Source organism: Aquila chrysaetos, chromosome 25 (assembly GCF_900496995.4).
Source record: "Aquila chrysaetos chrysaetos chromosome 25, bAquChr1.4, whole genome shotgun sequence".
Taxonomy (NCBI): domain Eukaryota; kingdom Metazoa; phylum Chordata; class Aves; order Accipitriformes; family Accipitridae; genus Aquila; species Aquila chrysaetos.
This window is the reverse complement of record NC_044028.1, coordinates 361,813-433,901: the sequence shown is the minus strand read 5'-3', so window position 1 is coordinate 433,901 and position 72,089 is coordinate 361,813. Positions and strand designations below refer to the sequence as shown.

Genomic DNA, 72,089 nt, shown 5'->3' with positions numbered 1-72,089 from the left:
AGAGCACAAGGGCCTTCTCCTGCAGTGCCAGGGGTGTGCTGGGCCACGGTCTCGGCACGTCAGAGATATAAAGTCGTCCTTACCAGATCACCCATTCTGCTGGCCTGGAAGAAGCCAAGGATGACCCCTACCTTCCCGCACTGAGCTGCCAGCCTGCCCTGTCCTTCTGCAGGCACTCTGAGAGTCCATGCCTCGGGGGAGTGCTGGCCTGCAGGGATCAAGACGGGACTGCTGGAGCAATGAGGCAACTGTCATCTCTGCCTCTGGTCCCAAACAGAGCTCGGTGGCATCTGCATCGCTCTGAAGGAAGGATGCTAGCCCTATGTCTGAGGGTGGCCCAGGAGACGTGTACGGCACAGGAGACTGAGCATCTACACATATAACCTGGATGTCGGCTGGTGGCATGGCTGAGCCCAGGAAACCTCCAAAACCTTGGGTGGTGGCAGGGATTGCAGCAGACTGGAAAGCATCCAGGATGAGTACTCCCACTGAAGCCCATTTCCCCAGGAAAGCATTCACAAAAATATTTCTGGTTCCCTCGTTGAAACTCAGCCCAGCCTGCCCTGTTCTGGAGTGTGAACATACTGTATATGTGAACTGGAGATTTGTCCCACATATTTTCCTCAAAGACTGTATGTCTTTTCTTTTTTTTTTTAATAATGCCAGTCATAAATGTCACGTGTTGGAGCCCAGATCTCATTATTGTGAGCAGAGAAATGTATGCCATGCAATAAATTCTTTTGTGGGAAATAACCCTGGTGACTAGAGGAATTTATAAATTTATTACTCCTTGTAGGAGCCTTTCCTCCTATGACTTAAGGAGAGATCTATCATCCTACAGGAGTCCTTGCTGGTTCTCTGTTTGGAAACCTTTATAAGGCTTTATGTCGCATTTCCTGCCTTCATGTCCTAAGGATTCATTCCACATGAATCACTTATTATAAACAACGCATTCTGAAACCAGGCGTCAGCACTGCTGGGGCCAGCTGTGCCAACAGCGCTCCTGCACAGACCGCCTGCCACAGCCATGGTGGGTGACTCAGTTGTCCACCAACGCTCTTCCCCCAGCCCTCCCAACCACTGCACTTGGAATGGCTGAGAGGTGGCAAGAGCCCTCAGCAGGGCAGAGCCCGCGCAGTCCCTCCACTCCAGAGGGAGCGATCTGGGCAGCACAGAGCGGATTTCCCAGGTACACACGGCCCTGCGTGTCCAGGCCCTGCCACACGGGACTTGTGCTCCCAGAAACTCGCTTAAGACAAAGCCCAAAAGCAGAGAAAAATCTCACTTCTTGCTGCAAGGAATCTTTGGCGGTGGTGATGGCTGTGGGAAGGGGTCACACAACCCCTGTCTTGTTGCACTGCGACCTGAGGACAGGTAGTCCTGCCAGGCTTCACCATCCACCACCCTCAAGCAGCCTGAGGAGAGGAGCTCAGCTGCAGCTGCAGCCATTCTTCAGGGCCTGATCAGCTCCAGGGAGGAAGCCCCTGGAAAAATGCAAATAGCATCATCTCTGCCCCCTTCTCCTAAAACCTCCCAGTCCTGCACCCTGCCTCTCCCCATGCCCTCCTCCACCGCTGCACGCCGCCTCCCAGACCCACTCACCGGAGGAAAGCTGGATGCCCTCAGCTCTGCCAGCGTTGCGTGACAGCATGGGCTGTCCAGACCCGCTGGGCAGAGAGCTCCAGCCCGAGAAGTACAACCCAGATGCCAGAGCCTGGAACTGGACCCCTGGGTGCTGCAAGGCACCCTGCCCGCAGCAGGGGCTGCCTCTGCCCAGCCCAGAGGGGTGTGGAGTTGCCGGTGCCGCACTGCGCAGCTGGGTCCCCGCAGCCCCTCAGGGACTGGACCGTGCAGCTGGGACCAGGCTCAGGCTGCCTCCCTGCGCCCACTGAGGCATCACCGTCCCTGAAAGACGGGACTGCAGACAGAGACCACGTTGGTTTGCCCTTCTGGGAAATAACTCGCTTTCTGGGGACACATGGCTCACCTCCCGAGCGCGGACTGAAGCCACTGGCGCTGGCCCCACACCCCAGCCAGGGCAGGCGTTGGGCAGTCACGGCACGTGCTAACAAAGCTTCGCCCCCGCTCCAGCACCAGCCCTCGGTAGTGCCACAGCCTCCTCTCCCTCCCGAAGTCGGCGGCCGCAGCGTTGCAGGGTACGACAGAGCTGGCTTCCCACCCAGGCTCAAGAGAGCAGGCTGAAACCCGCGGCGCTGGGGCTGCACGGTTCGCGTGCCTCCTCTGGGGAGCTGCCCCGCGGGGGGGCTGCGGGCCCCCTTCTCCCGCCCGAGCATTAGATATTCTGCCAGCTTCGCGGCGAACAGGTGAGTGTGCCGTGGCGGTGGTGAGACGGGGCTGGCAAATGTGGAACATCAGAGGAGTAAATTGCATCAGTTCAGCTTCAGACATCGCATTAGAGAGATAACACTCCCAGCAGGACACTGCCTCAGTGCACAGGTATGGGTGCGTGATCGCTTAATGACAGAGCCGCTGTAAAATTATGCCTTGTTATCTCATTGTCAATTTTATTTTAATATACGTTTGAAATACTCAGAATACAAACCTTTTCTGTAAGATTACAAAACGCTCGAGCACTTCTGCAATTTGGATGGCAGGGGATCAATTATTTGGGCATGGTTTTGCATATAATGGCCTGCAACAGATTGTAAAGTTTCTCAGTTAGCAAAGCAATTATGAATACTGAATACAAACTAATGGCTAGAGAGTGGTGGAACGGGGCCATCTGGACTTGGAGACACACTTCTGGCTATGAGGGGAAGGAGTGCGGGGAGGGGACTCCTTCAGCTGAATGCTGTAAGTAGTTGGATAAGTGTGCGATCTTCATGGAGCCTACTGTAGCAGAAAAGATGTGGTGTAAGAAACAGTGTCTAAGAACAAAAATAAACATAAATACAAATACGAATGTAAAAATAAGAATGAGAGAGAAGTGTTGGCAATTGTTTTGCCAAGAAAGAAGTTCAGACTTCACTTCCACATGATTACTGTTTATTCCAGAAGACCAGATCACTGTTCGTTTAATGATTCAAAACAGATTATTTTCAAAAATCCTTGAAAGCTTTCACAAACAGACTCCCATCCAGCCAAAATCCAGCTGGCAAAGCTCCTGGGTGCGAGGACAGATTTATTTATCACTTCTCAGCAGTGAATATTTGGGTTTATTTTGTTAAAAAGAGAAATAAGTCAGGGTTTTGACCATCCAAAGTGGCAATTGCTGCCCTGAAAGAACAGAACCGAGAGTGATTGCCATGAAGGGCTCCAGAAACTGCCTCCTTTACAGGACATTCCCAACACAAGGCTCGGATGGACCGTTCCCGGGCTGTCTCCAGCTGTTAGCTGATCGGTCCCAGGCTCCCCAGCACATCCGGGCTCCTATCGTGCTCCCCACCACCATGCCCAGGGCATCATGCCACCTGCACCGCTCCAGTGGCGTGCAGACTCACCGGTCTTGCGCTTCTCTGCAGCGTTTTACCACTGTCATGCCTGTGCCTGAGCCCGGCACAGCTGGAAGCATCTCTGCATGTGTGCCCCTCACAAACTGGAGTGGCCTTGTGTGCAGGGGCACTGCCCTGCTCCCCGGGGCTGTCCACGCTGGCTGAGCTGCCCTGCTCTGCACACAGCCACACGACTTGGAGCTACAGGCTTTATTTCTTGTGTTTTTCAATCCATTCATAAAAAATGCATGTGGGATGAAAGGTTTTACACAGCAAACAGAACCAAGATTTAGGGTTACAAATGTCAGATTTCACAACACTCCATCCATAAACCTGCTCGGAAGAGTCACGTCATCAATAGCATGAACTGGGGGATGGGACTACAGATTTCCTAAAAGTAAATGAAAATGACATCAGGAGTTATTTTTCTCCTACTTTTAAAAATCAGCCTAGCAGGAACATCAAAGTAATCCATGAGTCTGGTCATTCCTGTAACACATGGGTATAAATCAAAACAAAATCGTGGTCGAGTCAGGTAGAAAATCATCTTCCAGAGACATCCAACTGAGCTCAGCAAAGGAGAAAAGGCTGACACAACATCTTTAAACATTTTTAATTACCCTGTCAAAATGACAATTATAGAGCTAATTATTAGGAAGACAATACCAGATATACTGAATAGTACATCAACAGTGGTTTTATGTAATTATGCAATTTAATGAATTGAAGGCTACAGTAATGGACTATATCTGGTTAATTAGGGACTCCCTTTCTGCTAATAATGCCATTTATTTTCAATTCATTATATTTGTTTTTTCTCTAAAACCAAGCATATTTTCACAGATGATGAAGGATTTTCACAGCAGCTCATATGCCCCTTTCGTTATTTATGGTACACAGATTTTTCCATGGGGTGGACAATGAACTCCAGCTGGCTTCTCTTTCATATCCAATTTTGCCGTATTCCCTAAGGGTTAATTCCATCCCAGGGCTGGGCTCCTGCCACTTCGCTGCTGTTGGCATCCAGCCTGCCCAAAGCCACTTGGTGCCCTGGGAACGGCACCAAGTCCTCCCCCAAGAGCCCTGGTCCGAGCCCCCACTGCAAACTCAAACCCATGCCAAGGTGCGGACAGAGGGACAGAACCCTTCCCGGGCCAGGAGGTCCCCAGTGGCACATGGGTGGGTCGAGGCCACCCATCTCTGGAGCTCTTGCAGGATGTGTCAGGGCTGGTGAGCCAATTCCCAGGTGAACCCTGCCCAGCAGCACCCTCTGTGCCCTGCACCCCCACCTGCAGCAGCACCCACGCCTCAGCCAGCCCCCCAGCCCTGCTCCTAGAGCCGCTGGGAAACATGCACAGGCGTGCAGGGCTGGCTGGTGGGGCTGCTCCCCCAGCACGAGCCACAGGAAGGAAAATAAATAATTTAAATATTTTCCCTTGCAGATAAAATTTTGGAGGGTTTCAAGCCTCCTAATTCCTCATTGTTGAATGAAAATTGTCTGATAAATTATTGATTGTATTTTAAATGTACCCACAGAAACCATTTTAATTCTTCTTTTCTCTTTTTGGAAATAATTAATCTGTTTAAAGTTTTTAATCACTTGAAGATCTTTCCTGTTAATTGTTACCTGGAGGGGAGGGGTCCTGCCTGCCACACAAGCCCACCAGCTTGTGGGAGACTCCAAAGGGAGGAACTGGCTGTGGGAAACCTCGTGGCCACACTCCACTGCTGGGCCAGACCCTCACACCCCAGCTTCCTGCAGCATTCCCTGAGTGGTATCTGCCACACCAGCCTGTCCACGAGGAGAAGAGGCTCTAAGGAACAGGACTGGTCCCCTTATTTGTACGTGTCAGCTTGTACTCGCATCGCCTCCCTCCTTTCACAGGTTCTTATCAGAGGCTGTTCTGCATTAGCTTGCATCCCGTTTTCTTCCCCCAAAAGCAGGGCTGTCCAGCACCAGAGCAGACCCCGAGCCCTGCGGCTGGAGAGGTGCCAGTGGGAGCCGGGCAGGTCGGGTGGCCATGCCACGAGCACAGCAGAAGCAGTTGGGAGCAGCGGGCAGAAGCCAACCTTCCTGCCGCTCCAGAGCCCCTGAGCGCAGGCAGGTAGGGGGTGAAGGGCAGCGGAGCCCTCTGGGACCAAAGCAGAGTGGAAATGGGTCTCTTTGGCCCCATTGCTGCTGGCCTGGCTCTGCTCCACACATCCCCCGTGCATGGTTGTTTGTTCACACCCAGCACAGGAACTGGGTTGCCTCTCTCTGTCACCTGCTCCTCCACAGCTGGCTGGGAGACGCTGAGCAGACCCAGCCTGGCTGCTCAGGAGTGCCAGTGAGAAGCACTGGGAACGTTATTCTTGCCATAAATGTGAGCTGGGATGTGCAGCCTGCAGTCTGTGATAACGCCTGGTAGCCTGCTCCAGTGGGGAGCACATTGCACAATGGGGAGGAAAATACAGGAGGAAAATATTGCTAAATATTGCTAGAAACCCTGTGACATTTAAGAAGGAAAAAGGAAAACCACACTATCTTAGTAACCCTGTCCCTAATAAGAACAGCAACAGTAATGACAGTGCGGGAGCCCTCTCGAGTCCTAGCTCAGCTCCAGTCAATCACCGTTGCTTGGCTGCCCGATGGGAAGGGGGATTTGTGCTGAGAGATGTCCCCAGGCTGGGAGGGGGCCGGGTAACAGCACGTCCTGTCAGCCATTCCTCCTTACCGAGACACTGATGCTCAGGTGCTCGGCACCAAGGGCTGGCCCCAGCCAGTTGCCCCAGCACATCGCAGCATCAACCACTAGCAGAAAACAGCATTTAGGATTAACAAACATCTCTACAGAGAGCCCCCTCAGGGGATGGGACACGTAATCCTGAAAACACATCACAGCAGGATGGACCACTGCCCTTGGCTGCAGCATGGAGAGGACACTGTGCATGCAGAGTGAGGCAGCCTGTGAAGGCACTAACTGTCCTTGCAGGCTTGTTGCAGAACATGGTATCTGACTGAGAGCACCACTAAAGATGGACGTGCTGTAAAAAATGTGGGCCAGGAAAAGACAGCAGTGGTGGAGACCAGCAAAAAGTGAGATCTGGAGAAGGTATTCTTTAAGGACAAGAGAAGGTAAATTAGATGCTAAGAATGAAAAAGGTGTGTCTCGGACAGCAGCTCTTGATGGATAGAAAACAGCTTAAAAATTGCACTTGGCCCATCACTTTTGCAGAGAAAGTTGTTGAGCTGCGTCTGCTGCCCCTTGCTCTCCTGCAGATGCACAGCAGCGGGAGCTGCAGCTGACACAATGCCCACGACCAAGGAGCAGCTGGGTCTGAACAGTCTTCTTCCAGCTGTGCACAGAGGAGATACCTGTCACAGCTGAGGGGCCCCAAATGGGAATATAGATACAAGCTAAATTTGGGCAATATTATTGCCCACCTTGACTAAGTGGGCAATAGAAGGAAACTCAGTTAAGGGGCTGGGTAAAGCTGCTACCAAAGAGCATGCTTGGAGCATAGGTGCAAAACTGCAGTGCTGCTCACCGCAAGGGATGCAGCAACCCACCGAAGATGGGTTTGAAAATGTGGGTGGTGAAGATTCTGCTCTCTGTGAGTCAGACAGAGCCACTGTCACCACAGGTTATTGCAGGCCCTGTTTTATGTGATGCCCACCTCTGAGGGGAAACTCAGCTCCTGGCTTTTCACCCTCCTTAAGGCAGAGGTGCACCTGCACAGACAGGGACTGTAATCCTGACAGTCAGCACACACACACCATCTGCCAGTCTAAAACACCCCTGCTCTTTTGCTTTGGTCTCAGTAGCTCATTTAAGTCTTGTTATGGAATGGGTTGGTAGGTCCCAAAACATAGATAAAAACAGTAGTGTTTCACCCCAGAAGCAGTGGGAAATGTCGTAGTAATGTATCAGCTTGCTCAGGTTCTGGGGACACTCGGGTCCTTTCAATGGAGGTGCCAGTATGTATTTAAAGCAGGTCATACTATTGAGCTGGAAAAGGCAAAGATGCCAAATTAACTTCTCTAGTGGCCAGAAACACAAAGAACTTAAAGAGAACGGTATGAAGGAAGAGCCTCTTTTTGCCCTAAGTGTTGGCAGAACTTGCAGTCTGTGTGAGAGCCTCGTGCCCCACAAGCTGGGTGGCGTGGGCCAGCTCCCCTCCCAGGGCCAGGTCCTCCTGGGGTACAGGGGGAAGCAGGCAGTCCCCCTTCTAAAAAGTGCTGCAAGAGCTGACAAATGAAAGCACCAAATCTGCCTTATCACATTTGCAGTTTACTGGCATTAATGGCACAAATATTTGGCAGGTGACTTCCTTGCAGAGTTTTACTAGCTTTGCCTACCGTGCACACCCAACCACACTAAAGGACTCCCCAGCTAAGTGAAAGCTGTTGTTAGGAAGGAAGAAATTCAATAATGTACTTGTAAATTAATAAAATCCTGGCAATTGTGAAAACATCCTGGGCTTTTGTTGGCCTGGAGATTTATTCAGTCCTGCTGGCTTCCCAGCTGAGGCAGAAAAGATCATAAACCTGCCAAGAGAAATGCCTCTGCAAAATGTTCCAGGCTCAGCTATAACATTCCTCTACCTGCTGGCACAGCAGTCAAGGTGCCCCAAAAAGGCCAAGAGCTGAACTTGCAAACCCTGTCCCCTTTGTCCTTGCTAGTGGCTGCTCAGTGGCATTAACATTGACAAGAGTTGACCATTCTGCGGTTTGGCTTTGGTTCGGGGGGGGGGATCTTTCAAAGCTTCATTCTTTCTAGGAATATAGTAAGCCTCAAACTGTGTTACGTGCCCATCAAAATCAGCATGGTCCACGAGGGAGTGCTGGGAAAGCTGTTACAGGGATCTGGGCTGTGCACCAGCTCCTGTTCGCAGCCAGTCCAGGTTTCTCGCTGTGCTGGTTCACCACTCGCTCAGGCAGCGGGAGCTTTTGTCAAGCGCTTCCAGGACACACCTACCTCGCCCCGGAGCTGCCATTTGGCTCCTGGTTTCACTTCAGGTTGCTTCTTCAGACGGCCAGATGGCTGTGTGAGCTGGGACTGCTGGCAGTACCCTACTTCCCTCTCATCAGCCCTGCATCAGAAATGAGGGAACTATGGAGTCTTGGCCAAACAGAGCTTCTTCTCTGCGGTGCGCCATCCCAGCTGTGTACGAGAACCCTTCATAAGTTTAGGTAGAATCAAAGCATTTTATCTTTGAAGACACATCAGCATGAAAGTCAGACCACGAGGAGGGTGATGGTATCGGGCACCCATGCCACTGTGGTACACCGTTGTCTCCATGTCAATGGGGTCCAGGAGCAAAAGCTGTCCCCAGCTGCCTCTTGGAGGACTGCCGGCAGCAATTGCAGCTTCAAGCTTCCCTGAGAAGAGCCTCTGCTGAGTTGCAATGGCAACAGCACGGGGATAAGCAATGCCACATGCCCCGTCAAGAGCAGGGGCACACAGGGCAGGGAGACCAGACTCACCCCCACAGCACTGGGAGCTCATGGTGGGGGCAGGCGGGAAAGGGAACGGTTGCGCTCTGCGAGAGCACAGCAGCAGCAGGAGCGGCTGTCTGAAGTGACATCCACATTCCTGCTCCTGCCTGTTAAACAGGCCAGACACAGCTCTCTTGCCCTTGCTTCCCCAGCACTGCTTTGAGACAGCAGAACATTTGGCTCCTGCGATACGAGTCAAACACATTAACTCCAACCCTCCAGGGAGTCTCTGAGCACTGTACCTACCTCTGCCGCTTCCCCAGGGGTCAGCAGCTGATCCAACATCTTTCTGACTATCTGTCAAGGCAGCAGAATTCACAGCATTTTCCTTGGGTTTATAAACGCTCCAGAGCCCCCAAGCCCAGGCACAGGAGGTCCATGCTCTCTATGAGTAGCGTCATTACAGGATGGACTGCAGTCAAGATGACAGGGCCACTGATGGGATCTCTGCTGTACAGACTTCCAGCCCAGATCCCAATGGACAATGAGAACCCGGCTGCCCTGCCCCATGCTAGGCCGGCTCTGCAAACTCTCCGCTTTGATGAAACAACCCACGGCTCTGCCCCTACAGAGCCAAACACAGCTGCCAGCACAAATTCAAACTGCCCAGCTCTAGTGGCAAGAGAGATCGATCAATAACTGGCAGCACAGACCTCTAGCATGGGATGTTTTGCCTTCACAGGTGCAGGAACAAGGCTGCACCCAGGGACTCAAAAGGGCTGAGCAGTGAGAGGAGGACACTAGGGCTGCAGTCAGAGTTTGCCAAACATTTAATAGACAAATGATCCAGAACCAGCACTTCTGAGGAGCTGCAGCATTTCATTTTCATTGGGGAACGCTCAGCTAGCTGATTTTATGACAGTATGTCTTTTTTATATATATATAAAATTTGTGAGTGAATTTAGTGCTTATGAAACCAAAGGAGTAATAGCACTGGCAAGAACCAGGGATAAGGTGGAAAGATAGGCCAGCATCCTGTGGTCATGAAGCAGCACAGCACCGTGCGCGATACCACTTGTACCACACTCAGGAAGGCAGCTGCCCTGCTCTTCCAGATCTCCAGACCAGACACCAGTCATTTCCTGGGACTCAAGTGCTCAGTCCCTCAGGAAGAAAATCTCCACCCATCTCAGCGTGATACTCACGAAAGCAGAAGTTGCTTGTGCCAGTCCTTGTGTGGTGCAAGTGATACCAACAAAGCTTCATGCAGCTCTGCCTGCCAGAGATTCATATTGGTCGTCTCCAGAGTGGTTACCCAAAATGTCCCAAGAGGCAACAAAAGAGAAAGGGGTAACTCATCTAATTTCCCTCCAAGTCAGGCATAAGAAAAGCTGAGCTACTCCTCGTCCTGCACTGCAGAGCACCTTCCCTGCTGTGGTCTCTGTCCTCCCACTGCTCCTCATTTCCAGCAAGGGTCCAGTACAAGGGAGCCCTGGGAAGCATCTCAGGCACACCACCCCTCCCCACAGGATCACTCCCTGCTTCCAATCCTGTCTTTTTATACATTAATGCCAAACTGCAAAACTGCCCAGGCCTTTTGTAACGTCTCATGATCTGTACAACCAGTGATGACCATGTTGATGCAATGTGTACTTTCCCCTGCTGTATGAAAATGTGCTGCCTCAGCCCTGGGCCCCCACCCCTCTTGCTTTACTCAGCTTCTCTCCTGCATTCTTGACTGCCTTATCAGCTGCACTGACGCTCAGTCTTCATCTCTCTTCATCTCCCTTTCATGCAATGACACAGGCAGATTTTTTTTTCCAGTCATTTACACATTTTTGCTACTTACAGACTAAGATTTTCTGGCTGATAACAAAAGGATCATCAGGAGGGACATCCCCATCACTTTGCTCAACTGACTGCCTCTTGCATCTGCTGGGCTTTTGAATATCTAGGGTGCACTCAAAGAACCAGCCGCACTTTACCTTCTAGCTCTTTCTGCTTGCAGACCCTCCTGGGCAGCTGCTTCCTCTTGCCCCTCCTGCTCTGGCAGGTCTTTGGCAGGAGGTCAGACTGGATAAGCAGAGCCATCCCCTCTGGTCTGGAACCTGTGAAATGCCAGATTTTACATCCAAGCTCAGCTTCCATCTAGTGATCAACCATCCATTAGCTAGCAGTACAGGCTGAGTGGGACTACACAGAGCCCATGAGGGAAGGCAAGGGGCCAGCCGAGCTGTGAGCTGTGAGGGCAGGAGAGATGGTCATGGCACAGCAAGGCAGAAACTGCTGAGGCACAAAGGCACCACCAGTCTACAGCAAACATCCATTTTTATTCTGACGCCATCATCCCATCGTCCCCAGCGCACAACCCCCTGATGCCAGAAAGAGACTGGTGTGCTGGAGGGCACTCACAGAAAGGATGAGGGGAGACCCTGGTGCTGAGGAGCTGACCCTGAACAAAGCAAAAGCCGATCAGCCTCCTGCCTATTCTGTAAGCCAAGGGGAGGAAGAGGGGAGGCATGAAGCAGGGTGGCACCACAGCCTTCAGGGAAAGAGTCCTGGTACTGAGGAACTGCCCCCAAGTCCCCAGGGCCAGGGCAAGAGCCGAGAGGAATGGCCAGAGCAGAGCGCACAGCGCTGGCCTGCAGGGCTGGTCTGCTGGTAGAGCACAGCCCAGTTCCAGCTGCTTCCAGTGCCAGCTCCTCTTTGCCAATGCTACTCCACAGCAGGTGCCACACAGCCATTACCCATGGAGGCAGCCGCCCTGCAGCACCCACCCGGCTCTCACCCCACCGAGGGGGCCTGGGTGTCCCATCCCACTCTTGCCTGCTGACCATGGGATCAGCTACTTCCCACCCCAGCACAAAGGTCAAACCCAAGATTTTTCTGATGACCGGGGCGGGGGGGGGGAGCTGCAGGGCAACAGGAGACATCTGCTTTCTTGCTTTCAAATGTTTTTGCAGAGCTCCATCTAGGGGGTGATGTTGCTGGACAAAGCTGCAGAGCAAGATAGGTACCAGTAAACAAGTAAATGGCTCCTTCCCCTGGCCCGAGGCCTCTTGTCACACACTTACGGTGCTAATTAAAAAGGGAGGGAACAGCCCATAAATTTTACAGTTTATTCTAACTTCAGTTCCAGCTGGCTTTAAAAGAGCTGATGAAGGTAAGTGCATCTGTGCAGATCACTGGTGCATCACAGACAGAGAGCCAGAGCGCTTAATTAAATGTTATTCTAGGAATAAAATTTAGCCCTCATCGGACGAGACTGAATATTAAAGCATCAATTTCCTGAAGGAGACCGGCTGTAATCAGAGTCTCCTGCTATGGGAAAGCAAAAATAATCCCCGCTACTGACACCACCATCCCTCAGACAATGGCGGAAAAAAGTCCCACGGCCATGGAAACGCACACAGCTGCAAAGGACAGAGCTGCCCCACAGAGACAGCAGCTCCTTGTGAGGTCCCACGGGCACACTCTGCTTGCCAGCCCAAGTCCTGCAGGAAACGGTGGCTCTGAAAGCGTTCCTCCTCCTGGCAGCATGGGCCAGTCCCCCGGTGCAGCTCAGGGGGCTCCTAAGCTCCCGGGAGCTGGTTTTCAGGTGATTGTATGGTTTCAGGCAGTTCTGAGGCTCCTCATGGGCATGGGAAATCTCTGCCTACCCGGTGCTGAAGGAAGGGGGGATCAGTCCCTCTTCTGCAGATGTGCCAGCCCCAGTCTGGCGGAAATGCAGCCTCTGGGCTGTGTCCACAGACTGGTGCCCGTATGCAGACATGAAGTAACATGCACCCTCACTCTGATCTATCTGCTCTCTGCACCCAGCCAGGCACTCCGACCTTCTCCCATGGCCTTGCCGACAATGGCTGACAGTTGCTTTTCCATTCTGCTGGCACTCGAGCCACTGCTCCCTGCAGCTCCCCCCAGCTGCTCTCCCCCCTTCACTGGGGTCCCAGACCGCCCTGAGACCTGGCAAGTGAGAGCAGCACAGGCTGCTAAAAGCAAATCAGGCACCTCCCCAGCCTTGCTGCACCCTATGCTACCAGATGCTGTGCTGGAGAAAGATCCCAGCGTCAGAGCTGCAGCAACCAACAGCAGTTCAGGTAGCTGAAGATCCCCCTTGGGAGGGGATACAACAGATCTACCCGCATCCTCCATGTATTTTTATTTCCAAGTAAGTCATGGTGTCTCATTTTATGGCATCAGCCCCTGGATGAAGGAATAGCGTTAAACTTCACAAATCCTCTAATATTGCTGTGCCTACAGTTGGAGGCCTTCACCTATGCAGATATTACTTCTCCTTGGCTCAGAGGTCTCTTTCTAATTTAATACTTGCCCAATATTGCAAAATTCATAACATGGGCTTCTCCAGAGGAATGCAGCTTATCTCCTAGGAAAGGGCAGTCTGTCATTGCAGCTGATTCTCTGCTATTCTGCCCCGTTCCCATGTCAGGACAGCAGGGCGATGACTGGGAGGCCAGCGCATACCTTAGCACCCAGGCCAGGCAGTCCATGCCTGGTCCAGTCCCAAAGGAAGCCGCAGCGAGCACGGGGCAAAGGCTCTGCCTGCAGGTCCTTCCTCTCCTCGGATGGTCCCCACCATCTCCCCACCCTGAGCCTTGACAAATCTCTAATCTTAACAATATTAGCCAAGGGGGCTGGCAGCTGGATCTGCCCTTTGCTGGTACTGTCAGATCAAATAGTTGCTAATTGACCAATGTGTCTACTTTTGCTGAGCTATTAGCAACGGCACCATGGCAGCTTTCTGACATTAATTATCTCTGAGTTAGCAGTATCTGAAAGCATAAATAATAGTTCGGCACGATGGCAGGGTGAGCTCAGTGCTTCAGGCATGCTGGGGCAGGCTGACGTGGCCACCATGCCCTGGTGCAACCCAGATCCCGAGCTGTGGGTGCCATCGCTGGGCCCTGTAGCCAGGAAGGTGTTGGGCAGCACGCAGAACAGCCAGCTCTCCTCCAAAAGCACTCAGCGTTTGGTCGGACTGTCACAGTCCAGGGACAGCCTGCTTCTTGGCCCACTTTCATCAGTGACAACAGTACAAGAGACAACAGCATGCCGGCATGAGCTAGACTGGCTGGGCTTTGCACTGGTTTTGAAGCGCTGTCTTACAGCCAACACAAACACGAAATGCAGCAAGAGAACAGCCTGTGCAAAGCCCACAAGGGACATCCCTCCAGCAGACCATCACCACAGAGAGAAAAGGATCAAACATAGCAACCCTCAGCACACGTTCCCTTTCCTGGCAGCTCTAAGAGGTTCCCATTAAGTCAGTCACCCTTGGTTAGAGGGTCTGACTGTCCCCACAACAGCTACCTCCGAGATTAGCAGAGCTCAACAGTTAGCAAGTAAAGGAGCTGCAGCAAAGGCTCCAGGCACTCCACACTGCTGAGAGGGCTGGGATAAGTTTAAGACACACTTATCTGCTTTTCACACATGCATTTGCATTTAGCAAACACTCACCTGAAAGACTCTGAACCCTTGTTGCTTCATTGTAACACAGCTCCTGCACAAATCCCCCAGCCTGGCCCTTCTGGCTCCTCTCAAGGACTCGCACACTGGCACTGCTGCCTCGTCTGGAGTCCAGGCACCCCTGGAAGAGGTTTTCTCCTGCCTGGCTGCTGGGGGGTGGAAGTGGCTCCCACCAATGCTTCCTGACGCAGAATCCTGCCGTCTGAGGGAGTCAGACCAAGCCCCCTCATCTGGAGCACCACCTACCAGCCCCTACATCCAGAGAGGAGAACGGCTGGAGAGCGGCGTGGGTTTGTGGTGATGAGGGACAGGGGCTCTCTCTGAGGGCATCTCCCTTGGCCGGGAGGAGCCACATTACCTACCTCCCTCCAGAAGTGACTGATTTGAGCCTATGTTGTCATATCCTTTTTGAATAATGTAATTGATACATGATACAAGGGCTGGGCTTAAGTGAAGATTAATTAATTGATTTTCACGGGTTAATCCAAAGGCTGGGCCCCAAATTGTCTGTCTGCAATGACCATCATGGACATTGCACAAGAGCCAGCCAGAGGACTCCAGAAATGTGCTTAATGAAGACTCCTTCTGTCACTCAGAAGCTTGTTTGTGCAACACCAGCTCAGAATCAGCTGACATTTATGCCAAAGTTGATTTTTTTATGTAGTAAGACAGAGCTGCGCAGGACACGCTCATCTAAGTGGGCAGCGTATTGCCTGCCCTGGTGTCTGTCACCAGTGTGTCTGTCCCCACTGATCCCAGCATCCCCACCACAACTCCCGTCCGGGACCATTAGCACCATCTCGCTGTGCCCCCTCTCCTTTGCCTCGAGCAGGCTCAGCTGCTCAGCACCAGCCAGCCCAGCCTGCACCCGCCAGTGCTGCCAGCCGGGGGCTGCCAGTGCCCCTCACTTCTCCTATCTCGTCCCAGCTCTCTGTGCCAAGCCACATGGCAGGCACTTTGGGTAGTCACATCCAGGAGAAAATGCAAGCAGTCTCAGACCCACACTTCACTCCCGCCAATGCCAAGCTCATACATGGAAAGGATCTGGCTGTTATCCAGCCCCCTGCTCTTTGCCTGCATCTGCTCTGTCCCAGCGAGTCTGGAGACTCCTCAGCCTGCCGAGGACAGACAGGGCTGCCTGCAGCAACCACAACTTTTCTCCTACTTTCCTGTGGGTGCTGGCACCTTTGGTGTCCCTGAGCTCTGCCACAGTAGCTGCCCTGGGCAGCTTTTCTCTAGCAGCTTTGTCTAATTCCTGCAGTGGTGAACCAGGGTGTCACAGCCCACGAGGCCAGCTCTGACCATGGGTGACACATAGGCAGGGGAGAAGAGCCCCTTGCCATGCACCCCGTCACCCTGCCTACGGCACCACTCCTAGCCTGCTTCTGTGGGCTTCTCTCTCTTCCTGGCTTTTCTGCCAGAGGGGAAGCGTGTCCCCAGCCCGCCATTTCAGGCCTGCCATGAGCCTGCTCCCCCAGCTGTGGCTGTCCCCCAGCATCACGAGCAGGAGCACAGCAGTGGCCCCCCATGTGCTCACCCCTGCATTAGCAGGGGGTATAGTGTGAGCAGCAGGAGCCAGTCCCTGGCACAGCTGTGCCCTCCAACGTGCATGCAGTAAGAGTGCCAGGGCGCGAAGGTCACAGCCAGACCCAGTGACACTTGCTTTCCAGTCCCTCCATCTCTGTGACATTTGTCAGCTCCTCTCCTCATGCCTGGGACAAGTCACTGTGCCCAGCGGGTGCTGCAGCTGAGGAAGGGTCAGTAGGCAACGGAGCCCACTGCCAACGCTGCAGCAGCATGGTGTTTTCTGACTGCAGCATCAGGAGGGCACTGCAGAGATAGCCTCCGCCCGGAAAATGTGTGAGAGGCTCCAGCACCTGGACTGGCTTTCTTTTGCCATAGGTATGGTGGGTTACATGGTCACAAGGAGAGAGCAGTTCCCAAGGCTTTTGAACTGGGACTAACCTCGGATTTCTAGCTGGGAACATACTGCCAAAAATACAACCCTTCAAAGCAGCACTTCCCTGGGGAAGAGATGAGTGCACCCACTTTCTGTCTTGCTCAAGCCATGACAGAAGCAACTAGACCTCTTACAAAACCACTGTTCATATGCCTGGTATTCCCTAGTGCCACCACCCAGCTGCATCCCGGGAGCGCTAGCAAGACAAGGATATTGCTAAAGAAGGAGAGGCAGAGAAAAAGCACCTTCCAACTCCAAAAGAAGCTCCCAGGAAGCCCAGCTGGGCTATGAAATCGCAGCCTGAGCAGCTGCTCTGGGGCAGGGCACAGAGGCATGGGGTGCAGAGCTGGGCACTGGCCCCTGGGGAGCTGCAGGGATGAGGCGGGGGGACAGTCTGCAGGAGACTTCTGGAAGTTTCCACTAACACGGAGTGAATCGTTCTGGCTGAGGGGCCACCTGAGCTTCCCCTGTCCCCACTCTCCTTGTGTATTTAACCCTGTCCTTGGGAGCCATTAAATTCCTGCTCTGTTGAAATAACCAGTAGATTCAGAGGTGAGAAAATGGAGTGTGCTCAGTTTCTGTCCCCTCAGGGCAAGCTGATACACACCAGCCAATGGCCAGTACCACAAAACACAATACACTTCCTGGTATTTCACCAATTATCCATCTGGGCAAGGCATGCAGCAGGTTAAACAAGCTGGGCTCATCTTCTGCTGGATGGTGGTAGCTTTGAGGGAATTCAGACCTGTAGCCAAGGGTAGACTGAGATGACCTTCTGGAGTGTAATTGTAACAATCTTGCCATTTTTATTCCCTAGTAGTTGAAATATTTCAAAAACTAAATGACCCAAGGTCATTAAACTTTGTAAAGAGATTGCTGCAGGTATTTCCAGACATCTATCAAAAACTAAGTCACCATGACTGCCTATGACTAGAGAAGAGCATAGATCGGCAAACAGTAAATTGTCCTGTTTTATATCCCTTTGGAATTTTTGCTGAGGTTTCCTAATTTTTCATATCCAATTTGATGACCATATTAATTAAAATTACAGTTGAGTAAGAGATACCTTTATTCTCTTATCACCTGATCTGATATGAAGAATTAGTCTAACTGTTGAAAAATAGCATGAAGACAGAAACTTGTATAACACAGGTTTTTTAAACCAGTTTCTCATCTAAGGCAGGTTACTTTTGGGGACTACTGCTTGCCTGCAATATTTGAAAGAGACATGCAAAAAGTTTCCATGTTTTTTGCTTTCTCTGTTCGTAGCTGCACAAGCTGAGGCTATATAAATATGCAGAGATGCAGGTCTGGGACACCTTCATCTCATTTCTGGTACTCCTAGCGTCTATCACAATATTTATTGTAAGAATAAAAGCAATGCAAACAATGAGATCCTTTTAAGCAAAGGTACTGAGGAAACTCCCTCAAGCTTGGAGAGCCAGCATCCCACTGCCACCCACCCCCAGGCAGGCCCATCAGACATGGGGGAAGCGTACTGCCCAGCTCCTGCCGCAATGTGCCACTCTACAGAGCTGGGCCCGTCCTGCCCTGCCTCTAGCAGGGTTAGCCCAGTCCACTGTCTGTGATCCAGTGATACCCCTGCCTCGCCACAGGCACCAGCTGCTGGCGGACGAAAGTCAAGGTTGTTTAAAAAGTTGTACATTGCACCAGTACAACATCAAGCGTTACTTCATGCAAGGGACACTACAGAGCATCCCTGCTACCACCTTTGGACAGCAGTAGCATGACGGATGTACTCTGAGCGATGGACACGATTCAGGAAATAAAATACTCATTGGCCAGTGTCCCCATGGAGGTTTCCCAAGCCAGCAGCTCATGCAGTGTGCAGGATGAGGCCAGCACGTTCAATGCAACAGTGAGCATCTGCTGCCAGGAGGACCCTGTCTGCAAAAGTGATACAGCAGCACCAGCTACTCTGCTGCTCATTTTAAAAGTGTGACACAAACTTATATCGCAAGATTAGATTAGTTTTTCTTGCCATTCTTTTTGCTCTGTTTCAGTGGGGGAGAGAAAAAAAGAAAAATCAAGCCACAGCTAACATGATCAGGGTGTGCACGGTGAGCAGCCCAGAATGCTGTGAAATCACATAAAAGATTTGATCAGAGTCAATATCAGCTGCTGAGCTGTAATAGGTTTTGTGATTCTCCTAACAGGATTTTAATTTTATGTTTATTATCTGGGGACTAGCAAAGCACAGGAAATGCCTGTGTGGTGGTGCAGGCCCCCTTTCCCTCAGTTCTCTGGAAGCCTGGGAAGACTCCAGTGCAAAGCAAGCTGACTTTCAGTATTTTTAATTTTTGCTTGTGTTCCCCACGCTTGGCAGGAGAGAGTGAACTTAATTAAAATCAATGGAGAAAAAGAATGGGATAAATCACAATATGAATATTCTCAGTGTCTGTATGCAAGCACAGCACACAGCTCCTGCCGGCATTCAAAACCAGCAACTCCTTCAAGGCACGGAGGAACCTCCCTGCCCTCCATTGTCTCCAACAACAACAGCTCTTCGGAGCATTGCAGCTCCACTTTGGAGGCTGCTTCCTCCCTCCCTTGCTCGCCCTTTGCCAGGATGGGAGATGGTTGGAAGCAGCCAGGAAGACGCTTCCGCAGAGCCTGCTGGCGTGTGCTGTCCTGGGCAAACAGCGTGCTGCCTGGGCAGCCCCCAGGCAGGCACTGCCGCAGCCTGGGCTGGCAGAGCCAGTCCACCCTTGCTGGCCAGCACTGCCCCTATGCAGAGGGGGTACCAACCCCTGCCCGACAGACCCCAGCTCCACTGTGGAGGCAGTCTCACAAGACATTTTTCCTTTTGTTCTGGTTTTGGCATTTTCCAGGGGTGAAGGGGAGTTGTCTGATTCTTTTTCTCAACCAGGAAACTTAGTTTGGAAGTGTGTGCTTCCCACAGCAACATAGAGCATCATCCTTCACTCTACCTGCAATGCCCAGGGCCTCCCTGCTGCAGAGCAAGAGCTGGGGAGAAGTCTGGGACACAAACAGCAGGGGCAGGAGAGGGGCTGCTCCCCATGGCGGTTCAGCTTTTGTGAGACCCATCACAGAACATGAACCATCACAGGTCAGAAAATGGGAGCAAGAGAACAGGGGAGAAGAGCAGCAGGAAGAGGGGATGCTGGGAGGTAAACTGCCAGATCCAGCACCCTGCTCATTCCCAAATGGGCTGTTTAAGGGTAATCTCCAATTGCTTTTCCGAAGCAAATAACAGCTTTTCAGAGCCACCTGCCAGCAGATGTTGATGGACTTTAAAGCTTTTACCATGTCTGTCAGAATTTAATTGCCATTTGTAGTATGCTAAGCTCTCCAGTGGGTTAATGCAGTGCCAGGAGTGCCTTACTCTGGACTCGCTGGGCTCCGCAGCCCCGCATCAGTGACCGCAGCACCCACGAGCCCTCAGACCCTCCAGGGTGAGGGAGGCACCAGGCTATGCCAGCAGTGCGGCTGCCCCGGAACATAGTGGGACAGCCGGGGCAGCCCTGATCCTGTGCCCAGTGGCAGCGCTGCGCAGGAGATTTGATGAGGGCACCCAGGTGTTCCTCCCCTGCCGAGAGCAGACACTGCACCACTGCTCTGCAGCCTCCTGAAGTGACACTTTTTTCAAGCCTCTTTGGATGTTACAAGCACTATATGGGGCCACAAAGCAGAGAGATGACCTGTTGGCAACCTAAGCCCTGCAGGGCTGGCAGAGTCTCCGCAGTGGCTGGAGAGCACGGAGGGCAGAGAGAGCCCTCAGCTCAGCATGGACCTGCCGCAGGGAGCCCTGCAACACCGCAGCGGGCTGGGGCAGCCTGTCCTCCTCACCAGCCTCTGCAAAGTATATGCTGTCCTGACCTGCCTCCTCCCCGCCCTGTGAACCTGCAACGGGCACCATACCGGGGCTCCATCCCACCACATTTAGCTGCCACTGTAGCCATCATGCAAGAGCTACGGGGCTTTCTCTCTCCATGCAGCAAGGGGTTCAGCCTTAATAAAAAAAAAAATCATTATTCCATTGTATAGCACTGCATGCCAATCCCTTCCAGATGAATTAATTTCTTAATCACACTTTTAATGGGGGAGACTGTTACAGCCCATGCGGGAGTGGTTAATATTAGTACTATTTAACTGTCGAAAGCTTTTCATATCGTAAACTAGGCTCACAGTCGAACAATAAAACTCACAGTTTAATTGGTGGGTAACAGGCCTCCTGGCACTCATAGCTTCTAACGGCTGACAGCAGCAACGCCGCATGCTGGACCAGGACAGCCGGCTGCTTCGCACAGCCTGAGAGCCGCTCTGCCATGACCCCCACGCCAGCCCTGCTCCTGCTGGCGTGGCGCAGCAGGGCAACCCCCAGAATGACTGGGGGGGCATTCACCCCCCTCCAGGCTGGATCACTGCCTGTAGTGGGTACACACATGTGGGTGTATGGCGCGAGTGAGCACTCAGCATGTATGTGGGCTGTTCATGACTGCATTTTTCTTCCAGTCAATCTTTCATAGATTTATGCTGGAGAAATGGGAGCATTAAATATCCCCTTGCTGTAATTCAGCATGCAGCAAGAGATACAGATTTAAATATTTAGTAGCACATAACTGGCTAAAAGCCTCAGCAACATTTTTAAAAATCACTTCTTAATAAAACTGGACTGAAATATTCCCCACAGTTAGAATTTATGGCTGGTAATTGGTGTTCTTGTGATAAATAGGAGTGAATATATATTTATGAACAACAAATATTAATGAAGAAATAATACGGGAGCCCAACTTCAGGCTGTGCAGCTTGCTATTACTCTACAGTATTCCCCAAGGAACGCTGACATCAGGCAAACACAAAGGCCAGATCAACAGTGCTGTTTGACTGAAAAATCCAGGAGAAAGGGAGTGTGGTCCTGGGGCACAGAGGCCGGCTCCAGAGGTGGCTGGATTCAATGACAGCCTCTGCATGCAGCCGTACAGGCACACATACATCCGATGTGAACTCTGCTCCCTTGGCTATGTATCAGAGATATTGAGGATCTAAGTCGCAGCCTGCAAACACTCCAGCACTATTGATTCTTATCATGGGTGAGCCATTAATTTGCATGTGTTCCCCCATGATTAAAAACCTGGAGGCAAAGCCCATAGTAACTGCTCCTCTTCTTCTGTGTGATGGCAGGAAGAGATTTATCTCCAGGTGATGATCTTGATCACCACTTAGGCACAGCACAAGCGAGAGCAGCATGTTGATCTCTCTTCATTTTTCACCCAGCAGGAACCGTTTTTAATGCCTGCTGCCTTCTGCACCAGAATCTCGAATTAATGCATAAGCCAGACAGAGGAATTCCAGAGAACACCATCCACCAGCTGATGGGTCCTCACCTGAGCACAACATTGCTCTGAGCCAGTGCGAGGCTCTGCCTGAGCCCAAGCTGGGCAGGGAGGCAGAGGAAAGCCTGGCTGGCGTTTGCAGCATGCTGGGCACCACTGATACACCTGCCGGAGCCGAGTGGAGTGAGCCGTCAGGCTTCCCAAGGTCCGTGGAGGGTACCAGAGCCTGCGGACAAGGCAGGCTGAAACAAGGCACTGACACAATCCCAGGGAACTGGCTTCAGGGAGTTAACTCTGCAGCATGAGCAGTTGGACTAGCTATCACACACCAAGCCTGGCTGTTCCCCTGCCTGCTGCCGTAACTGCCCTCCCATGAAGGCTGGCACTCTCCACCACGCTCCAACAGCACAGAAGAGCCACACTGTCTGTGAAAGCCAGAGCAGCCAAAGAAAACATTTCTAGCATTAAATAAAAGAGACGTTTTTATTCTGCAATAGAAGCTCTGTGATCTTGGAACACAATTTGCATAAACAGACAATTTGGCTATAAACAATTTCAACATTAACTGGTATTTACATATAGAACAACTCACTCAAAATACAATTAAAGGCCTTGATGGATTGGAAAATGTCAAAACATTTAAAAGGCTTCAACACACGTGTTTGATTTACATCTCCTTGGTCCGACATAAAACTGGAGTTTGTTTACATTTTCTCTGCCAGAGCCCAGAGCACATGGAGATTCTGGCTCCCTGCATCAACAACATGGATTATCAGCATCAGCACGTGCAGAGATCGATTTACTGGTTATTCCCCCACATAGGGAATCATCTGTGTTTTCTCTAAGAGCAAATTTAAAATGAGGTGGCTATGGCTCAGATCCCTAGGCTCACGTCACAGCTGTCTCCACTCGCTCAGTACACTTACAGGAATCTGCAGGGCCACTATTTTTCATATTGTCCAGAAAACAGAGGCTGGGAGGGTGCCATTCGTCCTTTAAAAGGACTGAACTATTCCAGCAGAAGGCAAGACCTGTATCTCACCCTGGGCTGCCTGAAAACAGAAGCATCCCAAATCAGCAGCTACTTTCGCCTTGGGCCACAACTTCTGCCTGTCCAGGGAAAGCACCTGACTCCTCACCATTCACTGAAACAAAACCTGAAACCCACCTCTCCCCACTCCCAGCCACATCCCCTGCTCATGAGCTCTTTCCTTCTACGCACCAGAAAGCTGACTACCCTACACAAAGTGGAACAGCTCCAGTAACAGAATAAAGCCCATCTCACCCCAAACAGGCTGCTACTGCAGACAGGGCACTGACACAGGAGGTGGAAGATACATGTTCAACTGCCCTTGGAGGGGAGGTAAAGCACAGCCCAGCCCCTTCCCATCCTCGAAGATGCTCTACCAGACAGAATGAGGGGCGAAGGAAGGAGCCTTGCTTGCACCGCGTACCTGCATGGTAGAGCTTGCCAGGCAAGAGCTTTACAGCACATGAGGGCCAAGCAAGGTGGTGGGAACCAGGCTGCATGCTTCGGTCTGGTTCAGTTTCATACCATCAGAGCTTGTCTGTCTGGGACCAGCACATGAAACAACCTAGCTGAGACTGTCCTGACTGCCAGAAGTTAAGGATCCCTGGAAATCTCACCAGACACTTGGTATTTTTACCCCCAAGTTCTCTGCCTCTGACTGCACACTCAGGTTATCTGATAGCGAGAGGAGTGCTGGAGCTTTAGTTGCTTCCCCAAACCACACCAGCCTAACAAGGCTCACCTACTGCTGAAATAATAAGCAAAAGCACTTGTCCCGTCTGTCCGTTCCCAGAACATTTCAAAAGCCGCTCACAGCTGTATTTCTTCTCTTCAAGGTCAGATAGATTCCTTAAGGGCTACAGGCTGAACAATTCCACATACATCCTAAAAATACAGAGCTTTATTTATAAATTGCCTAATATATTTTAAAGGGCAGGCACTCCACATTTTACTTTTTATTGCCACTTATCTTCCATCTCTGCCGCTGTGTTTATTCTCTCCTATGCAAAGGTGCATATCCACAGCCCTCTGTTGCTGTAAGGCTGACACGGCAGAACACCGGGAGCTCAGTCAAGTGCAGCCCTTGTAATCTGTCAGAACACTCATGGAGGAGATCCACACACTTTCCAAAATACCACTGAGCATATAAAGCAAAGCAAAAACCCATAAGTGATCATTGACCATGGAGCTCAAAGGAGGCAAAGACTGAGAGCTACGCTCGTGAAAACCACAAAATTAGCCTGGGAATACAGTGCATGAGCAGCTCCAGAAGGGAACACGCTTTGCTGCTGGCAGAGCAACACCCTTGGCATTGGGAGCTTGTTCAGCTTACAGGAAGCCATTTGCCTAGTAACGCTCTTTTACGCTTCCCTCCAGGCTACAGCAACAACCCGACTTCTGCACCTGCCTGCAAGGACAGATGCTCACTGCTGGCTCCTGGTCAGCCCAAGCTCACGCAGTCCACTCTGGAAGCCCCACGCAGCTTTGTGTGGGAGGCAGAGGCCCTGAGCAGCGCTTGCACAAGGCGCAGAAGCTCTGGGACGTGGCTGCTGGCTGGAGAGGGGAAAGGTGCTGCACAGAGAGCCTGTGTGGCGAGCACCCACTCCGCTCCCCACCGCTCCTGCCTGGGCGATGCTGCTGGAAGCCCCCCCTCTGCCCACAGCCCCCAGCCAGCTCCTGGAGGCACCAGCCTGTCCACCAAGGTCATCAGCACTGTATTAATTTGGCTTGCAGAGGGTTCTTGTCTCTCATTAGTCTGCCACTCAAAGTCCATTAGCTTCTGGCAGGGCCTTCCTGCATTAAATCCTCAGCCCGAGCCCTCCTTCCCAGGCCATGGTGGAGCCCTTCATTAGAGCTGCTGCTGCTATTGCCCAGCAAGTTGCAAGCTGTAACTTATTACAACGCAGCATATGGATGCTCTCTTTTTCCATTTGTCTGCATTAAATAATTATTTAAGCTATATTAGGTATTTATCAAGTAAACTGTCAGCATCTGAAGTTTCCTTATTGTAGCTGGAGATTGAGAGCAGCAATTTGTATGCATCCTGGCCCTTGCATAGAAAGGGCTTTCTGCAGGCTGAAATTATACGAACATGATGTTTTATGAGATACTAGAACTTAACCTCACAATTTTGGGGCGGGGGGGGGGAGAAAGGAGGTGAGGGGAACCAGGCTCGCCAGGTTGCCTGGCATAGCGAGGGGCTCCCAGCTGTGCTTCTCCTAGAAACTCAGGGGCAGCAGCTGATGGTGGGGCAGCAGCAGACAAACCAGTGCAACTGCTGCCCCGGGTTAAGGGCACTGAATGTGACTCCGCAGGGCTCCTCTGCTCCTCCCTCCTGTGCAGGCCTGTGCAGGGGTCATCCCCACACCAACCCCAGCCCTGCCACCCTCCATCTCTCCTGGGATCTCCACAGCGGTGTGGCAGCAGTGAACCCAAGGCTCACTGCAAGCCAAGCAGGGTCCAGCCCGCAGTCCCCACCCACAGGGCAGGACAGGGGGTCCTGGGTCACCAAACCCCCCAGGCAGGGATAGCGCGTGCCCACCCCGGAGGGCCCCGGCCCCGCTGCTGTTTGGTGTTCCCGTAGGGCGCTCCAACACTCCTGACTCGGGAGCCAAAATGGGGAGGGAGACTGTGTGCAGTGGCAGCCACTCCTGCCCTCCTGAGCATGCCCCCTGAAGCCCCAGGAAGGCCAGTGAAAGAGGCCTGGGCTGGGAGAAGTGCTGCAACAGCTCCTCTTCCTCACCTCCAGCTTCGGCATTTCTCTCTCCCACCCCAACTCTGACAATTTCCACAGCAGGAACCCTGCCTGCTGGAAGCTGCATCCTTTAATTTCCCAGATGGCTCAGGCTGCTCCTTTCCTTTCCCTCCCTCCCCATCTCTCCTCTCTGCAGAGCTGTAGGTGCCTTCCTCCATGTCTTGTCCAAGCTGGACAACCACATGGGGAAACTGAGGAGACGCTGTTTAGAAAAGATGTCAGCTCTTGGCAACCTGCATATTCGAGGGATTTAGCAGCTCTCCATATGAGCAGCAACTGCAGCAACCCCAGCCGCACGCCAGCCATCACCATAACTACAGCCTATGTTAGCCTCTCACAGCAGGTCTTTCAACGGATTAATTTAAAAGGTTTCAGTTTGGCTGATTGCACCTAATTTGCCTTGAACCACTGTCAGGATGCTGTGGCAGAGCTGTAGCTCTTGTCCTGGCAGCCTCTTCTCACTTCACCAGATGGCTGCCTTGGCAATTGCACATCAACTGAAGAGGCTGAACACATAGGGTGCACACCAGGCGAGCCCCAGGAGATGGCACAGTGCTCCTTCCCATCCTTAGCTGAAGCTTTGGTCTGTATGGAAGGAGTCAGGGAGTTCTGGGCAGTGCCTCAGCTCCCTGACAGGCCTGGCGGGGCCATGAAGTCAGCTCTTCTGGAGAAATCATCAGCAGGTGGCTGTTCTGGGATCAGAAAGGTATGGAGAGCCCAGAGGAGGGGGCTCACATGGGTGAGGATACTGGGTCCCAGCAGCGCCACTGCTCCCTGGTGGGAAGGGAAAGGTGCAGGGGTGCAGCAGAGCCCAAGCAGCAGAGTCCTGGTGCTTTGCATGCACCCCCAAGCCTGGCATCAGCTCTGGGACAGGGTCCATGTTTGGGCCTCTTGGAGGTGCCAGTTGCCCCTTTGCTGTAGGAAAGCCTGCACAGGCAAGGGCCGTTGGCCTGCATTTTGCTTGGTGTTTTTCATCTGGTTTGTGTGTCTAAGCATAGCATCCACAAGAGTCATGGCTTCAACCCATGAAAAAGAAGAAACTACAAAGACTGACAGACAAGTTACTTCTGACACACGCAGCACAGATGCCAGCACTCAGTATGTTCGGACTGGGACTGCATCGTGAGATGATTAGTACAGAGGTGGAAACCCATCCAGTTTTCAATTCCTGCAAGAAAGCACATAAGCCATTTTTTCCTTTATAGATTCTTGACACTTAACCTACTCAATGCTTTTTATTTGCATTGATCACATTTTATAGTATGATTAAATTTGTATGGAAGAGAACCAATTAGTTTTGTTTTACACTTATTGAATCCACTTTATGGTCAGACAAATTAACTCTCAGCAGTTAGCTTGATTTATCCAACAGCATAAAGCTTGACAATCTGTACTCTCAGATAATCAGTTTTAAAAGAATTATCTTTATTGTTATTTTTCCTGCTTGGGAGAAACCATTAAACCTGGAGGCAGGTATGAAGAGGAAGCAAACATTGTGAGCAGACTGGCCTTGTCTGGAGATTTCAAAACCAAACACGCCTGTTTGCCTCCTGACAGGGCTTTTGCTGAGAGGCACCACCATACTCTGCCCTGTCTGTGCAGTGTGACTGTCTGCAAGAGCAGAGTGACTGTCTCTTGGCAGAGAGCGAGTGCCGACACAGTGACTTTCTCTTGAAGAATGAGTGCTGGTCTGTTTTAGAAAGGCCGCTTTACCCACCATCATGGAATTGTACATAGGCACAGGACATAACAGAGGAGTGGGTGTCCAAGCTGCTGCCCCAGAGGAGCAGCTGGAAATGCTGAGCTAAGAGGGTGCTACCCACGGAAAATTACCAACAGGAGAGCTAGCGGAGAGGCTTCAGGAAAGTGAGCAGTCTGGGCACGCTGTCTAGACCTGCCAAGGATGGAGACCTGCTGATAGACACCCCTTCCCCCTCAGCTTCCACCTGGGGTCTGCCTGTCCTGGCCGACCTGTGGTCTGTCCTGAGGACAGGATCTGTCCCCGCTGCTGCAGCAGTCACTGTGCCACAGCTTGGCGCCCAGGGCAGAGCCAGCAGAGCCGTGGGGCTCACCGCCCTGCTCCAAGTGGGAAGCTGGTGTCAGAGGGGACACTGGCAGCTCTTTCCCATCCCCTACACGCTGCCCTTAGCAGGCTGACCCGTCAAGGGGAAGCCAGCTCTGGCTACAAATGACCCGAGCAGCCCCCCTCTGGCTGCGTGGGCAGCTGGCTTCACTAGCCTGGGCACTGGCAGACCTGGACACCAGGATGGACGCTTAGCACAACCCCAGCACCGCAGCAAGAATCCTGCTTCCTCCTGATACCCCTGTACCAGGGAAGGGCTCCCAAAGCAGGTGGGGGAGCATGGGGAGACATAGCTATGAGTGCTGCAGGAGGAGGAATAAGTGGCCAAAACCTGTGAAAAAACCTCTCCTGAGAAAGGGGTGGAAGTGCTGTTGATTGGATCAGGAGTAGTAGAGTGGATGGCCCTCATCGGAAGCATGTGTAATTGGGGCAATCCTTGCTGCACCCAGCACACAGCTCAAAGTGCATCGCTCTTTTCCATTGCTATGTTATTATAGATATGCCTGTCAGGATCAGGCGCAGGGCATGGCTGATGGCTGCCCTTAGGAAGTTGCCCACTCCAGGGCTGTCCCTTCTCTCTCTGCTATTTGGGCAGGGCACACAGTTTGGAAGAAATGATTGCCAGTGCTGGTAATGTGTTCCTCCGAGCTGGAACAGGCTGCTTCCAACTCAGCACACAGAGATAGGTCTCCTAGTGAGTCTGTCTTCCTCTTGTGTAAGCATTCATTAGGTTGGGCTCAGCAACATGATCATGTCTAGCAGGTCCCATCAGAAAGGAGGTTTATTACTGGCAGAGTGACACTGCCATTGACACAAGAACAAATGGGCCAAAGAAGCTGACTGGCACCTGGGCAGCTCTGAAGCCCAACCTTATTTGTATTCAGCAGCTACAAGTAAAAGAATGTGTTCCCAGTTAGTAAATGAGATTTAGTTATTAAATTGGCTCATGTGAGAGGCTGCCAGTTGTTCTCATGCAATGCAATAAATGAAGAGATGAAAGCTTATTATTTCATAAGAAGGAGCTGTTTTCTTACAGGACTAGGTGCTGGAGAGATGTTATTTTTTGGCAGACAGTGGCTGTGTTTGATGATCATTCATTTCAAGGATCTTCGCAAGGCAGTCAGAGTGCTTCACAAGTCCGCTGAACTGTCGAGGGGGAGCCCCTTCCTGACAGCTCTGTTGCCAACCAGACCCCCCACATCCCTTGGCATCCTCAGCCAGGAGGGCACGCAGGGCTCCTGTCACTGATGCACACCTCACATACAGCTGGTACAGAAGGAGCCCAGTCAAGGTACCCTGTACAGTAGCTAGCAATCCACTTAGGGCTGTGGGTCCAACACAGATAGATATGAAAACCTGATATGGTAGAACTGAAAACTGTCCCAGGAAAAAGGAGATCTGGAAATCCAGGGAGCAAATCCATTATCAGGCCTCTGTAGTCTCCCCACTCCTTTGCCCTTTTGCTCACAACCTCTAACCAAGTCTAGTCCCTTGCTAAATCCATGCAGACAGACACCAACATAGTCTAGCATTTGTTGGCAAACATAGAATGATTCTTCTCTTCATGATAGAAAAAGATCTCCTTGTCTGGTTCTTACAAAGGTCTTGTGGTTGTCCGTTCTGCAAACATATAGTGTGTGGATCCTATACCATAAAACGTGAAAGTAGCATCTCTTATCAGACATAAAACTATTCGTTCTCTAAAATACAGAGCCTAAATATGATACTGACAGCATATCAGCAATGGACTTCCAAGCTGGGGAACGAAACTGTAGTCTGGAGGACTGCACCCAACAAACAAAGCAATCCCAGCACTCCTCTAAAGTGGATACTGACTTTGAAAGGTCCTTAGAGGACACAGTTGCTCCTGTCCCTTTGCAAGGGTCCTCTTGAGAAGCTTCACATGTGCAGACTACACAACTGCCATTTGGCCAAGCCATGAAGTACTATGAAAGTCAAAGCTTGCACTGGGAGTAGCATGCCATCTGTTCAGGCTTGAAAGACAGGAAACAGCTATCAAAACTACAGTCTAATCATAATCAGCTAGCTGGCAGCTAACAAGCGTACACGCTGTCTGGCGAAGAGCTAAGATGCTTATCAGCTGAGCATCTTGCAAGAGAGAAATGAAGTATCTGATGGGCTGAGGGAGAAATACAACAAGAGCAGGCAGCTAAAACAAGGCTAATTAAAGAGGGGAGTCATGTAGTCCAACGAAAACTAGGGACTAGCTACACAAGGTTCCTCTACTTGCACTTGTACACCTCCAGTTAAATTCATATCCACTATTAAACAGTAGGGAAAATATGTAGGCCAGGAACCAGTCAAATACATCTGCATGAACAAAACTAAAGCCTAAAACAGAGATGGCAGCTGAGTACTACATGTGAACCATGAAGCACAGGAACTAAAATATGCACTGGATAGAAAAGCTTAATCTATGGGAAAGTACATAAGATGTTCTGTGAAAAAGGACACTGACAGCTCATGTTGGGTTGCTGGTCTGCTTGACCCCAAGAGGGATGTCATAGTAACTAGTAATAATGCATTGTTGCTTGGCATTCGCTATTTAGCCCAATAAGGAAGTGACAAGTTCATTATGGAGTTAAATCGTCGCTCAGAGAATTGTTCTGGGGTCAGTTCCCCAGTATGTCCGGAGCATCTACGTCACTAAGGGCTGGTGGGTGAACAGATGCTCCTGGGATAACAAGGCTCTGGAAGGAGATAAACACAGCAAATGCATTTGAACCCAAGGAGATGCCAAATTTTAAATCAGTCAGCAATGAGAGAGAGTCTCATCCTCACCAACCTGTCTGAATTTCCAGCCAATTGACAGTCACTAGGGAGCACACACCCATTCACGCTCTGTGCATCCAAACCAGCAGTCCATAATTGTTTATATGAAGAAACATCAAAGGATTTTGCATGGACAAACCACTCAGCAGCCTGAAAAAAAAATGAAAGCAAAGAACACCAGACTTATCCTTCAATAAAGCACACTCAGGGGCAGACAGTAAGTCTTCAGAACCAGCAACACTCCACTGGCTTTCCCTGTGAGCTGCAGCAAGCTATCACTATCGGCCGTGAGAGGAGGGATGAGGCAGGAGTTTTGGAACATGTCTAGCCCACCAACATGGATGTACAAAGGAAGAGGAAGAATTATGTGATTATTACAAAAACCATGGGGCCTAATGACTATAGTACTCATGGACAGGGATGTTGTGGAAAGGGGAATGATAAATTGAGCTGCTGCAGAGCTGTCCTGTTTCAACTCCTTGTTGAAAGCCCCACCTGAGTAACACCAATATTTAATTTTGGGCAAACTGGAAGATAAAGAAGGTGAAAAACTTAACAGAGACATTCACTGTAACAGCTGTGACAGCTATTCCTCAAGCACCACAAAGCACAGCCCTGCCTGTGCTTAGCTCTGCAGAGTAAATGGTAATTAGAGTTTGCCAGTCATTGTTGCTTCTTTATTGATGACAATGGGGAGATGAAGGATCTGTGATAGACATAGATTCTCCTGAAGCTTCTCTCTGCCATTTGTCATTTCAAGCTTCCAGTTTGAATCAAAGAATTTGCTCAAAATGTGTTTCAAGGATTTTTCTACATTTCTATTCTATATGTAAAAAGCTTGAATTGTTTCTGAAATGCCCTTGTTTCAGTAGTCTTCAGCACACAGCAAAGTGCAGCAACGCAGATGCCATAAAATAATTGGTGCTGGATCACACCTACAGCATCCTACCAGCAAACTCATGAATCTCCCGCACTGGTCTTGATTAAGACCTACTTTTAGGCACAGTCTGAAGCAGCCTGTCCTTATAGAAACAGAAAGCATGTTGCATTTGATTAAGATGAAAGGCTAACTCCAGGATCACAGAACATCCCACATGCACCCACAGCAAATGGGAAAGAGTACCAGGGAGGACAGGCAGGAAAAATCCCTCTTCATCTGGCCCAGACCCACAGCCTGTTAGAGTTGCCATTCCTGCAGACTGCATGTGTGCTTAGGGTCTGAAATACAAGACGATATTGATTGCCCTGTCACTTGTTAATCGAAACAACTCAGTAAGCCAAAGGTAGCTGAGCATAGTCAAGGCTGGGTACATGGACGAGGACGTGCACAGCGTCTGTGCAGCAGAGTGCAAGGAGCAGGGGGTCCAGTCTGGGGGCCAGAGGCAGGGCCAGTCCCTGCTCCCCATCTCTTGCAGGCAGATGGAAGCGGAGCCCAGGCCAGGAGGGCACTCCACAGAGAAGGCAGTGGCGAGGTGACAGCCCCCTTTCATGTCAGATGGAGGGAACGGGCAGCCCCTCCCCCAAAACTGAGGCACTTTCTTCAAGACCTGTAGCTCCAAAAACACTTCTCTGCAGTTGAAACAATCCCAGACATGCATCTCTCTAACCATGAATAACTGCAGAATGGGAGCAGCTCAAAGCCCTGACCCTGGACAGGTGCTCCCATAGTCACAGTGCTCACAGATGAGGAAATGCACAGTCTGCAGGGCAGCACAGCCTGCAGCTCCACCACCCCAGGGAAGACCTTCTTCCACGTGCAGGGAGCCCATTTCAGAGAAGGAACTAAACCCAGAAAGTTTTCAGGCTGCTATGATATATCCAGTTTTGCTTTTTGATGTTTGCTTTTCTTTTTCTCCTGTCTTTGGTCTTTCATTTCTTTCTGGAATAATAACAGGAGCAGATAAGCACGCTTTAATCTGCTCCCAGTGAAAAGGTGGAATGCTGATTGCTTGCTCTGCCTCTTCTGGCCAAGCATTTTTATCCTGCATTGCTATGGGGAAAGGTCTTGGCTCTTCAGGCTCCAGCTTTTGTCTTTTTGTGAGCTGAAGGGTTTTTCCCAAAGTGAGTACTGAAATGCTTCAATGATCTTTAAAAAAAAGTTGTGCAGATTTTGTGAGATTTTGGACTGCAGTAAAAGAAAAATCTAACAAGCTGAATGTCATTTTTTTCTAAGGAGATAAGAAAAAGGCTACTGGAGCTGTCAGAGTTTAAGCTTCAACCTTTATGTTTACAAAGCAAAAAGGGCAATTAAATGTGGAAAAAATAAATCTTTCCAGGACTCTGCCAGTGGTTCTTCTGGTTTGTACTCAGACTGCTGAATGACAGGCTAGTGCCTTAGGCAGGGGCTCAGAATAGAGCAGCCCTGACATTTCTCTGATGCTAAGTAGCGTACCCTAATAAAGATGTTCTTTAAAGCCGTTCCCTCTTGCCTGGCAACCAGGAGTTACAGAGCATCCCCACTGCAATGGGACTGCCTGCCTACTCCATGCCTCCCCATGCACTGGCACTCTTCTTCCCTCCCTGCTGAATTGCAGCTGCTTCAGACCTCCTGTAAATCTTTGCCACTGAATCTGAGGAAGAAATTGTTGGCATAAAACAAGTATATAGTTAACAGGCAAATTCTGTGCTTTCACCTCCTGGCTATTTCACAAAGCCTGTTTTCACAGAGGTGTTGACGGACAGAAAACGTAGTGGTCCTGCAAGCACAGAGTCAATAAACAAGCACAGACCACCATGTGGCAAGGACGTCTGCCCATACTTGCAACAAGCCACAGCATCTAAAAGAGCAGCTGAAGAAAGACCTATTTTCTCAGTACACAGAGAAAGTTCCTCTCAGATCTCTGCCCCCACACCCTGTCAGTTATGAGCCCATGGGCACATCAGCACAGGTCCCTGGTACAGGGCAGGGCATAGGCTGCAGATAGGAGCACCCTTGATGCCAGCTGTGAGGTGCTGGCTGCCATTCAGGGAAGGACTGCATTCCCTTCGCATTCCCTTCCCATAAGCCTCCAGCTCTTCACACATTTCTACTCTCTGCAAAGACCAAAATACAAAAAGAGAAATGAACAGAAGTGGGGGAAAGGCACTGGGAAGCCCATCTCCAAGTGTTAAGTGACAGCAGATGGTAGAGGCGCTGCTCTATGACAGATGAAGCAATCAGTAATGTATGTGTCAAAGGCAATGTCATTAGCAGCAGCCTGCCTGGCTGCCTTAGCTCCCAGAGCTGCCAACCCCCATTGGACTTGGATCTCCCGGGGACACAGCACGTCCTTGCGCCTTCTCCCACAAAGCTGTATGCACTGGCACTGGCACAGCCTGGAAGGGCAGCTCCTCGCCTCCTTGGGAAGGATGCACCACTGTGGGGCCAGATGACATCCCTGCAGCACAGATTAGCTCAGCATGGCCTGGGTGTTAAATGTTCCTCACATGCTCAGCAAACTAACATTGTTCCCTCTGCCATTTACCACCCAGAACATCAGTGACTAAAAGCCAAGAATGGCTTTTGGCATGCCTCCATATACAGTCTGATGCCTGGGCCTGCAGTGCTGGGAGGGAACCAGTCAGAGCAATGGCAGCACACAGTTTCCAGATGAACAGAAGACCAAGGTCTACCTCCAGAGCTGGAGCAGGGCATCCCAGGGTCTCTGCATGCCCTGCTCTGCAGAGAGCTGTAGTCCTACACATCAGGACCTGGACAATGCAGAGCAAGAAAGGGAGAAGATGATCGGAGTAAACTGGGAATGGAGCAGGGTGGGCAGTGAACCTTGGGAGGCTCCAAATTTTCTGTTCATTTAGGGCCAGAATTATTCTTTGGTTTTGTGCTCCTGCACTCACATGGCAGTCAGTGGTGATATGATGCAGCCCTGGTGTTCCTCCTCTAAAGCTGTTCCCTTACATGGCTGCTGGCTCAACACTCCAAGCCTCACCTTCCCTGCATCTCCTGGCTTGCCTGCCACTTCAGCCCATTAAAGGTTGGGTGTGATTAACACACACACTCTCTCAGTTGCTTCTGCCGAAAAGCATCAGGTTTGCAGTGTTTGTGAGGAGGTCTCCAGTAGTGACAAATACCATGTCATCACCTCCTCCCCCAAGTTCATAAGCCTGGGAAGAAGAGTGCCTTCCGCTTACTGACCCAGAGCATTATAAACACTGCAGGAGCATATGTCTGGGAGACAGAATTCAAGTTGCATTAACTTGTTGAACAAGCATGGGAAATCCTGCTCTCATTGTTTACCCAAATAAATGTACAGACCAGAGGACTTTCTATCTGCTAATACAGAGTTAGCTTCATATCTCCCTGCTCTTTTGCAGAGCAGGAGTACACTGAGGTTGCAATGTCCTTGTTGGAAGTGGATGTGTGGCAAGCTCACAAGCCTGCCAGGTTTTAAAAAAACCCGTGGGATCCCGCAGGAAATACCAGGCATATGTAGAAGACAGGGGAATAGTAAAATACCAGCTTTTTAATGAATGGATGGCTAGTAATTTGCCTCCTTTGCTGTTTAAAAAAAATAAGAAACTGGAGAAGTTATTCTAATCATAATACAGGAACTGCTGAGTTGGTTTTGAGCTCCCCAGACAAGAGAGGGTAGAGAAAATTATAAAGATGAAAGGCAGCTTTTAATTCTTTGCAGTATTTATTAGTCACAGGGGGTGGTATAAATTTCTTATTGCAGTAAACTGTATGTAAACAAAGAGGTCATCATAGTTCCTAGGAGTTGCTTCAGCCTTTTCAAGGTATTCACATTGGCCCACAGGAAATACATGTATTAAAGGGTTTCACATACTGCAGATTTGCACAGGAACTACTGCATGTAAATGACACCCAAGTGTAGAATCCACATGTGCCCGTCTTAACAGCTGCCACAGACAGCTAAAAGAGACAAATGAGACAGCAATTGCCGTTTTCATGTTGGGTCCTGTCACAGAGCAATATGTGTTTACATTTATATATAGTTGATTGCATCAGGCAATAATCCTAAGTCTTCTATGCCCAAATAGCCCAAGTACACACACAAATCACCCTAGGATGCAAGCCAAAAGCAGGGTTTCCTGGAGCACCAAGGACAGAACTCGTGGTCTTCCAGGCAATAAGCATGAGAGCAGCAACGGGACTACTGTGCAGCAAGCCAGTGGAGTCTGCTGCAAGGCTGGTGCCATTACACCCCATCCTCCTGCTCTGTGCCCCCCCAGCCCTAGCATGCCCCCTCTGAGCATCTAAACCAGGATGCATTCATCCCAGCCCATAGCTGTGCTGAGAACCACCCTTCGCAGCATCCAGATGAGTTTGGAGGAAACAAAGAAGCAGTAATAGGCACCAACACAATGCAAAGACTTTTGTTCCCCTGGAATTTCCAGCTAAGATTGTTCAGGGATCTTCCACTCAGGTCACCAGTTTCCTGTGGTTTGCTCCAAGCTGTAAGTAGGCTGTTCACACTGAACGGCAAGATAAATACCTGTATATCACACAGCACTGCCACTGTGTTACCATTGTCACAGAAGCAGCAGGCCACAGTCAAGGGCTGTGTCGCCTGGTGCAGTGTCCTTCTGTAGGCCACAGCAGCTCTTCGCAACAGCAGCAGCTGGAGCCCTGGAGTCCCGATCTGACTCGATAGTGCAGCCAGGTCTGAACTGTGGATAGGAGCAGGCTCTCCAAAGCCTCCCGTAGCAGGGCTCCACACCACCCTGTGCAGGCTGGGCACTGTCCCGCACCGCGTGCTGCAGGTGCAGGAGACGCGCTGCGGAGGGACCGGCTCCCACCCACCCACCGACGGCGACACACATCAAGGCCAGGCAACATGCACTTTCAAACCTCAGCTCTGTGGTCAGCCCTGCCGCTGACCTGCTCCGTGGTCGTGACTGTGTCACTCACACTCTCCACAGCCTGTCCCGTCTGCGGTAGCATCCTCGGAAGACAAGGCACAGTCACATCACACCCCACCGCCATCCCCCCGAAGCCCATGGTGGGACCCGCATGTCATTCGCTCCTGTGGAGCTTGTGAGCCAGGATGCATTCAGCAAAACTGGAAAACTAAATGCTTGGTGGTGGTGTTGCCCGTAATGTATCTTACAAATACTGAAAACTTAATTAATAATAACACTTAGCACTGCCATGCTGCCTTTATGTTTACAAAACACTGTGTAAACATTAACTAATTAATCTACTGTACTTAGCAATTATATTATACTGTACTTAGCAATTATATAAGCATTTATAAATGCTTTATATTTTCCAGGTCCTGTGCAAACATTAGTTAATTAATCTACTTAATTATTTCCATGTTTCATATTCCAGAGCCCTGCATACCGGCAGCACAAAGAGGAGGCCTTCGCAGGGATACTCCTGAGTGGCTCTTCTGTACTCTCAGCGTTTGCAGTGCCTGCCACGTTTTGGGGAGACACCTCCAGCAGGCGCAAATACTGCCAGCTGGGCCAAGGATACAGAAAGCCTCCAGGGAGCAGAGGCAGAGCCTTCTCCAGATGTTTAAAACTGAAAGGGGTTCAGTGAACAGCAAGAATGATTTCACATCTACAAAACCTGCTGTGCAGTGAAAGACTAAAGTTACTCCACAGATTAGCACATCAAAGGGAAATTTAAGAGGTGACTTGATCACAGACCATAAGCCCCGCCCCCATACAGGGACAACACATGAGATATTCAAATAATGTCTAGTTAGATTTGACACCTGGAAGAGAAAGGTAAGAGAACTGGAAACTAAATTCACTTTTCTAAAAGTGACTATGAGCAACACCTGGTCAGGAAAGACCATGCCGAGGGGTAGCTGGAATGAAGTTTGGGGATTGTAATTCAGTGTAATTCTCTAATTTCTGTGGGCTTTGCTGTTGCCTCAGGGTTGACCACTTACAGAACACACACTGATCGAGGTAAAACACCCAGGTTTAAAAAAAGACATGCACAGGTATGAAGCATTAGCCTCCTGGGGAAGTGAGGGCTGATCCCCAGCCACACAGCATGGGTGGCAGCAGCCACTGCCTCTCCCCCTGCACTGACCAGGGAGCTGGACTGTCCTGCTGCCACAGGGTGTCCAGGAAATTAGACAAGCCACCCCAATAGCCAAACTACAGAAATACGGAGCATTTTCCATCAGAAAGATCCTAAAAGAACTAGGTCTGCCAATCAAACACTCTCTAAACAAGTATTAATGTACACCCACTCATGCAGAGCTGCATCTCTCTGCTGTTTATTGCATTTTAACATTGTCAACAGAGCTTGCTGAAGCACTCACAGTGCTCTACTGACCTCCATTATTTATGATGGCATGTGAAATTGATTGTGGTTGAAAGATCCTTACTGGAATAAAATGAGCTTCTCAATTATTGCCACACAAATAAATCTCTGTTTTCCAGTGATCCCCCCCAGGGAGCACTTGCATAACCCTGAGTTCATGACAACAGATATCTCCAGCTGGCAAAATACAGGTGACTGCATTGTAATCATTGTCGAGTTACAGGATGGCAGAGGTCAAGCGATTCTGCATATGACCACAGGGAAGGGAGACTGTGGGGACGATGCAGGGCTTACTGGTGTTTCTAGACGGATAAATGATAAACTCTCCAGCAAAGCAAGTTGTGATCATTTTTTATACTTTCTGTCAAATCCAGTGCAGGAAATATGCACTAAGTATTAATGGCATTATGACCAGGTGAACAAGATGAACAAGCCTTTCAGAGACCCAGCCTCCTACTTGCCTTTCCTCTCTCAGAAAAGCCTCAGCTAGATGTAATGTAATAAAAGAACTTAACCCGTTACAGCAATTCAAAGAGAAATCTTACCACTGGTTTCCTCTCCGTCTTCCCCAAGAAATGCAAAGCTCTACAGATGCAATGGCAAGATTGCACAGAGCATCCCCACCTGTTTGCCTCCTCAATCTCCTGCTCAGGCAGCACCATGGAACTGCAGGGAAGACCCTCGCCCTGCACCTGCATGGATTCCCAGCATGCGCTGTCCTGCCCAGAAACACCAGCTTCTCCGCAAGGCTGAGCCCTGGCAGGGCTGACTTTGAGCTACCAGACTTCCCTCCCGGCACAAGAAGTCAATGGGTTGCCAAAATGGAAAGAGGTAGGCAAGGAAGAAAAAGAGCCGTGGACGGTCCTGCCTATACCATCCTGCAACAGGACTGTGAGCAGAGCTGAGAGAGGGAAGCCCAGCCTGGGAAACCACGCACAGGCAAGCCTTGGGGAGACACGGCCTCTGCCGCTCAGGAGAACTTCATGGGAACAGACATCCACTGGGGCTGGGGCTTGAGCCCCCATTTACCCACCTCCAGCAACCCCACAATGAACCAAGGATCTCTCTTGCACTGGTTAGCACTGTTTTTTTGTTCTTCCAGTTCTTTTACAATCCCTTGTTCTGAGTCTCCTGGGGGGATTTGCTGTTCAGAGCATTCAGCTGTACTTTCTTGGTGAACTTTAATATTAAGGAACATTATTAATTCTTGATTTATTTAAAACAGTCTATTTTGACAAGATTGCAGGAGAAGACACCTCTCTGTTGAAGGATTACAGACTGTCTATTAATTAAATGCCAATGACAGAGCACTGAAAGCTTTCCAAACGTCCACTGAGGAATCTCTCTCCCTGCTCCCTTCTCCCCCTTCTTGTTAGAGACCTTTCTAGGAGGTCTGGAAACCTGCCGCACTCGAAGAAGACAGGAGCTCCCTCCTCTCTGCCTTGAACTCCCTGAGCCTTCACTCTCTGGTTAACTGAGCACTGAGGAGCCTCTCATTACTTGCTCACCTACATCCATTTGTAAATGGACAAGGCCTGCTTTCAGTCTCAAAACTGTCTTCACAAGGATCAGCAGACCAGATCACCCCAAGTCCTGTCTCTGGACATCAGTTTGGACACCGCAGGGTGCACACTCCTGGAAATTCATCCTTCCTCTTCCTCCACCTGCTCAACACTCCTCCCCCAGGTAGCGTAGTGCAACCCTTGGGTGCAAGAACACACAGCAATACAGAAATCCTGTTTAACCCTCATCCATACTGATAGGGCAACTCTGTATGCTGGGAGCAGACATGTTATAGTAGCTCAAGAACTAGTTGTTTCCTAACGGTGCTTCTTTACGGCACTGTCACACAGGCATATATGCGTAATTACTAAAAAATGTAATTTGGCCAGAAAAAACATTGTATCTCTATAAAAAAAGGGCATGCGGTACAAATGAACTCCAAATCTTCCGCAGAATTATCCTGAAGAGCTCCACATACATATTCGCTTCTAGCGAAACACATCTTGTACTGCAATAGAGGTAACTTTACATCCTTCATTAGCTGTTGAAAGCACACATATGCTCTCTGAATATGCAAACCAATAGAGCATTGCAGTGACAATATCTACTATCAAACAGCATCCTCAGGTGGAAAGGAAAACAGTAAGGTTCCCCTCTTTAATCAAGATGTGCTTGCTACATTCACTGGGAAGCACACTGAGATTAGGACTCTGCCAGCATTCCTGAAAGGGATTTCCTGTGTTCATCATGTAAGATGGTGAAAAACGAGTGCAATATTTTGATGGTGATGTCATAAAAATGATGGATAATGCTGAAAATGAGGCATCTTGCTGTGACAAAGTAAATGGCAACAACTTCCTACAAGTCTGGTCTTGAATAGGATATTACAATTTGCTCCAGTTTTCTTGGAGGAATCATGGATTCCATGTATAGAAGGTGTTGGTGCATTTTCCCCTGGCTATGAGAAGTTTTCAGTTTGATAGCAGAGGAGAAGAACGAAGAGCATCAGATAAACTGGCTACGTGTCATGATGGATGAGACAATGTTTGGACAGCAGTTTACAAAAGCTTTATGTTCCTAGAGCAGATTTCATTGCTTAAAAATAACTAGTGCCTTCCAGAAGCCAATTTCTCTTTAGACAGTGTATCTACAAAAAACCTGCTAAATATACCATCTATGTCGTGTGGTATTGTGATGCTAGGACATTATATCCTCTGAAGAGAGATGTTTGTCTCTTCTCTCATGTCCCCTTTTATACTTGTCCCTGCCTAAGTCAGCCAAAACACATTTATCTTGCATCAATTTTGATGTCCATCTCTCCCTCTTCACTCTACCTGCAGTGCCTTTTGGAGAGAGAAATGATCAAGGACTCAGACAGTATGCAAAGCAAGAGCAGAAGAACCATTTACATGAAGGTGTGATGCACTGAATATTGTTTCTTATCACATTTCCTGTGAATTCTTACATAATGTTTTATATTTTGACTACTGGTACATATTGAACAGAGAGTTTCCTTGGCCTGCCTGCAACAATGCTGCACTTAATTCAGAACCTGTAAGATACATGAATAATTCAGATTGTTCGTTCCAGTGTGCCTTGCTCTACATTTGTCAGTAGTGGATAACACTCCACGTTGCTCTCAGCTGCCACTTCCACAAGGAGAACTACATACACAAACTCCTAGCTGAAGTCTCTGCTGCACATATTTATCCATTGCTGGATGCACTGGCTTTGTTGGGGTGACCCTCACCATGCATCGCTTCTCAGACTGACACTCCAGGAGATGGATAGCCAGCCAAGGAAGCAGGGTATGTGTCTTGCAATTCAAATGTTATCCCATTTTCAGATGGTCTGCTGTAGGGTACACCGTTCGGAAGATCTCGCGATGTCACGGAAAGGTAGAAGGCTAGTCGTCGCCTCCCTATGACATATCAGTAATCCCACCTACCGTTGTTAGTATAAAAGGAATTAACTGCGCAATAAAAGACGGAGTTGGCACTCACACCATGTGTGTTATCTGTCTCTTCCCTGGTCCAGGCCGACCAGTGATCTAATCGTGGCACCTTGATATGTAGCACTGCTACAGTCTGCACCGGCCTGGATCACTGAATCACCTTCTCATGTGTCTCAGACTGTTCCACTGCAGACGAGGTCATCCCCCACCAGCTGCTGCATGAGGCACTGAACTGTTGCTGCTTTTTTCTGAGCAGGGTTTTCCATGATGAAGGGCTCCTCTCTCCTTGGAAAAAAGTATGGGGTGGGGAGCAAGCCCCTGAGCACCACAAACTTGACGTCTATAAGCTGCTAAACAAAGCATCTAATCTACTCCATAAACACTTAGACAATGTTTTATATCTCCATTCAATGGGAAAATGTTTTAATAGTCCTGTTCTTGCCTTTCTGCCTGAAGACTGGCAGCACGCATGCCCCTTCCTCCCAAAGCATGTCCAGGAGGGCTGGCCCTCTCTGCAGGTTATAGACTGGGGTGCCAGCCAGCCACATCACCATGCTGTGCCATCCTGTCCTGGCAGCTTGGCCCTTCCAAAACCAGTCCTCTGGGAACACTGCAAGTATCCCATTGTAAAGCTGAGGACCTCCACATGCAACACACCCATGGTAAGCCAGCAGAGCTTGAGACCTCACGAGAAGCAGGCAGCCACTCAAACACTTGTGGCTAGGGGAGGGAGGCAGGGGGCTGCTGGAGGCCGTGACCACAAGCTGCCTGCTCCAGGCAACCCAACCTGCGCACGGTACTCTGAGCACGCGGTGTCACGGGCAGGTCTGGGCACATCTCTGGACAGTGGAGCAGCAGCCCCTCTCTATACTGGCCTTAGTCTGAAGGGACCACCTGTCATAACCGTCATATAAGTGATCAAAAATCACCTCAGATGCACATGAAACACTCCCAGCTTTGCAGGAAGAGCTGTGTGTCCAGCATGGGGTGTCTGGCTCACCAGTGAAGCCGTCATGGGCCAAAGAAGGAAATCCTGCCCTCGTCCAAGTCGCTTTTTTAATATTGCTTTTCTGTGCAGTCTTGATTAATTCAGCTTCATGTCTATGTCTCTTGCAAATTAATTAGTTAGAATAATGGAAACCATTAAAAACCTTAGCTTCTTCCATGTTCCCCTGAAGCAAAACACTGCAATGCTGTCTGGGCCTGCTGTGCTCCTCATGAGCAGGACAAAGCATGGCCCAAGGCCTGGACTGTACCAGGTGCTCACGGGTGTATGGACAGCAGCCTTGTTCTTAAGCTTACCTGTGTTTTCTTATTTACTTCTGGCATTTCTTTGTGAAATGCATTTTTAAATTGCACAGAACATAAGGGCATGCACCATTTAGGAACTTAGAGCCAAAGCATGCATGCAGCTGAACTCCCAAGTGGGCTACAGGGATTTTTCTCCAGTGAGCCAGGTCCTGCTAGAAGCACATGCAGTGCTGGGGGTGCTTCCCTGTGAGCAGGGACAGCCCCACGCTCCATGGGCAGTCCAGCCCAGGCCAGCTACCCAAGGAACGCAGTGAGGAAGGAGCTAATCACACAAGCTATGCCACTGGTGAGCAGCCCCAGTGCTATGCTGGTGAGCTAAGCCCAGGACAGTCAAGGGGCCCTGCACTGTTGCACCCCCAACATGAAGCAGCACAGGGTACCAAGTCAGCACACAGGCAGGCACTGGGGCCACATTACCGGCATTCTTCCCAGTCCAGTCACTGCCACTGTTGGAGACATGCAGCACTGGAGGCTTCAGACTGCTGCAGCCCATGTGGCAGGCTGGCAGGAGTTCACATCTGGGTTTTGCAGTTCTCCGTGCAGACAGGCATTTCTTTGCAACTGGCTGACCTTGCCCCAATTAACTCAAGGGTCTCCTCACCACAGTAACTGGAGGGCCAGATTGCAGTGGCATAAATCAGCGTTGCCTGCCCCCACAGAGCAGAGCTCACAAGCTGCAGGTGAAACCAACACAGACTGCCCCACCATCGTGCAAAACTTGTGGGCAGGGCTGCAGATCTAGGGTTAATTGCCAAAAACTGGGGACAAGGGGGATTCTGTAGGTGAGGAGACATGATGGCCAGAAAATGGCTATTTACAGCCTATGCACTTTGAGCTGCTGGGAACCGTCAGAGGGACTTGCCAGCCTCAATGGGGGCTCCCAGGTGGTGATCACTGCAGCAAATGTGCACATGCCCTGCCAGAGTACCATGAGAGAAGTTATGGCAACGGTGTTACAATTTAAGGTGGTTTCATTCAGATGGATCTCCTGTGACTTCATTCCCTTTGCCTGCTTTGTACCTAACAGAGGACCTCATGCCAGTAAGCACGGTAAGTACCTTGCCCATGTATCTAGCAATCATTTATAGTTACATTAACAAACAGATCTAGCAGACTGCTTAATATACATAACATTTAAATTTTCATTATCATCTATTAAAGAGGGATTCTCTCAAGTTGCTGTAATAGAAGAAAGATTTCTGAAAAGCTGATTTAAATACGGCTACTCAAAGGGACAAAAATCAGGCATTCAGCAACCTGTTTCTGTTTACCTGAAAAGATACTTATTCTGACTGATACAGCAAACAAACACTGCCCATGGTCACTGGTAATTGGAATTCTGATGGTTTGCGTTGGCATTTTAACACCAATTAATAACTGTTTTTTAAATTTGCATTTATTAGAAGATTTTATGTGTCTGGGAGGAAAAAAACCAAAACTTTAATATGTTCATGAAACATTTACCTATGCTTGTACTTGCAAACCACGGACTTATTCTGAAGAATAATAAGTATTCCTTTGCATCTTGACTCTGTCCCACAAGTGACAGCAGTGTTGCTCTCAGACCAGCATGCAAGCCAGGCAGACAAGCACCCAGGTGCCCCAACTCTTCCAATAGCTGCATCCACATCCATCCCTGGGGAACTAGGGCATGGGAACTCTGAAGAAGGGAGCAAGTGGGGGGGGGGGGGGGCTGGGACAAGGAACCCTTATTTGTCATACTATCCTACTTAGAGCAAGAGATTGAAAAAGGAGAAAGGCAACAGAATGTGGCTGGCTGCAGCTCTGGCTGGGAAGCACCAGCTAGCAGGGTACTAGTGCCACAGACCTCCAGATCATCTCAGCATTGCTCTCCCCATAGCAGGGAAAAGCACTCAGGACACAGGATAAGTAAACAGATTTTAGAGAAAACTTGGTTCCTAGAGGAAGACCTAAGAGGACATTTTAATCAGTAAGTGTAAACAGACGACAAAAAGGTGCTGACATTGTCAAACAGCAGTGCAGGACGGCAGCATTCACAGAGGGCTTTGCTCCCTGTCACGCGCAGTCTTCCCAGCAGCAGCATCCCCACCACCCTACCCCACTTCACCCCCAGACTCCACTTACGCAGGGCGAAGACACTGTACAAGCCTGCAAGAAGGAGTGGGGGAGCAAGAAGCAGGGTGGCTCCAAGCAGCAACACTGCTTAGTCCCACTGTAAAATGGCAGCACAGAGGAAAGCCACATGCTTGCAGAATCAAGTAGGTCTAGCAGAGGAGGAGCTATGTTGGGGTGAGGGTCAGTGTCTGAAATAGGACAAGGCCAAAGGAGGAAGAGGGTCATCCTGTGCTTCTCTATGTGTCTGCTTGGTTGGGAGTCGGGGAGATTGTCAGGATCAGTCACAGCCCCTTGGTAAGATCAAACCAGACAGGGAGGCGAGCGAGGGGCAAAGAGACGCACTCTTTCCCAAGGCCTCCTGAGCCTTCACCACAGCTGAATACAATCAGCACAAGATTTGAAGGGGTCCACATGTCCTCTGCCCTGAGCAGCGGCAGCATGATTAGCAGCTGTGACATGCCACAGCAGAAAACTACTATGTGGTACCGGGGACAAATGCAGGACAGCTGGGCTGCAGCACCTGCCAAGAACTGATGCTCACAGCAGCCCCTTTTCAGCATCACTCAGCAGCTGAATCTGCTACATCATCCCCAGCCTGCTTGCCTGGACCAGCACCCTATGAACCTGTGCAGTCCTGCAGTCCCACTGCTTGCTCATGCAGCAATCCCAGGGTTAAAACCATGTTCAGCAGCTGCTCCCTGCCCTCTGTTCTTGGGGTTTCCCTTCTGCCCATGCCAGGTGGAAAGCAAAGCAAGCAAGCGCAGCTGGATGAGAGATAAGCAACCCATGGTGCTGTGACTGCTGCTCTTGGGGGAGTCAGGGGTGAATCACAACTTCATCAGCCTACAAGGAAAAGAACCAATTATCTGGCAATTGTATGCAGTCCATTTCAGTGGGAGGCTCATAACCTAACTAGCCCTTGTAGTTGAGGGGAATAAAATATATGCTGACATCAGTACACAGAGGTTCCCATTGGAAGCCACTTTCACTGCAGTGTCGTGAATCTTTTCAGAAACAGCTTGAGAAGATTCATTCTGTGTATCAATCTTCCTGGGTAGAAAAGCTGACGATGGTCGTACATAATAATGCTTAAGTCGATTCACATGCACAGTCAGTGGCTGTCTACAAGTCTTGGCCCTAATCAGTACATTAAATAGAAACTTATGACTAATAACTCTGAAAGGGCCTCTCCAGGGGCAGTGAAATGCTCCGCTTTGGCCGCTATTCGCTCCTCAGGCGTGTGCTGTAGTGGCACACCCTCCCCTTGGCTCCAGGAAGGGAGAATGGAAAGTCATAACTCTTCTTCTGTTTGTTCGAGTCACACGTTTTTTATGAGCTGAATTCTTTACTTTAGGTTTTGACAGTGATTCTGTGACTTTATGTTTGCCCTGTAATCACAGTACTACTCTAGAGCAGGAACAGAGCCCATAAAAGCTGCTGGCTTAGCCAGCTCCATGCTGGAAGGGAAGCAGATGCCCTGCTGCAGCCGCTCTGAAGCTGCTCTGGCTGTCCTCTGCTCAGGCACCACGTGTGGCAGGGGTGGCTGGCTCTTGAATACAGTTTGCTCTCCTCCGGCAGCAGTTCAGCCTGGGCAGGTGGACCTGCACTATGCTGCTCCTGATGCCACGGGGACCCTAGGAGCTGTAAGCGGAGCAGCAGTCCAGGGTGGGAAAGAACTGGGCTGTCGGGAAGTAGGACACATTCATTTTCTCAGCTCTGGGCATGCTGCTTCCTTCCAGCTCAGCTGTGCTCACGAAAGATGCACCAGCCAGTAGCCTCTGCATCCACAGCTTTGCACAGAAAGCACCACGCAGCTGCTCTGCTTCCAACAGACTCTGCTGGATGAGCTCAGCCTTCCTCAGCAGGCAGAGGCAACCTCGCTGCTCTTCAGGAGCCGGCGTATAGAGCATTCATTCAGCTCCCCCACCAGCCAGGAAGGCTCCGACCAGCCCAGCCCTCTGCAAAGCTGATTTACACGCATGCCCTACGGAGCTGCAGCTGAACTGACCTCGGCCAGGGCAGAGTGGATCCCAGGGTCCAAACATCCTAAGCAATCACTGGGGGTGAAGAAGGAAAGGGCACAACAGAAGACCATACCATGTGCAGGTAGGAGGAGCCCAGGCCTTCACTTGCCCAGGGCCCCTGCAGCTCCAGTGCAGGCAGCACTTAGAGGTTTTCTCCCCAACCAGAAATCTCCAATAAGAACAGAACTAAAGAACTGTGTTTTCTAGACTTCCACATGCAAATACCCAGAGCAGATCTATCTTTGCTATTCAGTTGTGTGGCTTTTATTGCTTGAAAAATTGGGATAAGAAAAGCTATTTCTCTCTTGAATGAAACACAGCAGAGTTCCTTTCCTCATGCTTTCTTTCTCTTTTACCTCCAGGTCCCTTGCTTCACAGGCCAGTTGACTTGAGGGATCAGCACCTTCATTAGGGCTAACAGAAGAGTCCACCTCTCTTTTAAGGATCTAAAAACGACCACCTACACCAGTGCTTTCTGGCTGGTGCTGAGCTGGTGGGAGCTGAGACGGACTGAGGCTCATTACAGAGCTCGGCCCACGAACCCAATTAACTAACCCAGAACTACCTGCTAAGAGAGCTGGTGGCTCTAGAGAAAACAAAGAGCAGACAGACAGAGCATGGACAGAGATGGACAGAGACACTGAGCAGCCCTGCGAGCGGGGGATGTGGCAGAGAGCCCAAGGCAGCCGCTCTGGAATGCACCCGTGAGCGTGGAAGTGAAAAGACTTCATGATCAGGCAAAAAAGTCACAGAGAAGATGTGGCTGTTTCAGCTTTTTGTTGCTGGTGTGACACCGCTCTTAGTTCGGAGTGGCAGAGGTCCACGCAAGAGCGGGCAGGCAGGCTGGAGCTTTCCCAGGACAGGGCTGCCGAGGCCAACACTGAGCACTGCAGGCTGCCAGGTCAGAGCAGAAGTCAGAACCCATCCTTCCTCGTCTCCACCAAGAGGTCCCTCCCCATGTAGGGGCACACCAAGCTCAACAACCTGCCGCAGGATTTGAGGCCCTTATGGGCCACGTGCAAGAGAGAAAAAACCTGAGACCCATCCTGACCAGTGGCAAGCAGCATCGGGAAACATTCCTGTCGACTCCCTGGCTCGTCTGAACCAGCTTCGTGCTGCAGCCCGGAGAGGCCATGTCCAACCCAGGCCCCAGAGACACGGGATACGGCAGGCCACAACATCCCCACCCCAGAAGTACCGCCGGCAGGGCGCCGAGCCCACCCTGAACGGCACCCTGAGGAGCAGAGGGTGTGCTCCACCACCACGGCGAGGGGCTGGCCAGTGCTGCCAGCGCAGCGCCCAGTGGGAGGCAGCCCAAGAGAGGACCTCTGCTCTGCCCCACGCAGCTGCGCATCCCCCCGCCATAGCCCTGGGTAACTCTCATGGCCCAGCCCCGGCTGCAGAGCACACCCATCAGCCAGGGATACCTGGAAACATACTGCCCTTCAGAAACCATTCTCTGCCTTGTTCTCAAGCTGAGCTGCCAGGGACAAGCAACTGGGCTCCCAACGCACTCAGATTTTTCTCTGAGAAAAGTTCATCTTCCCCATGTTGCACTCTGCTCCTTCAAGCAAGAAGCTTTGGGAGAACTGCAGCTTTCACAATGACCTTTCTGACACCTGCTACAGGAGACTCTGCAGGTGAATCCATGCCGGTAAACCTGACTCACAAGTTGAAAACCTTTCAGGGGAAATGAGGTAGAAAGAAAAAGAGAGAGAGAGAAATGCAGACAAAGAGGAGGGAGAGCTGAGGCAGCAAGGAGCAAAAAGGGGATAAAGAGTCATCAGCTTTGTTTATTTACTTACTTCATTCAAGGTTATTTTAACTTCCCTATCCTTGACAGCAGAATAAAGCCTCTCTGAGTTCCCCAAGGGCCAACCTGTCCCACAGAAACAGCATGCACAACAGGTCATTTTTAAAACACACTGTGCCAAAACGTGAGAGTTGTAGCATCACCACCACTTCTGCACAGCTTCAGAGCAGCCACACCAGCCAGCCAGGAGCCCGTTGGCCGAGCCAGCCCCAAGCGAACGTCAGGAGGCCAATGCCCGTGGGCACCACTCTCCCAGGGAGCCTTGCGCGGCTCTGCTGGCTGCAACTGCGCTTCGGGCTGCAGCATCTCTGCTAGGGGCAATTCTCCAATGCCTTGGAGTGTAACGCAGCTGATGCTCAGGGTTACCTCAGCCCCTCCTGGTCCACCTCGAGACATGCCACCTGTAGCCTCAGGCCATTCACTACACATACCGCAGGGAGGATTTGTAGCCCTTCTGCTGGAGGCATGGAACAAACAAACCTATCTCCCTAGGCCCTCCCATCACTGCTGCCATCCACCACCTCTTTCTTCCACATGACAATGAAAGGAGTTGTGAAGAGAAGTACTTGCAAAATTCCTATGGAAGCATCTCAAGCCAGCACATCCTCAGAAGGCAGAGCTCCCCACTGGGGAAGAAGGCTCACCACAGCCGAGGGCAACAGCCAAGGCAAAGCAAGAGGTACAAACATGGAAATGCACACATGCACTTCATATGCAGGCACAAGGAGGAGACTGAAAATCTGGCACCTGATCCCAGCAAAAGCAGGATTCAGTCCTCTGTTCACGCAGCGTGCCCTGGGAAACAAGTGCCTGCATGGTATCACCAAAGCACTGAGGAAGCGCATGTTGATGTTTAGCAGAAATTTTGTCTGTTTTTAGAAAACCTCCCACCCCTGAGCTCTCTTGGTGCTTCCCTGGAAACATGGAGAAATACAGCTAGATAGTGGCAGGTCTTAAAATAAAACCAAATAGCTCTTGCCTGCTTTTCCACAATGCTCCCTCCTGTCTAACATCTCACTTCCCACCTCATCTGTGACATCTCATCCCTTTCTCTCACATTGGAGGTCCGCCAGGAATGGACTTGCTAAATGCATTTGCTCTTACTTCACCTGTCTTTCTCCACTGCTACACTTAACAGTATTTTCTGCTCCTCAAGCTGTAGGGACAGGGTAGAAATTTACACTGAGATTGCACTGCAAGGCAAACACTTGAGGACCAGTGAAACCATGCACTGTACTTCCCTGAGAACCACAGTTCTTCCCTGGGGCTATTTACGTGAGAGACACTCTGTAACAAGCACCCTGATCTCTGTCCACCCTGCAGCTCAACAACAGCTGCCTACCTGAGAATATCCCATTTTCCCATGCAGTACCTGGGCAGTCCTGGAATGCACAAGGGCAAGAGCCTGAAAAGTAACAGTTCAACAGCAGGGGCAGTTCATCATGGGAAGAGTTTCCCCAGGAAGGCAGGGACTGCTCGAACACTGGACAATTTTTTCCCTTTGGCTATAAAGCTCTCCAATTTTTGCAGGGAGACCTATCACCAGGCCTATGCAAGACAACAGGCCAGGCAATTGCTGTGTCTTCTTCTGGCCTCAAACTCCATAATCCGGACCTCATGGATTTTCAGAATCATGGCACTGCAAAGAGACATGCTGTGATCCTCAGGATTCCTGTAAGGAGCAGGTGGCTCGGAGCTCTCTGGTTCAGGGCCTCCCATGCAGTCAAGATTTCTGGAGCAGTATTTGTAATGCCATACCAGTTGCAACCAATCCCCCTTGGAGGTGGCACATAAGCAAGGATGAAATAACCTTAAATCCCACATCTTCTACAGAAAGCATCCGATGCATCCTCACCAGCCATCCAGGTGGGCATCATATGCTCAAGTGCGGCTGGGAGCATTCACTACATGTGCAGGAAAATCCCTCTAGAAGAAACATACTGCTCTTTGTAGATTTTCCCACTTAAACAGCTCTGGTGTGTCTTTTTCTCTCTTTGAGATTCTCGTGGGGTTTTTTAACAGGTAGCAGACCACCTTAAAACTCCGCCTTTCATCAACACACACAGAAAATCTGACCATTAATCTCCTGTTCACTCCCTGAGTACAGACACCACTCATTACAGTGGCTGTGGGAGTCACCCATTTAATTAATGAAGTAAGCGAGCGCTTATTTTCTGCTGCCAGAGGAATGTAGCATTTGAGAGAGAACCTAGAATTCACCCTTCTTTACCTTGATGCGTGCTTTACTGCGTGACTCATGGGTGGGCACTGCATCACGGGCCACTGATGAGGTTACGCAGGATGCTCAAGAGGTAGGCAGCACCAGAGCAAGCCATAAGCTTGACTCAGGCAGAGACTGCCATGACTTGCTGGCAGGTTTGTAGGAGTGAAGTGTCATCCGAGATCAAAGTCTTCTGAATGATTCCCTGTGAAGAAGGAGGATAGAAAGGAAAGCATCTTACAAAGCAGATCCCAGCTGCCTTCACCATCCCCACCTTTGTGTGGCTGTGGTGCAGCTCCTGCTGCAAGCACACAGGAGATTGACAGCTATGCACAGATCATGTGGATAGTGGCTCTGAGCTAGGAGCCTCTGTGGCATCCTCTGTGATACCACACCAAGGACAGGAGAGCCCAGAAGGGGTGTCAGGAGAGACTATGTCCAAAGCCACTGTTAAGAGCTCTCTATATGTTGTTTTCTACAACAGCTGAATCACAGATGGTGCTTCATTAAGCTTGAGATTCATCAGCCATTGTTAGTGTTGCGCTTAGTAATAAAATAATCGTTTAAAGAAAACAGTCATCAGAACTAAGCAAGCCCACTGGCTGCTGGGTTTGACTTCCCCCACCAAGGCCTGGCAGACAGCCTACTGCCTGCCAGTTCTGACAGGCAGGGCAGTGATGGGAAAACCCCGGATGGCTCTTTTTATTGTGAAAGCACTATATGAAGCTGCAAACATATCTGTCACCTTCCAGCACATTGTTTACCAGCTCTCCTCAACATTCCCCAAACAATATTTTCTAGAGACTGTAATTCAATACCTCACACCCCAGTGTTGTAGCATCAGCCCAGAGAGCAACATGATGAATGTATCGTGTTTCTCCAGGGCTTGGGCTAGGGAACTGGTTTGTGGTGTTCCAGCTGTTAATTATCCCTCTGCTTTTTGCTATTCTCATCCCAGCTGTGCCTCTGTATTTATCATACGGGTCTACATGCACTAAAAACATTCTGATTGTTTTAAAGTATAAGGAGCAATTTACCCCTTTTGTGTAACACTAGGCAGCTCAGGGGATCAAATGGCAAGACTTGATCAATAAGGTGCTCACTAGATTAGAGGCACCAGTGCTCAGACCTCAAAGTGCTTGTTTAGAAGAAATGCAAGCGAGAGAACGCACCACGAATGTTAAGCACAGGCACAAATACAATTTCTATCACTCTCCCTTCCCCACCCCTTCCCCAGCCTGCATCCTAGAGACATCCTCAGATTAATCCCTCTGCCAAGAGACCATCCAGAGCCAGGACGGCTCAGGCCAGGCTGTTTGCTGGGAAGAGCCATTCCTGCTTTTCCAGCCACAGCAGCGTTGGCTTCACTGGCAGCTGCGGCACTGGGGGCGATGCCCAGGCAGCACCCATGTTTTTCTGCTGGGGAGCACCACACCAGTCCCAATCTGCTCCAGCTCCCCAGCACCTGCATGGCTCAGGGCAGTGCCCATGGCACCTCCTGCCCCATATCGTCCCCAGGCCACCCAGGCTTTTCCCCAGGAGAACTGGGGCAGCAGCCTCCTGCTCCACCGCTCTTTCGGCTGTTATCCTGGTCTCACACAGGGAGTCTCAGCCATTCCCTGGGACACTTCTGCTCACTCCACGTTCCCACCACTGCTCACTCGCACTCCCAAACCTTTTGTTAGTGCAAAGCATAAATGTTAAGGGCTGCATGCATGCATTTTCACAGCGTACATTCCAGATGACTAACCAGCAATACTGACATATAACTTAAAGATGCAAACACCAGTCCTTCATTATACCTTCATATACACTATAATGCACCCTCCCCTTTCTCACTACTCCATTACTGCTGCAGGGCTTTTTCACACCTGCACTGAAGTCTTTTTTTTTGTTTATAATGACAGCTTGGGTTCCTTGTGAAACCTGCAGCCTGCAAAAACAGTCATGATGTACCCAGTTCAGGATCCCTGACAGGGTCTCTGTCCCACTCTCCGCCAGTGGCCAGGAGGCTTCCTCTTGCTGAGGCACCACACAACATCTTGCTCCTTCCAGAAGTGAGAGGTAGTTGCTGCCTGCAGAGACAGCACAGGGTCCTGATACCCTCAGCACTGCAGAATCATTACTCCTCACAGCCCCCAGGAAACAGCAAAGCAAATACTATTACCCCCACTTTGCTTCCAAGGACCTCATACAGGTAATTAAGACCCATGCTGCCACTTGAGCTGTGAATTGCTGATATTTAATGACATTTTCAAAATATTTTTAATAGAAATTTCAGGTCTTGTTCCTAATCTGACATTTATCTTCTATTAGCATGAAAACAAATAGAAGGGACTGAGAATCACTGCTTATATTATAAATGACTTTATTGTTGGTTTTATTACCTTCCCCATTAAGCTGTCACAATCTGTGTCTCTTCCCATTTTTGTGATGACCAGCCAGTGAAATCTGTCATCTTTTCCATATGATTTATACAGGACCCTAGTGATAACTTTATTCATGTAGAGGATAATTATCAGCTATATTATTAAGGTTGCTCAGTTGCCCTAGGGGATAATGTGTCAGAAAGGTTAAAATATTGACAAGCAATAAAGCATGTATTATAATTATACAAGTGCCAGGATAGATAACTGGCTGTGAGCAAGGAGCTGAGCTACAGTTTTGCATTTGCCCAGCAAAGACAGTAATGACATGGTCACATCTTACCCTTCCCACTAGGACTGCAGAAGTCTAGGCCAATTATCTGGAGGGGACTCCAACAAAGAATATGCCCTATCCCATTCATATATATTGATCACTTACACCCTGACAACCATGCCCTACAGTGAGATGGTCTATTATTCATAATTGAACAGGATGCAGTAGCTGAAGTAGAGAAGGTTTTTCCACAATCCTTCTGTATTTCTTCCCACGCCCCCTAAAAAAGTTTGTCTTCATAAGAATGGCAAGAGGAGGGAGAGCAAAGAATTGGCATCTCTGAAATGAAACACTGATTTCTTCTGGGATTGGAGCAGCAGGTGCATGCCTTATTGGTAAAATGGTATATAGGTATAATCTGAAGGACATTGCTGAGATAAATTGCCCTTTGGTTCAGGCACTAACAAAACGAAGCACTGAATAACTTGGCACTACATCTGAAGTGAGACTATAAACCTAACCTTGGTCATTCCTCCAGATCTACTATTGTTACATCAAGAAGAGTAGACAAGGGACTGAGGAGCTCATAAATAATTTCTCATGGAGAGCACGTACACTAGCCAGACAAAATCTCTCTCTGAGAAAATGTGGAAAAGTGGTAGATTTAACCTACTTCAAAATGTCATTTTTTGAAGAAAAAAACCCCGATCCGCATCTCTTTCTTGATGCTTAAAGGACATATCTGTACTGCAGCAGCATGTTAAGCACCAAGCCCTAGACTGGGCTTTGGGCAGTTGGAGGAATTTGCTGCAGCAAACCCTGCCAGTTCCCTCCAGTATAATCATATTGAAAATAGATGGTGACCTGTGGATAAACATGACCAAACAAGAGCTGTAAGACATTTAATAAACTATATCAGTTAACTTTCTTCTGCTAAGGAAGCGCCAAAGACTATAGAAACCATATTTATCTCAGGTTCATCTACATCTCACTGGATTTGTCCAGGGAAACATAATTAATGTAGAGGACTGAGGTCCTGCGGACAAGGGTCAGAGCTCTAGCCCAGCCAGCATAAGACACCCCGCAGCATTGCCCTGGAATATGGGCTTGTGCCATTCTTTCACTGGCTCTTTGAATGAGTCATGGACACTGGAGAAAGCATCTAAGTGCTATTAGAATTAATTCTATAAAATATCCTTTCTGTGCTTGCCACAGGTACACAAGTGAGAGCATATGGCTTTCTTCTCTTTCTCAGAACCAAGAAGCCTGTTGCTGTAGATGCAGCCTGGTGCTCATGAGCAACAGTCTTCCAATATAAGAAGTGCAAGACACTTCCCTGGGGCAATAAGCAGATTTAAGAGCCTCCTCTGCTCTACTGTCATTAAAAATCATGCCAAGAATCAGCTATAGCAAGTCTGTGAGGCACTCCAGCTCCCCTCTGCAGGCTCTCTGGAGTCCCACAGGTGATGCTTAATGCAGTTCTGGAGAAGCTCCTTGGGTACCCACAACCACATCTGTCTCCAGGCTTAACATTTACCCTAGAGTTGGACAACCTATTTGTGTAGCACACTGCTCTGGTCCTCAGATGACAAGACCTCTGCAAGGGCCACCTGGGAGCTTGCATTCCTGCCTGCTCCCCACGTTTTTCTTCCTCCTTCCAAGGAGATGGCTGGCATTCAGCAAAGTGGCAGACCCAAGCCTAACTTGACTTAAGGACCTAGTTGTGTCATCCCCAGTGCTAGGTCCAGCACAAACACGTGAAAGTCCTCAGAGCATGCAGTCTGTTCCCCATGCAAATGGATTCCCAGGAAGAGGCATTACTGAAGTCAGTGCTTTCATCACACAGGAAGGGAGTCTGCCCCCTGGAAAGGCTCCTTTTCTCTGAAAACTTGTTGATAACTTCCCCAATGACCCCCACAGCTTATGCTGCAGGAAGTGTAAGAACACGGCTAGATGACCCAGATTTTCCTCAGGTGACAGCTTTGTGGAAATGGTTTGGAACATCTGGTTCTCTCAAGGAAAGGTACTGGTCTATAGAGGGGCTCAACCTGACTGCAGATGGTGCTGCCCAACACACTGTAAAAGGATGAGCGGCACATGAGCAGCAAGAGCGGGAACAAGAACTCATTTGGTCCATAGGCACCTTGGGACCTGAGCGCATTTTACATTGTCACACCAGCACACAGGGAACAGATGACATAAACGGAGGTGAATTTAAACCCACGATCTCAGGAGGGCAATGGCTGTAGCATGCAGCATCTGCTCAGCTTCCAGCTTCAAAGCAGCAGGAATTTTAAGTGTTACCATTTACAAAGGGCTCATCTCCACCTTTTGTTTGACTGTAAATCTCTGAAACTCACTTTGTTAAGGAAAGGTGTGAGACAGCAGGAGGAGTACTGTACCTCTGTCACACCTCTCCAAACGTGTTCCCCTCTGATACATTATAGATCATCTCCATGAGAGAATACATCTGCATTACAAAGCATGAATACTCCTTTCAAATAAGTAACAGACGTGTCCACTACATGTGTGTGACAGCAGGAGACAGAGTCCTTGATTTGCAGTCACCTGCTCTAACCATTAACTGAGCCTGTCACATTTTCTCTGCAGTCCCCCTTAATGGTCCTGCAAAGTCCTGGCGGAGTGGCCCATGCTGAGCAGCCGTACAGTCTGGATGTGCTCACTCTGCACTGTGGGTGAACTTGTGCTGTAGCGAGGGAAGAGACAGTACCTGCCACAGTGCCCTCCCTGCCCTTGTTCAGGTGGTTACCTCCTTGCCACCTTCCCCTCCAGCCCTAACACTGTTCAGCCAGTGTCAGCAGCAGAGGGTTTGGTCTCTTGTCTGAATGTGGCAGATGTCTCCCGAATTCCTGTCCCAGATTTGCTTCAGATCGGGCTGTCCCAGCTCCCTTGGGAATTTGCTTTATCAGCCCAGGCAGTAGTGCCTGGAGTAGTGCCTTGTGCCATTCAGGACAGCTCTCTCTGGGGTACACACCTCCGAACGCTTTTCCGAATGCTTTGAAAGCCAGTGTTGCAAGGCCAACGCTGTCTCCCCATAGGTCTTTGCTACAGAGCTGTAGCTGCTTCTTTAATACAGTCTTGACTACCGGTGTAGTACAGGGAAGACTTGCCTGAGTCTGTGTATTCTGAAATATCTGCACACTCTAGTTTACAGAAGCCAGGTTAAATGACAGTCCTAGAGAAGGCTTGGAAGACAGACAGACACTAAACATGGAGTGCAGGTGAACCTGTTCGGGGCTCCAGGCGGGTGCTTCCCACACCCCACACGGGCAGCTTCTGTCTTTGGGTCCTGCCCTCCCATGTCCCCCTCTTCCCACAGGGCACCAACTCTGCTGAGTCACCACCCTGTCCTAGGCAGCTCCAAGCAGAGGCTCGGGCAGGGATTCCTACTGTTGGGCTACAGGAAAGGAGGCACAGAGAGCTCACCCATGCTTGGGGTACCCAAGCATCCAGCAGGTTCATGGACCTGTGGTAGTGCCTCAGGTAGGACACAACACGGAGACTGGATGGACCACAGTGAACTTAAACACAGCGGGAAAAGATGCCTCTTTCAGAAATGCATGGGAAATCATAAATGTCAAGTCAAATTAAGAGGCTGTTCTCCTGGCCAACTGTAAATATTATTTCCACTTTCTTTCAGGCAATTCTTGGAATGGCATGCACACAGTTCACACATAAATATAAACTCCTTTCCTCCTCCCACGGTCTAACGGTGTTAACCCACAGCCGTGGTGCAAACAAAACGCATCTGCCGAGGCACAGGCTGCCGGTGTGAGAACGGAGCAGCCACAGGCTCCCAACCTACTGCAGAACCGGAGGGTGGTCTTAGGCGATACCCCCCATGCAAGGCAGGGCAGCTGCTGGGGAGAGCGAGACACAGGAGGTGGTTGCTAGGTGTGCCACAGGGAGCAAGAGCACAGGGCATGCTACTTGGCAGGAGCTTTCCTGTGCTTGTCTTCGCCCATTATTAAAACGTCCAGACAAAAACAAGGAGTGAGAGGGACTGGTGTCAGCCTGGAGAAGGCACAGGGAGATGGTCTATATATCCTTTCTCCTACCAGAAGCACTGAAGGGTGAACTCCCTCCTCGTTTGGAAGAAACCCTTCTAAGACACGTATTTACTGACACAGAATTAGAGAATACAGACTCTTAGAGGAAAGCATGTTTAAATAACATACCATTCCTTGCACAACGCATACAAATGCCTACTTTGGCCCTCTGAATGCTAACATCTAGCAACACAATACTTCACAGAGCACCAGAAGACTGTCTCCACGGGACTACCATCTTGATAAAACCTCTCCTGGAGTATTTTCTTCCCATCGTGCCTTGCAGATGCTTCCCTTTTTAATTTGTCAGAGACAAGCAGCTGCACCTCTGAAAATAACATTCTTCAATAATGCTCTGTTTACTGCCAGATCTCCTTTCTCAGCTAGTACCAGTTATGTTCATCCTTGTTTATCAGAAGGGCAAACTGCAGCCCAGGCCCATGGTTTAGGTTAATCTCACAAATATGTTCAAATAAAAATTGACTTTGCACTATTGAAAGCTCTGTAGCTATGAAAAGATGGGAAACACAAAGTCTTATTTTAGCTATGTATCATAGCTTTCCAATTGTGATATCTTCTCTGAGCATAAAGGAGTTTTCTACTCCTTACCAATAAAAAACAGATGGCACCAAATTTGATTGTCACCTTCTCAGAGCTGAGAATGCTTTTGTTGTGCTGGATCTATTGTAAGCCAGTTAGCTTCAAAGGTAATCAGATATTTAACGTATCAGTAATTCAATGTGAAGTGCCTGGGATGAATGTAGTAACAAGCTTGTTAATTGTCAGCTGTTTAGTCTACAAACAGTGTGGGGAGCTAGTTAAAAGAAGTTATGAACACAGTATCTGCCATTCGGGGCATCATTACCAGAGGCAGGGTCCCATCCCCATTTGCTCATGGTGAGGTGACACCCAGTACCTCCAGCCTGCCTCTCACTGCCAAAAGTCATCCCACCTCCTCCAAGGCCATGCCACGGAGCACTGCCACAAGCACAGCCCGTGAGAACAGGGCCCTTAGGAGCTGAGCGGACCCTCACTGGCTCACCTGTGGCAGGCTCAGGCATCAGCACATCTCCTGGCACTGCTCTGCACAGGCTCCTGCCTCCCACCTCCTGCCTCTACACTGAACCATGCCAGGAGACAGGAAACATCCAGGGGCTGTCCCTGCATTAGAGAACTGGGAATGCCATAAAAGCCTGAGGGTTACAACAGAGGAAAACTAGAGAGCACTGATTGTACAAAGCTGCTTCCCCGCCCAGCTTCTGCCATGGAAATTGCAGCCGGGATGTATCTGATAGCATGCAGGTCACAAGCCTTTGTCATTACCAGATTACACCTGCTGGGAACATACAAATCACTCGGCATCTTCAGGGAACCCAATATAGCAGGGTTAGGAAATGCCTCCTACCAGTTGCTGTCCATTTGTGTTATAGTCAGCACAGCCCTAGGAATCAATATTACTGCTCATAGAAATTACAAGCATTAAGGACGTTAGATAGAATGTGAACTTGTCCTTACTTAGAACTAAATGTCTTTTAATGGCACTTGAAGCAGCCTAGAAGTAATCTGCCCTTATTGGATATACAACTGCAGCTGCTCTCCCAGCACGCTATGAATGGATAGCAGAACCAGCGCTTCAGAAGTGGCATGGCAGCCAGGCAGGTGCAGATGTGACCAAAGGAAGCCTGAGAAAAGGAGCTCTGTCTCTTAGAGTCTAACATAGAGCCAGGCTCCACAGGGACAAAGCAAAGCAGAGACGGTGCTGAGCCGTATCAGAGGAGATGCAGTTTGCTACATCACCATCAGCAGCTAGCACCTGTATCTTCTCTGGGGACTACTGCTAGCAGGACAACAAGCACCTTCAAGGCAGGACCAAGCAGGGATGAGCTATGACAGCTCTTATCTCTACCAGCATGGTTGGGCTGCAGCTGGGCTACCCAGACAAGATTGCCATCCCAGTGTGCTGCATAGCCAGTACAGATTCCTTCAACAAGAGAAAGGCATCTCAAAGGCTTAGCACCCCCTCACCCAGAGGCCCTTGCTTCCTCCTCTTCTTGATGGCACACAAAATCCCCTGCTGCAGGCTCCAGAAGGTTACAGCAAGGCCTTCTGCAAACTTCTTCCACTCACTGCTCTGGTTCCCAGGCCCAGCTCACCTCCCCTCCTTTCCCCATCTCAGACCAGTCCCTGCTGGTAAGTATTCCTGTATCTCTCCTTAGCCAGTTCTGCTCCTGCTCTCTTGCCCCACGGCAGGCAATGTTTAGGAAATATTGCTCCACACTGCCTGCCCCACGTCTGCACCACTTCTGCTGCAAACTCTCCTGCTGGCATCAGCCTTCCCTTACACCCCCTCAGACCTGGCTCCTAATCTCCTGCTCCCATCCCATGGCCTTGGGTTGCCGCCCAGAGAGGATTTCTTCAGCTCCAGAGGAGACTAAATGCAGCATTCCCTTGAGATGCAGCCCAAACATGCAAGGAAGAAGGAGTTCTTAAACACACAATCTGTGGGTAAGCAACTTCTTTTTCTGCATATTTTTCTGGGAACACTATCAGCCTCACCAGCCCACAGCTCCTGGCCTCTTCCTTTACCTCCTCCATATGCTGGTAACAGTCACTGTTACTGGCCTCTCAAACTTCTCTAGTGCTCCCCATTTTGTTCAAAAACAACATTAATGGTTCAAAGAACTCTTTCGTACGATATTCCACATTTAAACATTTAACAGTCCCAGTTTATCATCCCCTCTAGTTTCCAGTAGAATAAAGTATTCCGTGTTTACTGCAGGATACGAGTGGCTCACCCATTTATTTCCAAATACAGATTAGGAGTATTTCAGCCTTTCCTACACTGTGACTGCCGATCAGAACCCAGTCCTCAACATAATTGTGGCTAATATTTCATTTGTTCCTGGTATGTTTAACCCTGGCCCTAACCCAAAGATTCTTCATTGATACTAGTGCCTTCTCTCAGATGAGCAGCCAATTAGGTTTCATCTACTGAGTTTCTCATTTTCCCAATGACATACATATTTTTATCTTTTTATGTTTTAATTGCTACTTTCATAAGCTCTCTCTTGATCAAGAGGCTTTTTAACTGGAGATGCCTTCTTCATGACTGTGAGATTATGAACATTGGGGGTATCTGCTAAAATACCTTAAACAATCCCAGTGTTCATTCATGTTTATGTTTACATTCTTCCTTTCCTGCAGTATTCTTATGATAGTATTCATCTTGCAAAACTGCCCCTGATGCATGTGCCACACCAGGAGTATATTCTTAGTCAAAAGGCCCTGATCTGTTTTTTCCTGCCTGGGCAGGACTGTGGTGTTATTATCAAAAAGGTGTTTCCTTTAGGCCACTTCACCCTTTTAGGGGCAATCCTCTGTGGCCCCGGAGAGGTCAGTGGTCCCCATGCCCCCCCCCTCAGCCGGTGCACCAAAATGAAATACCGGATCTGGATCTGGTCTTGTATAATGAATGAGTTGGACCCAGAAGCCTAATTAAACCTCTCTCGCTATTGCTGTCTCCAACCAAGTCCTTCTGACAATCGAACACCAGAGCCTCAGCTCTCTTCAAAGGAAGATGCACGGCTGTATAAGCCAGACAGCTCTCCTCTGTTCCCACGCTCTCTGTGGCAGCTGCTGTTCCCTCGTTGAACCCAGACATCATCTTAGTCCCCATCCTCACATCTGTGATTCTGTGCATGAACTCTTGCCTCCATAATGCAGCAAGTGCTAGTGTTTGATGACTCAGAATAGGGTGAGGAGACAGGCAGGCACCAGTCAGAAAGCTAATAAACCCCACACTCAGTGTGGCTGGTTATTTACTTTGGGAACATGAAGTTCAGGAGAGAGTATCTCGTGCCTCCTCCTAATAGCAATTTTGAGAATCCACCAGGGATCAGTTTAATGCTTTGGAAAAGGTTAATGTTGTTCGGGATTTACAGCTATATTTGAAATGGTTTAAACTATTATTTTTATTTCTTTGAGTAAAATGGAATCTCAGTGAATCGTGCAAAGTTAGATGGTCAGTTTGTGTCTGAAAGAGGTCATTAAAAGCTTCGGTGGTTTTACATAGCACCTAATTCTGTCGGACAGGCAGGGAGTGGGGAACTGCCATCAGCTCTGGGTTAGCTGCTCCAAGTTGTTCCAACCAAGTCCTAAAAGTGCCTTCCTCCCCTCTCAGAGGAGTGAGACTGCGCACAGCCAGCATGCCGCCAGAGTGCATAGCCACTCCTGTCCCTCTCTCAGACTAACTGGCCTCTCCCATCCACAGCAAGGAGCTGTCAGGAAAGCAGGAGCTGACCCTGCATCCCAGCAGCCATCCTTGCATGGGGGGACCACAGCATGCTCAGTGGCCAGCCCCGCCGCAAGCCCCCGCCACGGCTCCAGAGCTGGCTGGGCTCCCGCTGAGCGTTCCTGCCAGCTGCTGCCTGCTTCTCAGCGTCAGAGCCAGCATTTGCTGTCTGATGGACGTCTTGCCTCCTGGAGCTGTACACTCCAAGGAGAAAAAATTTCCACCCCAGTTTTACATGTCAGGCCCGGTGAGCGTCCCCTGTGCCTGTGCCATAAGCGAGCACACCTGTCCCCAACGCCTCCACTGCTCTTCCGACTGCTTAATCCGCGTCTGAGGCGTTTCCTCTCCCTGCATAGCACCCCACCTGAGGTGCTGTCATCCCCCTTCATAGAGAAGTGTTTGCAAGCGCCCTGACAGCCTGCCACTCTCCCACAGTAAATACCCAGGGAGTGACAGAGTTTTCCTTTTCTGCAAGGACATGCACCTCTGCAGAGCCTGGCTTTGACCGGTGGGCCAGTCCCTAATCCCTTACCATCTGCACCTCACAGTGGCTGCTGGCACTTGTATCGAGGGGCAGACAGGAGGAAAAGCACTGCATGCGCTCCTCAGTCCTCTCAAACTCCCACGTCTGCTGCCAATGCAGGTACTCTCATTGGTTGCAGGTGGTGTCTCGTGGCCAAAAATGCTGACAGGGAAAGTCCACGTGCAGGCTGTGCAAGAGTGGAGTAATAACACTGCTTCTTGCACACAACCAGCAGAAAAGTGTTGGCTTTAAAAACTTGACACTGGCTACATGTTACCCCAACAGCCAGCAACTCTTTCTTATGGAAGAAGTTCGGGGCATTGATGTCTCCTGCTGCTCATTTCAGGGGTCATCTGCTAGCTTGCAATTGAAGGCTTTTGTGTAAAATGCTGTGACAATGTCAGCTGTAATTGCATCAGTCATGCCACACAACAAGACAAATGTGACTGGAGATAGCGTGTCAACCTCAGAAATTGCTTAAGACTGAAAAGCAAGTGGAGAAAACATCAAGTATTCAGAAACAATTATTTCACTATAGTAGGAATAATAACAGCTCTCATTTCCTACACACAGTTCTCCTGGGAGATGGTGCAGAAAGCTGCCAAAGTCTCCTCCCTTCCCCATGGGATACTATCAGACTGAAATAAAAACATGGAGTAAAGGTGTGCCATTATCTTAAGGGAGGCTGAAACTGCAAGATTCACCTACCCCAGACACAGAAGCATCCCTGTTGCAACCTCCAGTCTTCACAGCCCACAGATACCTGCCTCTATAGAAAGTCTAGTTCTGCTAAGATATATAACAAGGCATTTTGCCCTGCCAAACTCATCTGTAAGAGAGAACACAATGACTTGTCCCTGTTTCCTTCTGTGAGCTGTGGACACACCCCTGATACAGCCCTGTGACAATGGCATCCTGACTGCACATGAGACTGGCAAGCCTGTGCTAAAATGACCTCACATTATCCCCACGGGAAAGGACAGGGCAGGTTTCCACCTCAGCAGACTGTTAACCTTGTACCAGTGCCGCCTAGACCAAGCAGAAGGTGTGGGAGGGATTCTTCCTCCTAAAATTAAATAAACCTTATGTGAAAAACGCCATTTTCAATGTCTTGAGCTGTCAATTGCAGGAGAAAGTGATATTGATTTCTACAGAAACTTTATTTAAGTGAGTGACCTATTAAATGAAACTTATTTGACACCAGATGACTCTTGCAATTTAATTCCTGAATGAAGTGATGTCTCCAAGGCTTTGTGATGTTCTTTATCTTGAATGATGAAAGGCATTTTCCTTACAGCCATTTGCTCCTGTATCCCAGGGTCTTTGCAAACAAAGTCCTCCAAAGAATCCAGAAGGCTTATACCTTCATTAACAAACTCCAGCTGATAAACAGATAGGCCAGCACGCACCAGTCCTTAGGAGTAAAGCTAAAAGGTGCAAAGTGCCTAGAAGAACAGCCAGACTTGCTAGCCTGTCACTTGAACGAAGGCGCTAAGGAAAGCAGGAGGATCCAGGACCTCCACTGACACAGGCTCTGCAGTCCTGGCCCTGGCCAACGCTTGCCCCAGGGAAGTCCAGCTCAGTGCCAAAAGGCCAGGGTGGCCTCTCAGCCCAGGGCACAGAGCCCTTCTTGTCAACAGCACCCTGAGGGTATGGAGCTTGCTGCTCTCACCACAGGCATATCCAAGAGATGTATGCAAGGGGCAGTGGGGGCTGCCTGGCCCCAGGGAGCTCCCTCTTCCCACCCTGGGGGCATGGCAAGGCATCCAGACCTCTGAACCCCACCCTGACTGACACAGTCCTTACCATCACTGCTCCAGATGGAGCCCCTGCACTTTCTGTCAGCCTGTTTAATGTCAGTGCAATTGCTCTCCTGGCTCTTCTGTCTGCACCAAGGTTAATTCATCGGGAACGGTCTGCCAGCAAGCAGCTTCTGGGGACGTGCACCAAACTCTTCCCTTGCAGGCAGACTCCACCCGGGGGCCCGGCAGTCACTCTGCCCTTCCCCAGCACCCGCTGCCAACCCCAGCTTGGGCACAGCATCCCCCATCACCACCCCGGGCTTGGCAGTCTGCAGAGGCTACCAGTCCTGTGGAGGAGATGTCAGCAGGACGCTGCCTGGAGGGCAATGACAGGCCCGTGATTTATAAAAGCAGCAGATAAACTTCCTAAGCCAGCAGTTCCTTCTAAATGCAAACTGAACGCACCACAGCACCTGTGGATGTGCTGCTCCCCAGGTGCCTTGCAGCAGCCTCTGTGGAAAGCAGTCTCACAAAGGGGATGGGGGTCCAGGAGGCATCCAAACAGACCCACTCTGCCACCAACTCCAGCCCCCTGGAAAAAGCAAGTCTGCCACAGGCAGCCGCGGAAATGCCAGCACCCACTTAGAGCCCCTCCAGAGACAGACAGCTCACACAGCCCCATGCCTGCCCTCGAGAGGGAGGCACCCCAGCAACAAAGAACCCACCCTTTGAAGGGCCAAGGAGTTCATCCCTCTCACGCAGGCACGGCCACTGCCTCCTTGCCTGTTCCTTGCAGTCTCACCCCGAGCCTGTCAGCCCCACAGGGCAGGAACCATGTATCCCAGAATGTTTGGGCAGCATCTACGCTTGATCTCGTTTGGCCTCCTGCACCCACTGGAACAGAAACATCAAACAGAGACTGTGCCAGCCTCACACAGGTTTTCATTGCTGCTTCTGCAAGAAACGCCCTGCCACTGCGGCTGGGAGGCATTGGCAGGAGCTCACCAGTGCCAGCAGCATGCTGTCTGCAATGCTGTTGTGATGGTGTTGGGGATGAGCCTGCCTTCTGGGGGATGCTCGGACTCTAAAACCTCCTCCCCTTCCTCCTGTGCATTTCTTTCCCCAAGTGCCTCAAGGCAAGGCTAGAGCTGAGAAGAGGCATTTGCTTTTCAGTCCAGCCCCCTCTGCACTGGGCCTTGAAGAGCTTGTTAGCTGGCTGTGAATACAGAGCTGTCTGCCGTGCTTCAGAGACCACTCACTTCTGCTTACAAAAGCTTTTCCACAGTTTGTTCTTTTAAAAGAAGCCAATTTATTTTTATTTGAAATCTATAAGAAACAATTGAATAGTAAAACTGTCAGATTCCATCTCTTTCATCAAAATGGCTTAGTCATGTCTGGAATGTCAGCACTGAGTAACAACCCAGGCCCTTTGCATCCTCACACACCCAAGTGCTCCTGCTATGGGCATCAGGCAAGCCTTGCAGAGCACTGAGCTCTGCAGCACACCCTGCAAAGCACTGCTTGTGCAAAGAGAGTCCTAGTGGTCCTTCTCACTCAGGAGCCCTTCCCAAGGGCCCTACATGGGCAGAGACCCACAGTTACTTTGTGATTTTAATCTCTCTGTTCCCAAAAACCAGGAGCTAAGACTGTCCCAAGTTTCAGGAAGACTTTTTCCAGCTGTGTGCCACGTAGCATTCACAGGAGTACGAGGCAGAGCACCTTGCCTGTGTACAGGAGGATCCTTCTGTGGTGTTCTGAACCGTGTGTGGGACAGGCAAAGCCACAACTTGGTTGTGCATGTGCTCATGGGAGTGCTCCAGGAAGTTTTGCAGCTCAGCAAACATTTCAAGCAAGGCTAAGGAGGGGGACAGAAGAAATGCTCATGGGTCTGGGCTGGATGGCAAAATCTCTCACTGATACTCCTTCCTTCTGGGAGGCCTCAGACCATGGCACTGGATCCTGAGCAGGCCTTGGAAGGTACAGTTGCCATCAACAAGCCAACAACACATTTAAAACGAGAACCATGCTCCAAGCAAGAAGCCATCGGATGACCTGCTCCCTCCCAGTAGCTCTCAGCAAACATCCCAGGGGCAGGAACAGCAAGCAGAGGCCCCTGTGCACCCAGGTCCCCTGGGACCATCAGTGCAGCATTATGGCCCCAGGAGCATGCAGCTATGCCCTCCCTTTTTACCACAAACCTGCTGTTATCCCACCTCTGTCCTGTTCAAGAGACAGCACAGCCTAGGCACCAAGTGCTTCCCCCAGCAGGCAACCATCCAAACGGTTTCTATAAAACTACTTTGTATATCTGCCCTAATTTCAGTTTAGTCACGGCAGAGCAGCCCACAGGATTTGAATGCAATTTTCTCATTGAGTTATACTAAATCCTTCGGGGAAGGAGCCAAAATTATGTAGAAACCATAAAAAATAAAGCAACATTTCTATTCTGCATTTTACTTTTTATTATTATTTAGAGTTAACCTTTTCTACTTCTAAAGCATAAACTCATTTTACATTCCACTATCAGATATGGGCCATAAGCTACAGGAAACATGAGATGACAGTTTCATATACACATGAGCTAAAAGATAATGGGGCACCCAGTGGTCATTGCTCCTCAGAACAAGACCCAGAGCAATAAATTCACTCAGACACACTAAACTGTTGTCCACTTGTTAAAAGACGATGAAATGATGCAGATGAGACATGGATTATACTGCAACTCACCCATCTCAGCTCAGAGTGCTTCACTGGCAGTGGACAGCCAAGCAGTTTCACCCCAGCAGAGATTCTCCCTCTGCTCCCAGGGTCATTTCCATCAGATTTAAACACAACAGCTGGAAATCTGTGACATAAGAACTTGGACAGTAAATACTACAGCACATAAAAATCAGAAGACCAGATTTAAAACAGATCTGCTCTTTGCTAAGCTGCACAGGGCACCACTGCCTATAAGCAGTACTGGAGGCTGGAAGGAACTGCTCTTTTCCAAAGCATCACGTACGAGTTGTCATTCCAGGGGCGGAAAATGGGCTTGACGGATGGAGAGTTAAATTAATTATGACCCCTTCCGTGTTAGCTGCCTGCAGGGGTAAGTTACTGAGGGCTGGCAAGCAGCTGCCAGGGTCACTGCTCTTATGCCCAGCCTGTCTGCTGGAGAGCAGCACAGCATTTCCTGCCCTCAGCCCAGCCAGACCCAGCACTACCACTCCAGCCCACTGCACCTATCCAGCTCTGAGGTCGTGCTCCCGAGAGTTCTCATAGCACAAGAACTAATGTAAGATCATTCCAACCTTATGGAGCGAGGAACTGAAATGCTAACTATAGCCTCAGATGGAACAACAAAGGGGACCAGTTTGTCAATGTATGCTGACGGTAGTTTGATTTTCCCAGGAACCACAGCCTTGCCTGTCCTGCTGGTAGTGCATCTGCACAGACAGTACAGACATGGCAGCGCAGGATCCTTTTCAGTTAAGCTCTGATGGTATCAGTATCTAAACTGCTTTGAAGCAGAAGAGGTTTTCCTGGTAGTGCACAGGGCATGCGCTCTCTCACAGAAAGGAGTAACTAGTTTAATCACCCTGTCAGTTCAAAGCAGCGGCTTGTGCCACAGACCAGCAATTTGCCACTGAAACCAATTCCTGCTAAAGGTGTTGGTATGCTGCTGGAGTCTATTACAGTCTCCACATACAGCTGATGGGCTGCCACACTGATCTCTCACAGCTGTCTACTGATAGCTGACAGAGTACATCCTTAAAGACAAGTTTCCCTCATCTAGTATGTTTGTTTTCTCTTCCTGCTGCCTTTCCAAATGCCAAGCCTTCTTTAGACAGAAAGCACACAAAGCAGAGTTTAATTTATAAAACACTACCTTCTTTCTGAAATTTCAGCAAAGCCGAAACTTGACTTGAAAATTAACATCAGCTGCATTTACTCTACATGTAATTAATTCCCTTCATACCAAGTGCTACCTCGGGAAAGAGAACAAGTCATAAACGTATTCACCTGTCATTAAAAAAAGGCAGACAAAGTAAATAATTCAAGAGATTTAAAAATAAATTCATACTTTCATAGAAACAGACTTCCAAGCTGCTTTTCATCTCCTCTTTGCAGCACCTTGCTGTAATAGAACAGCGATACAAATATAAAGGAAGAGAACATGGAGCAGGTCCTGGGCCTGATTAGCTTGAAAACCAAAGGAGTCTGTTTGCAGGGACAGAGCCCTGTGAAATACACACAAAGGCCTCCTGGATTTGCAGTCAGGTCCAAAGAAACCAAAACCTTGATATTCTGGAAAAAATACAGGCTTTCAATGCAGGCAGGGCTTCTTTGAATGGGATGGGGGAGGGAATCTGTGGTGCCTCCTCAGAGCTCTATGAAATGGGATATACAACTAAGTTGTTTAACAGGGAACCACATCAGCTTTGCTATTGCATTTATGATGTAATTTCATTACTATTTTGGTCCTGACTGGCACTTTCAAGCCCTACCTTTATTAACAGTGTCCTTACTAGAATGGGATAGTACTGCAGGTGCAAGACACTCCCAGCATCAACAAGGAGGCTGGCTGCATCTGCTTTTCACAAGGTTCTGTGTGCATCTGAAGGAGGCCAGGAGATGGACACAGGCACCCGGCTCCACTGCTATGGACCTCTGTTGACTGGGCAGTCATGGGCAGAATGAGTCCCAGGGTGCGCACCAGCAGCTGACCCAGGCTAGTTAGCTATATTCCCTTAACACGGAAATAGAGGGTGGCCCACCACATATACACTATAAAATACTAATTGATCTCTATCGACAATAAGGCAAAGATGACCGTGGCCACAGGCAAGCACAGTGGCATGGCATTGACACGTCTTTGCACAAATGCCACATCTTGCACTCGCTGTATGTGCATGTGGTGCACTCCCTGCTGAGTTGCATTAACTGGTGTTGGACTGCAATGCCAAGGGCAGCTCAAGTGCTTTGCCAGACACATCTCCCAAGGCAGGGTGGTCCAGTGCCAAGGGTGATACATACTTCATGTCCTTCTGGCTAGATGTAAAAGCAGGTGGCTGGCTGGTGTGGCCATTAAAGCCTCCCCCAGCCGTGGAACCATGGGCTGTTGCCACTGAGGTCCTGACCAAGCCGCCGGGTAGAGCCTGGGGCTGTCCGGGACCTGGGTGCCAGCAGAGCTCATCGTGGCCCAGTGCCCAAGAGGACACTGCTCAGGGACTTGTCCCAGACAGAACCGACCCTTCAGCAATTAAAAGGCGTTTCAGGAATGATGGGCTTGGAGATAATGCCTGTATGTCCCTAAAAAGAAGGAGGAAGAGCCTCTCCTGACTCCACCAAGCCCAGAATATTCTGAACCAAGGCACTAAGGCCACATAGGATTGCTGGTCCTTCCACCCACCAGCATGTGCCTGACTTTTCTACACAGAGTTAGGAAAAATAACTCCTAATACCAGGTAATAATGATCTATCACTTTTAGTATCTTCAAAATCTGTAGAAATTTATTTCCTAGAATATTTGAAAATTACCCTTTGCTATTGGCTAGCTAAATAACGTCTTTGATGCTAAACAGCTTTCCAGGGGCATTGCAGGTAGTTCAGATCAGTAATTATCCTTTGGGGTAGCAGTCACATAATTAAGCATTCCTCTGCAGCTCGCTCAGTCTCAGACTGGAGTCGTCCCTGGTTCAGCACTCACAGACTGAGGCAGGGAGCTGTGCAGAGGCAGAGTCTGCGACTTTTCCAAGTAAAGAACTGGCTTTTAAGTAGACAGAAATCAGGTGGTATTTTGCTTGTATCTTTCCCAGTGCCTGATCCCTGATTTCCTCCCTTGCCATCTGCCAAGCTATGCTCTCTGCTTACAGGTCAAATGTGGTTTATTTTTGAGAAATTATTTTTTTCTTTTTCATAGGAGTAGCAACAGGAGTGGGAAGTTCCTTGGCCTCTAAGCCAGAGTTCTCTGCAGTGCCTTCTTGCTGAATTCAAGAGGCTTCCTGTCAAGTGAACCTAAATATACCTACCTCATACAACAAAAAAGAGTGAAGCCACCTTCCAGCCAAGAGCAAGAAGCAGCAATTCCTGGCAGCTCCATCCAGCAATGATACCATAACATTCTTTAATGCAGTTTCTGTGCCCAAAAGAGCATCCCACTCCCACTGACTGAGACAAAAAGTCAGATAATTCCACGGCACAAAGGAGCCACGTGGACGTTATTAAACACTGCCCAATGACTTTGTGCCGAGTCCCCTAGTTGGGCAGCTCTGCGGCAAGATGCTCTCAACTCCTCATCAACTACAGGAGCATGTGGTTTCCTGAAAAGGCTGCACTTCATTCCTCACTACATGAAGAGCTCCTTTTGTCTCTTAGTTCAGCACAGAGAACACATATCCATATTGAGCAGCACTTTGCTCAAATGCTACGTCAGCCAAACCTCCCTATAGCCTGCCTACTTTCCCAAAGTCTTTCAAAAAATGCTTCCAGCACGTGCTGGCAAGAGGCAGGTTAACAGCAGGCCTGCAGCATCAAATACTCAGACTTCATGATGCAGGCCTGGTAGAGCAGACGGCCAGCATTCAGACTGGCCCACAAAGGGATCGTGCCAGCACCTCTTGCTGAGACCATGTGGGACATCAGTGTTCTTTGGGCCCATGAAAACCGGCTCACTGCTGGCTGTGACAGGGAGGAAAAAACTGTCATAACGACCCCAGTTCTCTGAAAGTGTTTCTCCTTGCAGTGGTTCTTGGGGGAAGGAGACAAGGATACCAGGCAACAGTGGGTGTGAGCTATTGCTACACCTCCTGGGGTGTGCTGCAGGAGTAGGAGAGCTCAGACCATACTCCTGCATGGCCTGTAATGGCATGCTGAATTCTGGAGATCCCCCAGGAGCTGACTGAGCAAAGACTGAAGAGGGGTTGTGAAAGATGTGCTCAGGATCTAGCATGGAGCAGAGATGGATGTGGATCTGGAAGCCTGGTGCAGAGCACTTTGGTCATCAGCTGGGGGTGAGGGCATAGGGGCCCCATCTCAGCACAGCTTCTGTCAGAGCTGTTCTTGGTCTGCCTCAGTAGCTGCCACTCCTCTGCTTTGGAGGAGGGAGAAGAGCTTCTCTTTGATAGAATTTCATCTGTTCTCTTCTGCAATCTCAACAGCAGGATGGAAGCAGATAATGTGCAATTTGTTTTAACTCAGCTTTATCTTGTCAGTCCTAGCTATAATATTGCAGCAAGCATCATTCTGAAGAACAAAGATGTGATGGTGCAGGGTGAGATTCTGCAAACCCTATTGATTACACCACAAGTCATCACTATAAATATTTGAAGGAGAGAAAAACCCTTGTTCTATCTAAACATGTTCATGTAACAAAATGTGCAGTTGAGAGTGAGTGAGAAATGGCTCTAACAGGACACAGATGCTAGAAAGCAAAGCATTTAAGCTGCTTACCTTTCAACCTAAATAACATCCATTAAATGGAGCATTGTAGGACTCACACTGTGAAGAGAGAAATACAAAGGGCTCAGTGTGCAGGATCCTCAGAAGCACAGACAGTATGTCATGCAGGAGACACTATGTTCCTAATCACTACAGAGGAATTAAAGCACTTTCTACAGCTCCTTTTGGGGCCACGAACTGCTGCAAAATTGAGATGATGAAGCCTAGAATTTCTGGGTGCACCTGCGCTGAGTGGAGGAGGGCGCTGACAGCATTTACAGACACGAGGACACCAGTGCAGCAGAGCAGCTTGTTTACACCCTGCTCATTATTCCAGGTTTGTCATTGTGCCAAGACTGTTCTCACTGTGGAGGAAGCAGAGAAAAGAGGGTTGCCTGGCAGTCCCTGACCTGTCAGCTCTCAGGAAGGACCCTGGACTCCCGCTCCTCTCTGGAATAAAAGTCAAATTCTGGGAGAAGGCAATGCATGCAGTCAACACTGGCATTTAGCAGCTGAGTGCTCTTGCCAAGTCTGTCAGGGTGATTTGCGTGGCCAGTGGGCTGCCCTCCCAAAGCCAGACCTGTGGTAGCAAACCTTATTTCTCTCCTTGTCTATAGGAAGCAACCCTGATTCATTCGTTCAGCTTGTATTGATCCTCTTTTCTTTATTTTTACGAGAAATGAATTGTGAGGAGCTTTTTCTCTGTTTAAACTTGAGGAGATGCTGTTCAAGGACTTGCTGCGATGTTTCTCTATCTGACAGCTTTATTGGGTAATAGCCACTGATGGTATATGCGTGCACAGACAGTCAGACCTTTTATACTATGTGTTCCCATAAAAATGATTGGTTTTAAGGTGTTATTCTGGCATTGTTGTGATTGTACCATGAGACCAAGCAGCCTAAAAGGCAGATGTGAAATGAAGGCAGATTAGTAGGCA

The 72,089-nt window shown here is 49.7% G+C and overlaps 1 long non-coding RNA gene across 1 annotated transcript; it reads right to left on the bottom strand.

The window, feature by feature from the left end:
- Positions 1 to 50,482: 50,482 nt before the first annotated feature.
- On the bottom strand, positions 50,483 to 71,215 carry LOC115335913. Its single transcript, XR_003921579.1, has 3 exons — positions 71,164 to 71,215; positions 66,457 to 66,574; positions 50,483 to 50,668 (listed from the first exon to the last, which is right to left on the bottom strand). It is a non-coding gene; the product is annotated as an uncharacterized LOC115335913 (long non-coding RNA).
- Positions 71,216 to 72,089: the final 874 nt, after the last annotated feature.